The 72089-nt window shown below is 42.2% G+C and overlaps 2 protein-coding genes and 1 non-coding gene across 5 annotated transcripts; 1 reads left to right on the top strand and 2 right to left on the bottom strand.

The window, feature by feature from the left end:
* The first annotated feature begins 22195 nt into the window (after positions 1-22195).
* SOWAHD (sosondowah ankyrin repeat domain family member D) lies at positions 22196-33650 on the top strand. Of its 3 annotated transcripts, none has more exons than XM_077482192.1 (2): positions 22196-22369; positions 29101-33650. In XM_077482192.1, exon 2 carries the CDS (start codon positions 29246-29248, stop codon positions 30179-30181), a length of 936 nt encoding a protein of 311 aa, XP_077338318.1. In that variant the 5' UTR covers positions 22196-22369; positions 29101-29245; the 3' UTR covers positions 30182-33650. The 3 variants fall into 3 exon arrangements, with proteins under 3 accessions (XP_077338318.1, XP_077338231.1, XP_077338401.1); XM_077482105.1 differs by lacking the exon at positions 22196-22369 and adding an exon at positions 22393-22506; XM_077482275.1 differs by lacking the exon at positions 22196-22369 and adding an exon at positions 22393-22547.
* A 13459-nt stretch (positions 33651-47109) lies between these two features.
* On the bottom strand, positions 47110-53962 carry RPL39 (ribosomal protein L39; the record flags this gene model as incomplete). The annotated part of the gene is made up of 3 exons (XM_077485644.1): positions 47110-47285; positions 51552-51655; positions 53780-53962. Coding segments are annotated over 3 exons (336 nt in total), but the record flags the coding sequence as incomplete, so codon positions are not given.
* On the bottom strand, positions 47363-47492 carry LOC143989746 (small nucleolar RNA SNORA69). The gene has a single exon (XR_013277070.1). It is a non-coding gene; the product is annotated as a small nucleolar RNA SNORA69 (small nucleolar RNA).
* Positions 53963-72089: the final 18127 nt, after the last annotated feature.

Genomic DNA, 72089 nt, shown 5'->3' with positions numbered 1-72089 from the left:
GGGGTCCCCCGGTGGTTGTGGGGGTCTGTGGGCGGGAGGCTTATCAGTATCTGGAAGCCCCCTTTAACAAAGGGACCCCCAGATCCCAACCAACTCTTGCTATCCAGCGACGGATGATCATCTCTCTGGAGTCCAGCGATGGCTGATCTGATCCAGCAATGAGTGATCTCTCAGTCCAGCACAGCGAATCCATCCATCTTCTGTCTCCACGGAGGAAACACTGCGGGATCCCGGCGGCCTGACGTTTCTTATATGAGGAGGGCGGGGCCACCCGTCACCTGACCCTGCCCCCCTCTGACGCAAATGGGGAAGCCTGAAGGGTCTGGTATGGATATTTAGGGGGAACCCCACGTCAATTTTTTTTTTTTTTAATTGACGCGGGGCTCCCCTTAATATCCATACCAGACCTGAAGGGCTTGGCAATTGAATTTGGGGGAACCCCACACTTTTTTTTTTTTTATCAATGACTTTCAATGAGTGATCTTTGTATTATGGGAGCCAACAATTCATTATAGCCGCGAGTGATTTTAAAGGACTTTTTGTCCCGCAGAAATGACACTTTGTGCAGGGACAGTTCTAAGCACGGGAAACATGCGCCCCTTCACAGGCATACTATACACACCCCCCAGGCACGAAATTTAAAGGAATATTACACTTTTATTGTTTCACTTTAATCATTATTAAAATCACTGCTCCCGAAAAAACAGCCATTTTTAAAACTTTTTTTTGCATTGATCCATGTCCTCTGGGGCAGGACCCAGGTCCCCAAACACTTTTTAGGACAGTAACCTGCATATTACCCTTTAAAATGAGCACTTTATATTTCTCCCATAGACTTGTACAGGGTGTTCCGCGGCTTTTTGAATTTGCCGCGAACAACCCAAATTGTTCACTGTTCGCCTCATAGGGGGACAGGCAATGTTCGAGTCGAACATGAGTTCGACTCAAACTCGAAGCTCATCCCTACGCATCTGTATCTAGGCAGTTTTGGAAATTACTAGGTGGACAGGAGTGGCATGAATATGGATGCTATCCCAGCCAATTGCAGGCATAGGGCCCTATACATGCTGGGAAGGGGCATTTATATTCTGTGAGGAGGCAAAGGAAGGGGTCTTTGCCTGGGAGTCCAGTGAGGAGGGGCGGTTTTACCTCAAGCCTGCTGGCATGCGAAGCTGGAGAGCTGACCCATGTGTTCTGAGGAGCTGACTGAGGGGAGCCATGCTGGAGAGGATCCGTTTGTGACTTTGGTACAGACCAAGAATCTAGGGGCCTGTTCTCTGTGGGTTACCCCTGTGTGCTAGGAAAGTCAGCTACAGGGTGCAGCAGAAAGGGCTAGTGTCCCGAGGAGCAATAGTTTGTCTGTCTCAGAGGAATTGCTCAAGAATGCATGTTGCTGCAAATAGTCAAGTTTAATCAGTTGTCCTCCCTGTAATTAGTTTAATCTGGAGTATCCCACTATCCACCCTTCCCTATCCAAGTTCTCGAATAGAACATCAAAAACAACTAAAAGCCCTAGACTGATTATTCCAGAAATGAGCCTGGCTGTGGAAAATACTGTGTACCTGGCTGAAGAGATAAAGCAAGAGAGAGTGTATTGAAACAGCTCCTATGGGGTAGTGCTACAGAATAATCTGGGGCTGCAATGTGCAGGTGTAGCCTATAGAGGGAACCTTTTACCACTGGATCAACAATCAATGAAGGCCCTGGCTGTCTGATCTCACTAAGGCCCCTTTCACACAGGGGCGCTTTGCAGGCGCTACAGCGCTAAAAATAGCACCTGCAAAGCGCCCTGAAAGAGCCCTTGCTGTGTGTCCACTGGAGCTGTGCGCTGGCAGGACGGTAAAGAAAGTCCTGTTAGCAGCATCTTTGGAGCTCCTGCCCATTGAAATCAATGGGGCAGCGTGGCTATACCGCCGGCAAGCGCAAAGCGGCCGAATACCGCCGCTAAAGTCATGGTAAAGCGGTGTTAAAAATAGTGCCATTTTACCTGCCCCAGTGTGAGGGGCCTTAGTATATATCTGTGGAGGGTGAGGAGGGGGGTTAAGGTCAAGGAGAAGGGGCAAAATTAATAAGTTTACTTTTCCCGAACGTCCATTTATACATTTAAATGTGGTGGGAGGGTATGTTACATCACTACCTGTTATTGCAGTAGCCACATATGTGCATAAAAAAGCAAAACTCTGTATATGTTTACTAAAGGTCCAAGGTTCAAAGTCAATATTTGTGATGCCCACATCCCATCCCAGTTTAATAGAATACCCTGCTTCTTGGAATCTGGAATTTGCCTGTCTCTGTTCAGCTCAAATGCAACACTGATCAAAAGACAGGCATGCATTTCTACCCAGCTCTGCAGTACATCCTAGTGGTCAACATGAAAAGTGCAAGTAATTGCAAACAATTTTTGCAGAGAAATAAATCCCTCTAGCTATATTATAAGTATGTAGCAGTGACCCCCCGAAGGAGCTGCTGGTAATTGAATGGGCCTGTACTCTGCTCTTCCACCCCCAATAATTTGGCTCAACCCACTTGACAAAGCTGTACAGTGTGGGTGCGAAGCTTAACAACAAGGAACAATCTCACAATAACAATATGCATATAATATACCTTTGTCATTACCTGGGCGTTCGTTGCTCCACCTGTTAGGAGAATGAACAAGTCTCACACCAATTGTAACTTAACCAGAGAGCAAGTTTACTGAAACTGGTTTAAGCAGTGGTTAGAATAACTGTATTAACACACAAACTTAACACAATAATGCAATCAATAATTGTAAATTGTTAGCACTACAAAGATTCCTTAATTGACCCCTGCAGGCGCGTCTCCAAGTGGGACTAGAGCTCAGGGTGATAACGCCTTGACCCTGGTCACCTTCCCACTTCCAGTACGGCCGTACTAGACACACTATGCAAGGTTATTAAACACAACACAGTATAATTGCTCAAGAGCTCTCCCTGAGGTATAATGCAGTCCTTTGCATGTAACTGTGACACCAAGTCCCCCAGTGAAGATATAGTCTGTGGTATTCTTTCTTCTGCTAGTTATTATACTGCAGTGTTTGTAATCCAAAGGTTTGATAGGTAATAAAGTGACATAAAGTGAATGATGACAGCAATTCAAGTTATGGAACGCACGTGTAACTGTCTCCAGTGAATGCACACTCAGGCCGTCAGTCAGTACCTAGTGGAGTATAAGCTTTGAGGCCTGGTTGGACTCAGTCCACTTAAATAAGACCCTTGCTGTGGAACTGCAGGTCTCAGCAACACTGCGCGGTTAGTCTAAGTGTGCAAAGTGCTGTATATCACTTCTGGGCAACAGCACTCTCACCACACCAGGCCTGGATAACTGGATGCCTCTGATGGTCTCATTCCTGCTGCCAGCCAGCTCCGTCACGCTGCACCGCTCCGCAAGATGACCGGGACTCTCGATTGGCTCTGTCAGGCGTTCCGGATCTCAGACTCGATCACATGGCTTCTCCAGCACACTGTGGTAAGGCACTCTTAGTGGTTGCTGTTCCGCTCTACACAATGCAGGCCTCGCTCTCTGGAACACTCCCTCACAGATCCCTGCAGGCAGGCCACACATCCAGAAGAGAAAGAAAATGGCCACGCTGGGCCTTTTATTACCTACCCAACATGCAGTTCAGCTACTCAGTGTTCATGGGTAGGTGAGTGGGCATTGTGGGTAGGTGAGTCCTTTCACAAAGTAAAACAATTAAATCACTTCCTGCTTAGCTGTATTGTGAAAGTTAAACAAGTCTATTTCCATTACATACCAGTAGAGGGAGCCAAATACCAATCTATCAACATGGTCCTATTATTAGCCTTACATGGCAAAAATTCCAGCGCTACAAGTTTAAGGAGTTTATGACACTATTGTAGATTATCACCTTTCTAGTCTTAAAAAAATGTATATTGGCCTCACCAGGTTCCTTCTGAAGCTGTTTGCAGGAGATGCACAGTGTTCCTTTGTTGTTACTTCTAAAGTAATGTAAGTGTAAAAAAAAAAAATGTAAAAGCACCATCTGCATGCTTTAACCACTTCAGCTCCGGAAGGTTTACCCCCTTCATGATCAGTCAGTTTTTGTGATTTGGCGCTGTTCCTGACAATTGTGCAGGGATGCAACGCTATACCCAAACAAAATTGATGTCCTTTTTTTTCTACAAATAGAGCTTTCCTTTGGTGGTATGTGATCACCTTTGCAGTTTTTATTTGTTTGCCCTATAAACAAAAAAAGAGCGACAATTTTGAGAAAAAATAATATTTTTTTTATATTTCCAAGAAAAAAAAATTAAAATTGAATTATTTCATCAAATTAGGTCAAAATGTATTCTGCTACATATTATATATATATATGGGATATATTTATGGAGTTTTAATTTATTTTTTACTTGTAATGGTGGCGATCGGCGACTTATAGCAGGTCTGCGAAATTGTGCCAGACAAATCAGCCACCAAACTGACACTTTTGGGCACCAATTACACCAATGCAGTGATCAGTGTTAAAAATATGCACTGTCACTGTACTAATGTCACTGGCAGGGAAAGGATTAATATCTAGGGCAATCAAGGGGTTAAATGTGTGGCCAACATGTGTTACTGTGTACTTTTTGTACTGTTTTTAACTAAGCAATGTGCTGTTTTTTACTCCCTGCTTTGCAAGAAGAAAAAAACAACACATTGCTGCTGTCAGAAGAACCATGTGCTTGTTTTCCTACACAGGGCTCACTTCGGTAATGTCCAGAGACAATCGCCAGGTGCTGGCGACCAATCAGCGGCCGGAAGTCGCTGATTGGTCGGTGCTGCAGCCAATAAAAGTGCAGCCCTCTACCCCGGTGAGCAGATCAGGTACTGGGTACGTGATCCAGTGCAGAGCGGCCGCCCTGCAGCGGTATAACTACGCTGGGCAATCCGCAAGCATTTAAACTATGAAGAATCTTAGTATAGCACTAAAAATGAAAGTCTGAGTGCAGCGGATGAATATTGGTTGTGTTATTCCTTTGGTTTTCAGCTCTTACTAATGTTCTGATACCCAAACAAGTATTTACTTGCTGTGTGCACATTCTTTATCAGTGATTAATAAATTAACACCAGGGACAGCAAGGAAACTTGCATTTTCACAAGAAAGTCTGAGATTCCTGCCCATGCTCACTATAGGTTTCCTTTTAAAGTAACCTTTCAAGGCAGAAATATAGACCTTACGATTGATGACTGTTTTGTTGGGCATTCCCTGTGGTTGTCATGATGATCCTATAGCTTGAATACCTGATGAGTCATTGGTCCGTAAGAAACATACAGCCACTGAAATCAGATGTGCTAACCAGCATGATAATAAGAGAAGCCTCAGGATGAACATGACAGACTGAAAACTAGGACCTTTCAAAAAGTCATCAATAGCAGCTGCAATATTGATATCATGACACGTCTTCTTCTCAGTCATTTATTAGCACAAAAATGAAAATTTGTCATTGTATACTGTAAGTCACGGCTAATGAATGGTCGGTAAATCGCAAAACGAAAGATTCAGCAAGTTGATGCAGAAAAACGTGGAGAAAACCCAGTATAAAAGTGGTGTGATTAAAGTAAGGCGCTGCCATTGATACAAAGCTTGTAATAAAATGCTTGTGGCTTGGCTGTTATACTAATTCTTAGCCCTTGTACACACGGTCGGACATTCCGACAACAAAATCCGTCGTATTTTGTCAGATGGATTTTGTCCGAAACTGGTGTTGCATACACACGGTCGGACAAAGTTGTCGGAATATCCGATCGTTCGTAACGTGATTACGTTATTTAATTAAGATGGGACTACGTTCAGGCTGGTAGCCAATAGCTTTGGTCTCGTAATTTGATCTGAGCATGGGTGGCACTTTGTCCGATCAGAATTCTCTACAAACGATCAGACAAAGTCATATCGGATCATGCTGTCGAAAATTTTTATAGCCCAGCTCTAAAACGTTGTCGGTCGGATATTCCGACGGAAACAGTCCAATGGAGCCCACACACGGTCGGATTATCCGACAACACGGTCCGATCTGACATTTTCCGTCGGAATGTGTACAAGGGCTTAGGCTTCAGTACCTTCGGAGTGGGAAAACAAATCAAAGTTTGAAGCTAATTGGTTGTTATGAGCAACAACACCAGTTTGAGATTGGTCTCATACACTTTTTATTAATTCCCCTTATTGTGTGTCTGTACGTCTCCATGGTGACTGGAGACATGGAGACATACAGATGTCCAGAATGCCTCCAGTAATATAATTTCCTGCTCCTAAGATTAGATTATGGTGCCGTCATATTTCTGTTTATAAATGACTGGAAAGAGGACTTGATTCCAGTTTTCCTAAGCACCACTCTCGATGTACAAGATCCTGCCATTGCTATGACCTGGCTCCATACATCCACTGCTAACGCTTAAAAGGAGTGTGGCCCTTATATTCCCACACTAGACCCCTCGCTATATTCCCATCCCATACGAAGATAGTAAATATAACAGAAATGAAAGGTAATATGTGAGAGGGACCATTCACAAATAATTTATTCATATCAAAACATCTCTGTGACACTTGTACTCTTGTACACCTATGGCTCTACAAATACACTCGGGTGCAAGTGTCACATCTTGATATAAATAAAAACATAAAATTAATTATGAATGGATCCTCTCATGTAGGTTTATTAAAGAGGAAGTAAACCCTGATGAGTTTACTTCCTCTTTCATTTGCTGCAAAGGTAAAGCATAATGGAATACTATGCATCGCATAGTAGTCCATTATGTGTCACTTACCTGACACAGGAGCCAGCGATGTCACCGCTGTCCCCTGTAGTCCGGCGCATCCATCTTCTCGGTGGCTCTCGGTGCTCTGCCGCTGTCATTCGGTGAAGCCGCGGTGACGTCACTCCCGCGCATGCGCACGGGAGCCGCCACGCGCATATTCGCCATTGACGGTGCCGCGCTCAGTGCGCCTGCACGCCGCTGTCTAGGCGCATGCGCCGTAGACAGCGGTGCCTGTATTTTGGCAAATATCTCCTAAAGGAGATATTTCTTGGACCTACAGGTAAGCCTTAATCTAGGCTTACCTGTAGGTCAAAGTGTGTTGTAAGGGTTTACAACCACTTTAACTCCACTTTTATATTTGACTTTTTATTGAGCCCCTGATCTCACAAATCTCACTTTCAGGGGGATAAATGTTTTTTTCAAATATAACAATATAATCAATGAACATTTTACAAAGCTGCATGGTTTTGTAATACTTATAGGAGCCCCTTGCCTTCATAGGCTATAAACTAGAACTACTGTGAAAGAAAATGTCATGTTAGTCACAGTAACCAGCTGCATGGGATCATAGATAGAACTTTTTATTTCAAACCAAAAAATATTCAAGACTCAATTACCTGTGGGTTGAATAGGCTGTGCCCTTTATTATAGGTATAATAATAATTCATAAATGAATCATTAAAAATATTCAATTTGATAAATCAATACTTATATGATATAGTAAATTATTAATATAACATACTCATAGCTCAGCTATATAAGCTTGAGCTAATATTTTAAAACCAACCAAAAAAGCCCACACGCCAGGCTCAAATATAAAGAGACTGGCACACCCCAAGGGCCACAGCCAACTCCAAACAGGTTTGAAAATCCAGATTGAAAATATCAAGAGCTACAGTATATCTGATAAATGAACCATATCAGGTCTATACAAACCCGGTAATCCTCCTTCCAGTTCCATATGTCAGAAGGAAAATACATTTATGGCAGGCATAAATTTCTATGGACATCACTCGAGAAGCAAAAGCCAGCAATCCTAATAACGATTGCAGAATCTTCAATCTAACCTTATCTTTTGCCAACACGAAATCCCAAATTTTTTTTTTTTGCATGCGCACAATTTTATCCAACGGCAAATGGAACTCCATGGAATTAGTGTCAATTTGTATCCGTAAAAATTTCAGACACAACATTGGATAAATAGACTTCTCCTGAGCTAATGGAATACCGAATTCCCTACATACAATTTTGAATTCGGTGAAAAGATATAAACAATCAACGGATTCTGCTTTACCAATAAACAAAAAATCATCAAGATAATGAAGTAAACTAGTAGAATTCGCACAAAGACTAACAACCCATTCGCCAAAAGAAGAAAAAAGCTCAAAGTAATGGCATGAAAGGGAGCCTCCCATAGGAACACATCTATTGAAATAAAACTCATTTTGAAAATGAAAACCTAAAGAATTAAATGCAGCTGTAATTATAGGCAATAATCAAAATGTGGATTTTATGTCTACTTTCAAAAGTAAAACAGACCCACCTACCTTTCTAATCTTCAATAACGCATCATCAAAAGATGCATATTAAACAGAACAAAGGTCGGGATCAATGTCATCATTCAACGAGAAACCTTTTGGGTAGGATAGGTGGTGTATCAACCTAAACGTATTCGGTTCCTTCTTTGGAATAATTCCTAAAGGAGATATTCTAAAATTAGAGAATAGAGGAACAGCAAAAGGATCCGCAACTCTACCATCTACAACTTCTTTCTCATTTTTTTTTTTAACCTCAGCCATATGTAAAGATACAGAAGGAAGGTTATCAACAACAATACAACCAGAACCATGAAATGACGGCAGCACAAAACCATTTAAAAAACCATGTAAACGGTGCAATGCCTAATAAAGGTTTAAAAATGTAATCTGTAGATTGGTATCCTCATCCTAATTAGGTTAAAGCAAAAAGACGGGTTGGCATGGGCTACTCCATATAAGTTACCATGCAACACCTGTGGTGATTAAGGACTATCTTGATACCCAATATTTGAACATGACTAAGTAAAAGAATATAATAATACATACATTTTTATTTAGAAAAATAACAATTAAAAAGATATGGCGGACAACTAATCACAGGTTGTTATATCACCATTACATAGACAATTACATTTTTGAACAATTTTCTGCCCCCCATTGAATGGAGAATAGGGGGACTGGTGCCAAAGCTAACAAAGTCCTCTACTAGTTTCGCGACTAGGTCACTTCTTCAGGAGGTATCTTGACGCATCTAAAATTAAGTGAATACAATCTCATAGTTATATGCTTCATAGCTAACTTGCTACAACATATTCACAATATAGTCTTACAGAATTACATAAATGGAGTAAATTACATAGATAGCAGCGCAACTTACCACCAAAGTCCCCAAAGGACTTAAAATTTAAAATTAGAGGAAAATTTAGACATCAAATCACATATTGAAGAAAAAAATTTGTTAAAATCGTAACATGTCCTTGGACTCACCCTTGGCAGTCATAATAACAGGGATGGATGCATTATTAGCGTCAGCAGGCTGATGTTGCAATGCCATCTCATCCATTTCCCCTAAGCGATGATCGCCACCTGCAAACATACCAACCTCAGAGTGATTAAAATCATCAAGAAAATTGACCGATTGATTCTCAAATAAACAATCATTTACAACAGAAGAAACATGCACATCATCAATACTAGAAACCATTCGGTCATTAGGCATAGATAATCCAGACACATTATTCTTCTTTTTAAACGCTTTACCTCTTTTTTTCAGGCACTCGCTGTACAGGGAAGTCGAACCTGTGAGGCCTTTTGTGTGCTCTATGAGACAGACGTTCAGGATTCCTCATCGCATCAGCCAGAACGTCATTGGAATTGGAGGGCTGCCCGAGATCCGAAGCTGGAAGTGGGACCATCATAACGCTGGCTGAAGGCGGGACAGGAGAGGCAACACACACCATGTATGAGACCCGAAACATCTTGGGGCAGCCTGGGGGAAAGAATACACACCTTTACCAGCAGCTGAGGAACCAGCTCTGGAATCAATAACACCAAATCCTGAGCAAAATGAGGGGATGACCTTAGAAACCTGAGCCTCAGAAGGGGGAGAAAATGACAGGTATCGGCGCATCCACTCGTCCCCCACCCTCGGCAGCGGCCCGCTCCATCATCTTGCGCAGTAAGTCCTCCATTTTCAGCGACGTGCACAATCTTCTTTCCGTGTCTTCTTCCTTCTGCCTGTAAGATGACGCATCCTCTTTTCTTATATAGGTACTTAATCGTGCCTGAGGACCGTTTATTGGATAACTGTCACATTTCACACCAATCTCAGGTATTATATATATACTGTGTGTGTGTGTGTATATATATATATATATATATATATATATATATATATATATATATATATATCAAACCTAGGGCAGGTTACTTCCTTCTCTTATTAGATTGTAGTTATAGCAAGCACCGTCAACGTGGAACTTCCAATCCTCCACCAATCAATATTCTAGACAAAACAATAGGACTCGTGCTTACAATGCAATATCTTCTTTAATCCAATAGAGGAATCGTTACATAGTGATACATCGTCACAGCAGTAATAGCAGTAGCCACTGTACAGTTCCGAGCATGTAACTGCTCTTCGTCAGGCTATATCTGGCTTGTGTAACATCTTACTACACACATTGATCCAGGGACTTTTTGGTTGGTAATACACCGATCTACAATACCCGTGCATGGGAGAAACTACAAAGGAAGCATACCTCTTTGGAGCTGCATGGACTGACTTTATCTGAATACCACAGAGTACAAAGGATTCCGAGAGGTTTACGGGTGAGACTGGCTCCTACATTATTTAGTGACAATGGTGAGTTTAAAAACGCGTTCATGCAAATTTTGAACAAGTGTTCAATTGATAATATGACTCTTACCATCTCGTTTATTCAAAAAAAAAAAAATCAATCTTGTCAGAACAAATTGAACAGGATCTTAAAACCTCTCTGTTAGCTGATGAGTTCATTAAGTGCAAAGAATTGTTTTTTGAGAATGTGAGCAAGTACAGATATGATCTGGAAATGAAAAAAAATTAAATAAGTTTGATCGGGATATTGAGGACTATGAGAGGGATCAAGTGTATAAATGGCCGCGTCTTTACAACCGACGTGGTCGGGCAGATAATGGGAACATCAGACGAGATCTGTCAGATAACTCTTCAGTGAATACCGACACTGATTCCTCATCTAATTTTTTACAACAAGGACGAAGAGGTGCCCCTCCACGGATGCAAACCAGAGCACGCTTCAGAGAGGAAGCAGGAAGTCTGGACAGATACCGCAATACACACGGCAATCGGGGTCACACAAGGGAGATCTAGTGTGCAACATCTCTAGGCGTGTTCTCTCTCCAGAGGAGGTAGGACTTTTAAATCACGGCCTTTCTTTTTCTCCTAAGCCCTTGTACACACGGTCGGAGATTCCGACAACCAAATCCGTCGGATTTTGTCCGACGGAGTTTGTCCGAAACTGTTGTATACACACGGTCGGATGAAGTTGACGGAAAATCAGACGTGATGACGTTATTTCGTTACAACGGGACTATCTTCAGGCTAGTAGCCAATAGCTTTGATGTAGGAATTTGATATGAGCATGCGTGGCACTTTGTCCGATCGGAATTCTCTACACATGATTGGAGTATGTCCGATCGGAGCATTTTGTCGGAAAATATTTCCGGAAAGTTGGAAAAGTTGGCCCGACGGATATTCTGACGGAAACAGTCCGATGCAGACCACACACAGTCGGAAAATCCGACAAAACGCTCCGATCGGACACATTCCGTCGGATTCTCCAACCGTGTGTACAAGGGCTAAGAGCTATCTAGACTCATTTCAATTGGATCAGGATCTATATAGATTTTTTCGCAATATAAGGTGGAAGGTGCACTTTATTCACAAACCTTTCTCATATGATGATTCAGTAGGGGTTGCGCTTGACTGTAAAACCTTATGACTAAATATAAGTCGGTTCCCCCCACATCATATGCCCCTGTTGAAACATTTATTCATGAAGTCATCCATGAAGTTAAAGATCTTGTTTCAAGGGCTGACTATAGAGATCATGTGCCGAACAACCTGTCAACACAAAAGAGACTTGCCTTAAAGAGCCTTAGTAAACGGGATGACATCATTTGTAAACCTGCTGACAAAGGGGGTTATATGGTAATTATGGACTCTGAAATGTACGAATCGGAAGTGATTTGACAGCCGAGCGATCAGTCCGTGTATAAAAAAGTTACCACGGACCCCACTTGGGGAGTAAGGAAACAACTTGAAAATGTCCTCAAGCCAGCACTGAAAGACGGGCTGATCTCCCGCAATCTTTTTGATTTTTTACTTCAATCTCACACTCGGATCCCTGTACTCTATATGCTACCTAAAATCCATAAAGACTGCCAGTCCCCTCCGGGACGTCCTATCGTGTTGGAGCGGGACTCTATCTTCATCCTGGCTGCACAATTATTAGATAAGATTCTGTCCCTTTTGGTAAAAAATACTAAATCGTATATTAAGGACACACAGCACTTTTTGTCCAAGATTAAAGAAATGTCAGTATGCCAGGTGGGTGAAATTCTTGTGACATGGGATGTGACAAGTCTGTATACGTCTATACCACATCAGGCTGGGATCAATTCAGCAATTGGGCTTAATAGAAACAGCGGTTCAAATTCAGAAGCTCAGATTGCCCTATTTAAGAGCCTATTTCATGTCCTGCTATTTAACAACTACTTTTTGTTCAAAGATCAATTTTATGTCCAGCAAACCAGAGTCGTGATGGGCTCCAATGTTGCCACGCCATATGTTTGTTCTTTTATGAAAGAGCTTGAGTGTAAATACATTTTTGAAATTGAATTGTTTCTGCAACACTGTGCCACCTAGTGGCGGTATATAGATGACGTCTTTCTCATATGACGGGGCAGCATTGAATCTCTGATGCTCTTTGATGAGGAAATGAATGGTTGTTTTCCTGGTATTCAATTTAAGATTAATGTTGGTGGGGATTCTATCCCCTTTTTAGATACTTGGATATACATTGACCAAGGCCGGATTGAGTCTGATCTATATGTTAAACCAACAGATAGAAACCATTTTTTAATGTTTGATAGCTATCATCCACCTCATGTCTTTAAATAAATTGTGAGAAGCCAACTTTTCAGGGTTAAACATATTGTTAGTAATGAGCTGGTGAAGAGACAAAGATTGGACGAGTTGTGCCAGAAATTTAAGGAACGTGGTTATCCTGATGGTTTGATCAGACGAGAATTAAGCAGTGTAATGAATGGGGAAATCACCTCAGGTAAATATAATCGCAAGAGTGTAAAACCAAGATTACCATTCAGTTTTCAATTCAGTTTAAATGTTTTTTTTATTGATTTTAAAGTTAGTACATACAAGTGTAGGTAAGGAACGTTGTTTGTTAAGATGGTCACAATACATCCAGATGTAGTGATAGTTACAGCATAGCGTAATAGTAAAAAAAAAAAAAACATTAACCACAAATTAACTGTAAGCAACCATATTCAGATTCTGCGGTGGTATGTTCTCCTCTCCTGGACACCCCATTCGGGAGCTAACTGTGTTTCAGGATAGGAGGACCTGTCACAATAAGTTGTTGCTCGCTAAAAATTCAGGTGATAGTAAAGCTAAGTGGGAGATATAGGAAAGTACAATATCCTCAGTTTTCAATTTAACAGCTACAGTGAGAAGATCTTCAGGATCATTAAAAAACACTGGCCTTTGTTGAAGAGATCTTATCCCCAGATTGAAATATTCAACAAACCCCTATGAAGGCTTATCAACGCAATAAGATATTGCGGGATTGGCTTGTCAAATCCGAATTCAGGAGTATTAAGGAATCACCTAAAATGACATTTCTTGGTAGTAAAAGAAAGGGTTGTTACCCTTGTTTAAATTGTATACAATGTAGTTTACTTCTCAAAGGTGATTGCTTTATACATCCTGGACGTGGAGACAAAGTTACAATTAATGTTTTCTATACATGTCAATCTTCTTACGTTGTTTATATTCTTTTGTGCCCTTGTAGCTTGATATATGTTGGAGAAACAACCCAGAAGATTAAAGATAGGATAGAGCAGCACCGCAGTTCGATCCGGCATAAACAGTCGGGTCTACCTGTATCTAACCATTTTGCTGAGAAATGACACACTGACTCTAATCTACGGTTCATGGTCTTGGAAGAACTCACCCGGGATAGAAGAGGGGGTGACAGGATTGTGCGGCTCAAGAAGAGGGAGGTCTGGTTGATTAATTGATTACATTCATTAAACCCTAAGCCCTTGTACACACGGTCGGAGATTCCGACAACCAAATCCATCGGAGTTATTCCGACTGATTAATTCCGGAAGAGGTCCGGAAGTGATGTTGCATACACACGGTCGGACTAAGTTGTCGGAAAATCTGATTGTGCATAACGTGATGACGTTATTTCGTTAGGACGGGACTACGTTCAGGCTAGTAGCCAATAGCTTTGGTCTAGGAATTTGATCTGAGCATGCGTGGCACCTTGTCCGTCGGAGTAGGCTACACATGATCGGAGTATGTCCGATTGGAGCATTTTGTCGGAAAATATTTCTGGCAAGTTGGAAAAGTTGGTCCGACGGATATTCTGACTGAAACAGTCCGATGCAAACCACACACAGTCGGAATATCCGACAAAACGCTCCGATAGGAAACATTCCGACAGAATCTCCGACCGTGTGTACAAGGGCTAATGGTATGAATAAGGATTACGATTTATATTTGTTTCTCTGATGCACTGGTTATGATTAGTTAATTGTATGTTTGTAATATTATTTTTTCCCTTTTAGAATTTGGCCGGGATAAATAGATATCTAAGGACTAGATGATTATAGTATACACTGCATCTTTGAAGAAGGATACTAACGATCATCACTGAATGGGAATCAGTATAGAATTTCTATGTATATGATATTTGATGACCCTGATTAACGGATATAGGCTTACACAGAAGGGGTTAATTTTGAATTACTGTGATTAGACTGATTGGTGATTTGGGCCATACACCTGGGTGGGATACCCTTGATTGCTGTATTTATATGTCAATGTGTGTAGTAAGATGTTACACAAGCCAGATATAGCCTGACGAAGAGCAGTTACTTGCTCAGAACTGTACAGTGGCTACTGCTATTACTGCTGTGATGATGTATCACTATGTAAAGATTCCTCTATTGGATTAAAGAAGATATTGCATTGTAAGCATAAGTCCTATTGTTTTGTCTATATATATATATATATATATATATATATTATTATTATTAATGATTTCCTAAAAAACTTTATACAAATATTACTTTGTCTCTCAAGATACCATATGTGGTGGGGTTGGGGACATGTTATGCCCCACCCCTCACTTTTAGTCTTTAATTTTCAATCCTTAAAAAAAAATGACAGTTGGAAATCTGCTTGTTTACAAAGCTAGCTTAGGCATCACATTTTTAGCACAGCCACAGCAGATCTGTGTAGTTAGCTTGAGGCAATGCAAAGAGAGAGGTCGCAAGCACACAAGCTGAATATTGACTTTTTCATCTGAGTACCTTTGCGATTGAACTTTCTATCTGAGTAGTTTTGCAAATGTACAACTTGAATATACAGAGGTTTATCCTATATTTAGGAATATTTCTTCTTATTCTTCCCTTCTCGTCAGGTGTGTACTGTATATATGGTGATCATACATGCAATATAATGTGGGCAACTGGGCATTAGCAGCAGTTAATATAGACATAAAAGCCACAGGCAAACATATTTCATATTAGGAGATATTTTATAAGTCTGTAGCATAAATTGACAAGTTAAATTATAGCTATTAAGATTTTGTTTGTGTACACCATTTCTGCTAATTGTTTTGAAGCTGGCAGTGTATTGCTTTTTACTACTAATGGTATTTTTTACTAATTGTCAGTTTTAAAATTATTTCATTGTAATCTTCAGGTTTAACATTCTGTTTTTTTTTTCTCCAGTTTCGGAAGTTACTTCCATCACTAAAATCCCCAAGGAGATTCACATCCAAGTGGGTTCACGGCTGCTAATACCATGCAGCTTAACACTGATACAACAAACTATAATGGCAAAATAGAAATGGCATGGGTGAGGAAGGAGCCCCTTCACAGGAGGATCTGTCAAATCCCTTGTTTACAGTATAATCCAGTATTACTGGAGTACTTCAACAGCAGGGCCCATGTTTTCCTGAATAAACTTAAGCATGGAAACTGCTCTTTGGTCATTGACCCAGTCCACCAAGAAGATGACGGATATTTTGTGATACACCTCAAAGTAGATGGGAACAGCTATGAACCCTTTCCCTTCTTATCTGTCCAAGTATTAGAAGATAGTGGTAAATCATAGACATGTGCATTCGTTTTCGTCCGAATGCATTTTCATCTGAATTTCAGGTATTTTTGTTTTTGTTTTGACAAACGATAACGAAAGCGCAAAGTCTGATCGGATTATATGTGGGCTCTATCTGACTTTTTCTGTCGGATTTTCTAACACACAAAGTTTGAGAGCAGGATCTAAAATTTTCCGACAACAAAATCCGATCACATAAATTCTGACCGCGTGTAGACAATTCCGACGGACAAAGTGCCACGCATGCTCAGAATAAACTAAGAGACGAAAGCTATTGGCTACTGGCCCGTTTATAGTCCCGACGTACGTGTTTGACATCACCCCATTCAGAACGATCAGATTTTCTGACAACTTTGTGCGACTGTGTGTATGCACAGGCATGTACTGGCCATTGGGACTACAGGGAGTTTCCCAGTGGGCCGATGGCTCAGTGGGCCGGTCAGGTTCAGTCCTGGGGCCGCTCCTCTCTGACAGTAAATGATTGTGATTTCACTTCTGTTAGGTGGAGCAGCTGCCGTCACTTGCCGGGGAGAGCATTAGGCCTTCTGCTCCCTCCAGCCTGCAGAGGAAGATAGACAGCTGGCAAATGTTCCATTCTCTCTCCCCTTATCACTTTTCACTTATCACATGATTGGAGAGAGGAACGAGAAGCTGCCTTCAAAACTGAGTACACGTGGGAGGGGAAGGAGAGGGAGGACACTCTGATGTAAGGGGAAGTGCTGATGGAGACACTCAAAATGAAAGTGGGCCAGTCATGATGAAGTCCAGGGCCAAATTTGTGTCCCAGTCCAGCCCTGTGTATGCAACACAAGTTTCGGACAAAATCCGACAGATTTTGTGGTCGGAATGTCCGACAGTGTGTACAAAGCATTAGGGAAAAAGCTAAAAATGCGGCCACCACATCTATGGACTTGCCGTATATTACATTTTTGTTTTGGGATTGGATATGCTTTAGGAAAAACAACATACATTGAGGAATGATACCAGATATATTGAAAAATAGATTTAGGGTTTACATATACAATGGAGTCAGGTGGTCATTCAGGAAACTGAAATTGATTTGGGGGGCAATGCAGACCCTGCAGTTTGTGAACTGTATAGTTATCTTTTTAACAGTTCACTAATGTCACTGAGCAAAATGGGGTTGTGTGTTCTGTGGAATCACCAGCAGAGTACAATTTCTGTTCATCTCTTTTCACCAATGCTCTTGTTATTTAATTTTATTTCTTAGCAGACATTTTGTGATCGTGTTGTGTTTGTTGCAGGTCAGGAAAACAAGGCCAACACTGGAAATGAAGATAGAAGAATGTTTGAGATTAAGAAAAAGACTATTACGGTAAGAACTTCTTTGCACATCCAGACATGAAGAGCAGGCAGACATTTAAAGCGATGATGATTTCCACACTAGTCTTTCTAGCTCTATCCATAGTGGGATCTATGGGAACATCCATTTATCTGTAAGTAAGCCTAGATATTTGTAAGCAGACATTGCCATTCTTTTTTTTTTTTTGTTAGTTGCTTCCGGAAACAAGAACAAAAATATATGTTTTATGTTTTGGTATCTCTTTTTAATCAGATAAAATATTAAAACATGCATATTGATATGCCACATTTACATTTTCATATTAGAAATCCTTTAATGATAAAAAAAAAGGGTGTCATAGAGATGCCCTAGTAAAGTAAAATTTTAATTTAGAAAAATATGCCAATCAATTGATCAAAATAACAAAAATACAGAAAAGAGAGTAAATCATGTTTATACTGTCCTTGCAAAGAACTCTCTTTTAGTAAAGTGGAACTTTAGACAAAACTCAATTTTTTAAGAGAATGCAGAAGTGTTAAAATTCCCCACCTATGGCTCATTTATTAAAAAACTGCTAGTCATTTCTGTACAAATTGCTGCTGAATGAGCAGTCAACAGCCTTTAGATTTTGCTGCGAGTCACCGATTGTAAGAGAATGTATACTTCATCCATCCACTCATGATCATATATTTCACACCAGGCCAACAATCTCTGGCTAAGCCATTTCAATGGCAAAGCCAATCGGCTGGAAAGGCACCCAAGGCAGTTGTCACCTAAAGATCTCTATATTACGCCACCGTAGTTCAAAATGTGCAATTCTGCTTGGCTGACACCAAATGTCTGTAGGTAGTTTAAATCAAGAATACCCCAACAGGTAAGTGCTTCCCAATAATAGTTTGTATTGCTTCATCTACAATCAGGTACCATCAGATTACTTTCATGTCAGAAGGAGCTCCAAGTGTCCCATTGACCATGCCTGAATTTTCTAAAACACTTATATTATTGTATTTCTTATAAAAAAAATGTTCTCACTGGCTCCTACAAGTCAGTGCTGTCAGAAAAATAAGCTCTCTTACAACAACAATTTGGACAACCCTGGAATAGGACATCTGTCAGATCTTTACTGCTATCTGTATACTGTACTGTATGTGTTGGGAAGATTCCTCTGACTTTTGTCTCAGATACCACGCAGAAAGTGAGTGGAAATCTCTCCAAAGGGATCAAAGACACGTATAAGAAAAAATGCAGAATATTCAACCCTTCCCCTCATTATCTAAATCTAATAAGTAAAATAAAAATTGTCTGAATGCTAATAGAATGTATTTTTCTTTACAGAGTGCTGAAGCGTAAAAAGAAGAAAAGCCAGGATGAATTAAGACTGGCAGAGGAGGGATGTGCAAGCCTAGACTGCATCTCTGACTAGAAACCACCATCATTTGACAATGCCAGCTCTTTATCATTTAGATCCAAGGATAGATATGTGTATCTTGTCTGAACTGCATGACAACACATAAATGGCACCGGGGGTGCGTGGGCGCTGACCACCGGGGGGGGGGCGGGGGAAGCATGGACGCTAACCACCAAATGGGGCATGGAGCGTGGATGCTAACCACCAAATTGGACGTGGAGCGTGTACCCTGGCCACCAAGGTGGGCGGGGGGAGCGTTTATGCTAGCCACCAAAATGGGGGGTGGAGCGTGGACACTGACCACCAAGGTGGGATGGGGGAACGTGGGCACTAACCACCAAAGAAGGCATGGAGCATGGATGCTGACCACCAAGGGGGGTGGGTTAGCGTGAACGCTGACCACCAAGGAGGGGGGCCGGGGAGTGTGGACACTAACCACCAAATGGGGTGTGGAGCGTGGATACTAACCACCAAATGAGGCGTAAGGTATGGAAGCTGGCCACCAAGGTGGGGCAGGGGGAGCGTGGGCTTCCGTCTCAGAATTTATTCTGAGCATGCTTGGCACCTTGTCCGTCAGACTAGACTACACACGATCGAAACTGACGCGCATCTGATCATGTTGTCGGAAAATTTAATAGCCAGCTCTCAAACTTTGTCCGTCGGATATTCTGACGGAAACAGTCCGACGGAGCCTACACACTGTCGGATTATGCGACAACACGGTCCAAGGGCTTAGAGGTGTTTTTTATTATATTTTTTTATATGTCTCTGAACACAGATCATTTTAGCCATTGTGTTCATGCACATTGTGGCATTTAGCTTCATATTTTTACCCCAAACCTGTGTTCAGAGAGCAGACCCATTCGCATATAGTTAATTGGTTTATTTCCAGGAATTATAAGAAACTACTATCAAAATGAGCATATTTTACAATGGATTATATTCCAGCTCCTGGCATAAGGATCCAGCGTAGATGAGTATGTTATAGCGCTTTTGTAAATGCAAGCTTAGTTGTGTTCTCTAAGGGAATATCCAGAGCTACAGATTACTAAAGCTGGTAAATTTGATGAACCGACTAAAATTCATTCCATGGGTGGCATTACGGGCAGCACTCCACCCGACATCCTTCAAATGAAAATCAAAGGAGCTGGGTGGACATTTGTTGGCGAACAGTGACTGCAGCCAATCAGATGCATTCACTGTTTGGGCATTTTGAGAGCTGGCGGCACTGGCTGTCAAAATACAATAGACGGCAGGGAAGATTCGTCCGTTCATTGCTGTTTAGGCCTGGTTCACATCTATGCATTTTTTGGTGCATTTTCAGTTTTGCAGAAACACACTACAGTCCATTGGAAATGGTTTCCTATGGGTCACGCTCACATCTGTGCATTTTATGGAAAGGGCCACAGAATTTTTCTGGTTTTTGGTCCCACAGACTTCATTGGATCAAAAACGTTTATTGAAAAATGCAAAATGCACCTGCAATATGCAAACTGCAACCTGCATAGGTGTGAACCAGGCCTCAATGTGGCTAGAGGAATGTTGGATTTCTTTTGTTCTGCCCGTAGGTTGCATGAAAACAATCTATGTGTATTGTACCTTTATAGTAGGGTCACCCTCTGGCTATATGGTATGTCATTTTATGGATTATAAAAATGTTTAAAAAGAAGTAGAAATATTTTGACAGGTGAATTAGTTTGGTAACTTCCTGAGGACGGCCAATCTGATAGGCCGAAATGCATAGAGGTTGAGTCACTTTATCGTGACTCATTTCCGCTCACACATTCAATCCGGAAATCAAGCCTTCACTGAGCCAGCAGCTGCATGGACTAACCAGGCAGATTTCATGGATTTACTTATACCTGCTGTTCATTCCGGGTGCCAGGACATTAGGCACTCATACATGTGAGTTTAATACCTTTATATTTTTGGAATAAAAAGCTCTTTATCAACGGTACTGCGCAATGAGGCTTTTTCTATTACATCTATTTATATGAGGAACATTCACCGCTGCCAATCATCGGTGCAGAGGATATCCATAGGGTAAGGTGACCAGATTTTTAAAATTAAATCCGGGGACATATATTTTTTTTTTTACTAGTAATGGCGGCAATTAGCGACCCTCTGCCCGTCACCACCGCTGCCCGCCTCACAGCCTGTCAAGTCTTACTCTCCAGGCCCCGGCTACTACTGGGTGGGGAGTGGAGGAAGATCACTCAGCCAGGGAAGGCAAGGAGATGGGCAGGTGGCTGGCCGGAACTTAAGCCAAGGCAGAAGAATATGCGAGCAGGAGCGGAACGGGCATGCACCCGAAACTGAAGAAATATTCTCTCCCCTCTGATCTGACCAGCACATGATCATCAGAAAGGGGACAGATAATGAAAAAAATGGACCCCACCCCCTAAGCTAGTAGGAGTGGGGGAAGTGCAATTCAGATTTTTTTTATTTTTATTCTGCACTGCCTGTCTTTGAAATTGCCCCAGCCACTGTTCAAATGCAATCCGGGGACAAAATCAGGGTCAGACTTGGTTCGGGGACAGTGTCCTCAATCCGGGGACTGTCCCCAGAAACCAGGGATGTCTGGTCACCCTACCATAGGGGTCACCCCTCACATGCATTTGACCTAACTAGCGATAGTTGGTCCACTCCCAGGGGTGGGTGCACATCTATTAGGGGGGCACCCTATTTAAAGCACTTAAGAAACACGGAATGATCCATCTATTATTCGTCACAGCACTGGATATTGCTTCACTAGCACAAGCACCTCTTTTCACTGGGGACTGTTTGATTAATTTTATTAATTGTTATCAGTGTATCTTTTATTACCCGTATGTCATTTTTTTTTTTTAGCATTTAGCGCTTAGATGATTTCTCTATACTTTTTATCAGGTGAATTAGTTCACATTTATACAGTTGAACACAAATGCAATTCCATTCTATGCTGTTTGCAAACTTTGTACCTCTGTTGAGCAGCTAGGTACGCGTGTCTTTATAATGATAATTTGCTCTAATTAGATTTTATACTGCTTAAATGTAAGTGCTGCTTCTATTTGTATTACAAGTACCACTCCCTGGAGTCTCAGGGTGTACAGTAAGTATTATATGTGTACACACTGGCTATTACAAAGTGAAAGCTGTGTGACAAGCGGCAGTTTTGCAGCAGTCCATGTAGTTATTTACATGGGTGTCTCTTCCCTCTAAGGACTCATAAAGGAAGTAAGTCATTACACTAAGGTCCTTCACATGTGACCTCTCCGCCGTGGATACATGTTATTCTTTTCCCTTCCTCTATCTGTCCCTTTGTGGTCTCCTTTCTTCTGTATCATGGATCTAAGCCTGAGCATACAGCTGCTAACAAGTCAGACCTGTTTCAGGTGCAGAGGTCACAGCTGAAAAAACTACAAATATATGTAAGTAACTTTTGGCAAGCTTTCCAGGAAGGCGGAAGAAATTTGTTTAGAAGGGAGGGACTGGGGGACATTCTCCAGACCACAAGTTGGGATCACAGCTTTCCTGATCACTGTCACCATCCTCCTCTAACAGATCTGTATGTATATTGAATGTGTGTTGTGCCGATTGTTTTACATGGTGAGATCAGTAAAAATCGACGAATTAATGTGAGCTTTAGATCATTAGTAACTGTGCTGTATGTATTATGCATTTATACCTACTGTAAATTATTAGGGACTAGGCTCATTGCATATAGACTGGTCACTGATTGCTTTTGGTGAAAGATCAGAAATCTGCCTATAGATACCTGTAGCAATGTTGCCAGAGTCTTTTTTTCCCAATAAGTCCTCAATGAGGACAGCATTTCTCCTCACCTGCTGTAATTTTCTTTTCCTGTTGTTTCACTATGGTGGCATGGAAATAACTTCCTTCTAACCATATGTTGCATTAGAAGCATTAGGAAAAGGTTTTCTATTCTATGGGTAGGGGGTTCAGCTCTCTTCTGGGGAGCCCCGTCCTCTCATAGATGGGTCATCATGTTCCACAATCTTTGTCACTGTCAGTACAACAAAGGGACCGTCTAGCTTCCTGTTGTTTGCAGTGCTCGGTAGACTGGAGTCCACCTATAAACCTACAGTGAGTTCTAATGAGTGAAATGATATAAAAGGTTTCATCAACAGGTAACCAAGGAGGCTCAATGTAGGAAGTATAGCGTCAAGTTAAAGTGGAACTCCAGACAGATTTTTTTCTAGTTTTGGGTTAAAGTGACTGTGAGATTGCAAATAAAAACAGAAGAAAGTGGATACCTTATCTCTCCCAGTGCTAATGTAGCTGCATTGAAAATAAATCTCCCCTGAAGTCAGTACTTCTGGGAGTGTTCCCGTTCCCCTGTTGTGCTCTGTGGATCCTTATGCCGACCCATATGTCGTGTCAGGACACAGTAGTGATGTAGCCACTCACTGGGAAGAACAATTCAGTCCTTTTTCAAACTGGCAGTGACATGCATTGGTTTATAGGACATTCCAGAATGCATATAATGCAAGCAATGATATTTAACAGTACAATTCACACTTTGCATTTAGATGTATTTAGATGTATTTTATTGCAGTTTAAATGTAGTTTGTAGTTGGTTTCTGCATGTCTAGGGGCATGTTAGATGCTCGGCACATGTCTAAATGCATGTAAACACATGTACATTTAAGCTTTTTGCACATGGACGGTTATTAGCTCCAAAGTACTCAAGCATAAAATCCTTGGTGCTTTCCCACGCTCAGGTACCGCGTACAGCTGCCAATACAATTGAATGGCTGTATGTGTCCATATGCATCTAAATGCAGATCTCTTCTGCATCAGCATTTACCTGTGCATGTGCGTACAATGTATTTGCTCAAACACGCCACTTCCACCAAACGCAGGAGAACTCAATCTGGCTATAATAATAAAACAAATAAAGTTTGTTTATGCCGCCTAGTAGAGCTGCAGGATTAATCGTTAAAAAAACGCAATCTCGCTTTCAACCAGTGTAAATGCAGGAAGTTTAACCACTTAAAGTCTAAATCTTTTTCTGACACTTCTTTCTTAAGTTAAAATCAATATTTTTTATGCTATAAAATTACTTGGAACCCCAAACATTTTTTATATATATATATATATATATATATATATATATCAGAGACCCTAGGGAATAAAATGGCAATTGCTGCAATATTTTATGTCATACTGTATTTGCCCAGCAGTCTTTTAAATCCAATATTTTTGGAAAAAAATACACTTCAATAAAAATACACTTCAATAAATAAATAAAAGAAAAAAAAAAAAACAGTAAAGTTAGCACAATTTTTTTCGTTTTAATGCGAAAGATGTTACGCCGTGAGAATCGTGAGAAAATCGTGATGTATCTTCTAAGCAAAAAAATCGTGATTCTCATTTTAGCCAGAATCGTGCAGCTCTACCGCCTAGATGATTTCTTTCTATTTAAAAAAAAAAAAAAAAAAACATAGTAGGTTATTCTGAATGTAGCCTCGGGGTCCATTTACACTCATTTTGTGTGAACACATGCTAAAACGCACTCATTCACATGCGTTACCACATGGCATGAACTATGGGCACTATGTATTGTAGTGGCATTCATTGTGAATAGCACCCCAACACATTACACAGTAAACCCAGTAATAATGTATTTACTGTGCATTGCGGTGCACCACATTGGTAAAAATCAGTAATGCTATTTTTTTATACCTTGTGGTGCATTGGCAGCCTATGCATAATGCATGGATGGCCCTAATGCAATGCATGCTAATGCATATTAGTGTGCATGAATTAGTGCAATGCACTGGAATACTAAAAGCGGTAGTAAACCACAAGGAAAAGAAACTGGTCCCTCCCACTTGCTCGTGTCATAATGTGATAGTATGCACTGCATACAGACTTACCTAAAAATTGGATCCCTCCTGGCACCATTGACAGGGAATCCATCTTTACTCGGTTTTCCTTCCAGGTTCGTGGGCTTAGGCTTTTTCAATAGCCAGGCTGTGATGACATCATTCCCGGGGTAGTCACGGCTGCGGCACTGCTCTCTCAAGGGACGGCATGCCTTCCATTGAGAGCACAGTGTGCATGCACCACTTTTGTAACCGGCTGCTACTCATGTAAATATCTCCTGTGCACGTTTAGGAGATATTTGCTGTACTTACATGCAAGACTTATTATATACCTACCTGTAGGTACAAGATAAAAAGCACTGTTTACTACCGCTTTTAGGGTGAACAGATGGTCAGGGCAACAGTGGACCGGGAGATTGACACTCCTGAAGTGTTGACTGAGCATCGGGGGACAAGATCTCTTCAATGGAGCTGCATTTTTGGGGTGCAGGCCTTAGAAAAAGTTATTGATCGATTTCCTCACATAAAAGTTTTTTGGTTTAGCGGCTGAATTTCTTTAAAGTAGAACTATAGGCAAAACCTTTTTTTTCATTTTGAATAGAGTGAGGGAGAGTTATATAACCTATCAGACTTTTTTTTTTTTTTCCATATGTGTCCCATTGGGGAGATTTTCCTCCATGTCCTGTCCCATAACCAAAACAGGAAGTGAGAAAAAATCCCAGCAAATTAATTCTTTGGGACCCCAGGTCACCAGAACCAGTGTCCACATGGAAAGATTTCCCCTCTATTTTCTGGAGACAACCCAAAATTTGGGATTTCTTTTACTTTTACCAGGGGCGGCCCATCCATAGGGGGTGCACAGGCAACACCCAGCCCCCCCCCCCCCCCGTCCCGTCCATGCGTACAGCACCCTTATCTACATACAAGGACACCAGACAATGGATTCCAATGGGGGGGAGTGTTTTTTTGAAGCACATGATTAGATGTGGGCTTGGGGCACAGAGACCTGCGCTCTGAGCCCACTCAGTTGTGTGACGATAGTGAATGAATACTCGCTATTTTCACACTAAATATCCTCCCCACCAACCAGGAAGCATGTCAATTGGCCAAAACATCAGGTGATCTTATTGGACGCCTAGGAGAAGGAGGAGAGAGGACATGCATGGCGGAAGCCGTGGTGGAATGCAAAGGACACCGGAGCCACTGATCCTAGTGCACTGCCAGCCACCAGCCACACTGAGGGCACCGGAGCCACTGCTCCCAGCCCGCCGCCGCGCTGAAGACACCGGAGCCGTTGCTGACTTTTACTGTCAATGTTAACAGTGAAGAGGACAAGTAGAGAGGGTCAATTTTCACTAATGGGGCACAGACAGCAATAAAACCTGACAGGTGTTCTAATCAATCTCCTCTCTCTCTCCAAAACTAAAGTTTTGTCTTTAGTTATACTTTAAAATGAAAAGAACTGGAACATCAAACTGGTGCAGCTGTGCATAGTAACCAATCACCTTCTACGTTTTAGGCCAGGTTCACACTGGTGCGACAAACGAAACACTCCAACATTGGGAGCTCATGTCGCATGATGTGTGAAAATCAATGTTTCCCTATGGGAGCCGTCCTAACTGGTCCGACACAAGTCGGTCCGACTTTGAAAATGCTCCCTGCACTACTTTGGTCCGACTTTGATCCTACTTCAGCCCATTGAATATCATTGAAGTCGGATCAAAGTCGGATCGCCGTCTTGCCTGATCCGACTTTGAAATGTGGCTTGTGCTCTGATGATCTTGAGGGGGAACTCCATGCCAAATTTTGTGCTAAACCAAAAAATGCTAAGGGTTTCATACTACTTTAAAGACGACCTGTAGTCAGATATAAAATACACAACTTGAATCTGACCTTGCATCAACTTATTGCAGTTTCTGTGCAACAGAGCTAAAATGTGAGAGGAAGAAGCAGTGCAAGTTGCTTATTAGTGCATTGGCTGGTAAGAAGCATGCTGATAGGAGGAGAAAACAGAGTATCAGAGAGATGAGCCTGTCACTGTGCTGTTTTTCTTTTCACATTCCTGTCAAAGGGTGGGGTGAGTCTAGTATGCCTTGGGCTCAGAGGAAGTGGATTGAACGATGCTAACCATCAGACTGAAGACATCAGGGGGGGGGGGAGGACGATTTACTAAAACTGGTGCACTCAGAATCTGGTACAGCTGTGCATAGTAACAAATCTGCTTCTAGGTTCTATTGTCAAAACTTAATTGAACAAGCTGAAGTAAGAAGCTGATTGGATACTATGCACAACTGCACCAGATTCTGTGTACTCCAGTTTTAGTAAATCTCCCCCCAAATGAAAGAAAAGAACTGCAGGTAAAATCTCTAGCTAGCAGATAAATATTGCAGCAAAAGCTTTGTTATTTTAGCATTTAATTAGATATTTACTTGTATTGTGTGATTTTTTTTTTGCTGGAGTTCTGCTTTAACTTCTTTACACGTAAAAAAAAAATCAGCTATCAGTAAAATGTGAATTTTTCAGTGCCCGAAATTTTGTATACAGGTTTCATTTATTGAGTTTCAAACTTGTGTTGACTTTGACAAATGTTCAGATTGTAATACATTGTGGTGAAAAGTCATTCACTGTATTTTATTAGCACTCTGTAGATTTTGTTAAAGGAGATCTATAGTCACTATATTGACTTTCATTTAGAACATCAGCATTGTAATAACAATACAAACAATCGTTCATTTTGACAATCCAATATAAGCTTACTTGAAAAATCTAATTTTCTGTTGTCAGTGCTGCCTACCTACTGGTCATTTCGTTCCAAAACCTCCTGGATTCCCTGCATGCTTTTCAGCTTCTTCTCTACTGTTTACTTTTAAGGACTATATATCCCATGGTACCTTGCTGCTTGCAAGCACTGATTCCTGTACTGACTCTGCCTCCTGAACTCCACCTCTCAGCCCCCCCACCACTCAGAAGGCAGGCTCTGTGAAATGTGTGACACAGCAGTGCCTACCCACAGGGCTTAGTAAATACATGTCACAGAATTCAAGGAAGTAAGTGTGTGGTGACTGTCACAAAGTAAAAACTTTGAGATTGTTCAGATTAATAGGAGTAGACTCCTTCAGAAAGAACTGAAATTTAATGTGAAAATTAATATATAAAAGAGTTTACATTTTGACCTCAGATATGCTTTAAAATTGTTTAGTAAAGGGGGAGTGATCTGCAGTTTCTGCTATTCTAAGGTAAATACAAAGGGGTATGGGATTGGTGTAGAAAAAGTGATTGTAAATGATCACCTTCTAAAGCAAACCATTCAATAGAATTGAAAGGCAAAACATTTTTGTATAGATATAAAAAAAACATTATGAATACTCTTTTTATAAATTATCACATTCCCTCTGTTTTCAACGGCATTAGAGCTGGGGAAGGAGAAGCAGCAGTACACTGGGCGTCAAACAATGCTCCCCCCCAAAAAAATGACCACCAGCTGCCACTGGTTTTTAGCTCTGATTTTCTACTGTCAGAAGAAACAGCGTTTTCGATCAACCAGTGTGCATTAGGCCTTAAGCCGCGTACACACAGGCGGACTGTCTGGCCAACTTAGTCCGTCAGACAATCCGACGGACAGTCCGTCCTACTTTCGAATGAACGGACTTGACCACACATGGATAGCAAACAGTCCGCCGAAAGCTTGCGCGATGACGTGTACAGCACATACGACGGGACTAGAAATAGGACGTCCAATACTCAGCAATGCAACCTTCCGCCATGTAAATCCTTTCTGATCATGCGCCATACTTAGTCAGTCGAACTAGCCTACTCACGAGCGGACTGTCCGCTGAAACCAAAGTCTGACGGACAATATTACGGAAATTCCGAAATACTTAGTCCGCCAGACTGCACGCTGAAAAAGTCCGCTGAAGCCCACACACGAGCGGACTGTCCGCTGAAATGTGTTTCGGCGGACTAAGTTGGCCAGACAGTCCGTCCGTGTGTACGCGGCTTAAAACTTTGTTTTGGCTTTACATCCATTTTAAGTTGGAAGGTTTACTGCCTTTTCCTCTTCTACAATGAACAATGTTGTGCAAGAACCTAGAGGAGGCAAGTCATAACATAAATACAGACTAAAGTACTATTTAAAATAGTTTTAAGTGTATGTTTTAAATGAATACAAGGCTGGGCATCATGGTTTTTTTTTTTTATCTCCCGACACTTATGCTTTAACACAGCAACTTTGTGACTGCTGATTGACTGATCTTTGTCACTTAAAGAGTTAAATGAAGTGCCTTCTGCTTTTTTTTTTTATGTACCCACAGTTTGAGGAAGCAGCCTGTAACATGCTAAAGAAGAAGTAGCTGGCAGTCATGACTTTGCTTTGTGATTCAGAAGCTGGTGTCAGCTCAAGATCAAGTAGTGCATGAGCTTAAATGACGGCTACACAACCAAGTTTGGGTCGATTTGATGACCATGGACACAATGGAGACAAAGATTAAAACTTGTGAGGACGTTAGTAAACGAGCAGGACAGATTATTCAGCCGCAAAACAACAGCACTAAACAGTTAAATGAATGTGCACAGGAAGAGTCCGTGACTCCTAAAGTGCGGGATGCAAGAAGCATGAAGAGAGTGGAAAGCCTATGCAGGACTCCATCACCTGCTACAATAAGTAGGAGAAAAAGAGGCATCAGAGGGAGTCTGTGGAGCACAACTGGATCCCTGCCTTTTGGGGGAGCTTGGATCTCAGCAGCTAGTTTTGATGTTGTCGATGGCCAGGAGCAGCAGCAACTGGACTACGGGGAAAATGGCATAGTGCTTGACCCAGTTGAGCATGCCTGGATGCTCATGGTAGCAGAAGGCAACTTTGATGAGCTGCAGGAGTCTTTACAAGAGGATCCTAGCTTGCTTTATAAGAGAGATTTTGTGACTGGCTATTCTGTTATTCACTGGATAGCCAAACATGGCCACGATGAGGACCTAATACGACTTATGGATTTTGCCCGTGCCAGTGGCTACCTCGTAGATGTCAACGCCCGTGCTAGCGGGGGTTTAACTCCACTCCATATTGCAACTCTTCAGGGACATGCCATGATCATCAAAGTTCTGGTGGGTGCGTACAATGCAGATGTCCATATTCGGGATCATAATGGCCGGAAGGCTTGGCAGTATTTAAAGCCTAGTTCTGATACCAAACTTCTGACACTGTTAGGGGCTCCTGAAGAAGAGGAAAATGGGGCAGTGGCTGCAAGGAATAACAATAATAACAGTCATGTAACTGCACTCCGGCATATTGCACCACTAGATCGTGATGAAATTGATTCTACTGCTAAAATGACAATGGCTGTAGCACCTCTCAGGAACTTTTTAAAAAATGCCTATAGTTTTCTAAAGAAGTGGTAACTATTGGCACGTGACAGCAAAAAAAGCACGAGCGATCTAGAATGAAATATTTGCACTATATAATGTTGCAGCCCAACTTCGACCCAAATTTAAATTTTTTATTATTTTTTTTTAGCTTTTGATAGAGCAAACAAGGATTAAGGTACTAGCTGGGGGGATTTAGCTGCTCTGTGTTCACCAGGACAATATGTGAGCAGATAGGAAAAACACAGCGAGAAAAGCACTTTTTCATTGAAAAATAGGATAGAGTTAATCCCTGTGAAGTTTTTTTTTTTTATTGCAGGCTCTTACCCAGTTGATAAGGTTCTTCTTGCTTCCTAGTAAGATGACATGAGAAGTGTAGGGAAAACTTCTTGATAGGGACCAAAAAATTACACCAAAAAGGCCTATATTCAATGGCTCTACTCTACCCTATCCATCAGTACACCAATACCAATTATTAAAATGACCCATTACTTATAAACATAAAATCATTGCCTTAATTGTATAATTTAAAATCAATAAAACAATAAAAATAAATAATCAACATTGGCGTATTGATGAATATAGTGGGTAGGGCCACTGAATGTATTTTTTATTTATTTTTTGCTGTAGTTATTTTTGGTGCTAATGACCAAATGTGCTCTCCAGGTACTTGTATATTGAGCACCCAGTAATATATTTTGTGTTCTTAATAGTTAGACAAGTAAAACTTCCTAATGGTTCTAACCATTTTCCTTCTATTCATAGGAAGTAGACTTTAGAGAATACAAGAAAATTAGAAAGTAATGAGAATTATTTTAGCATTAGTATAGAATTTCAAGAGAAGAGGTTGACAAATGGAACCGTAGAGCCTGCTTAACGCAAGCTATAGACGAGTTGAAAATCAAACGATAATTCTTGTTGATTGTCAGGTCATTCGGTTTTTGCATTATGGCAGCAGTGACACGCAATTTTTGTACCACAACCAAAAGTGCCTGATCTAACATGCTCCAACATCCAACATGCTCAATTTTTGGGGAAATACTAAAAAAACGATGGTACAATTGTATGCACCATTTTAGTTTTTCAATCGACAGAATGTTCGGTTTTCGATTCGTCTATAGCCGACCTTATAAGATTTTGTTTACAAAGGTAGTAGTAGTATAAAATTATTGTTTTTTTTTTTGTTTTTTTTGTTTTTTTTTTAAGGAAAAGCACATTGCAGCATTAAAAATCGTATAGAAAAATCTGATACAGAAAATGAGATGAAAGGGCAACAACAACATTTCCAAAATGTTATTTCTTTCTTATTCCTCCATGTACATGTACCTACAGACATGAGGACAGTGAAGACACACTGATTTAGCAGCAATGAGGTTCCTAGAATAGGTTATATTTTATTTACTACCTGGAAAAAAAAGAGAATCTCCTCTAAGAATATTAGACCTCTGGGACCCTCCTATACCTTATCAAAGGCTCTTGGACAGAAACAAGAGTCTCTTATTATATCAAATGGAGAGGAACTACTAAGTTACAAAAGTTTGGAAGTTTCTCCACGTTATAGTTTATTGGAAACTTGTGATGGCAATCCAACTATGTGGCTTTCAGCAAAATATTTATTGGCATCTATTCGAATTTTAACCTTTGGTTCCACCTCGACTTCTGTCAACGATGGAAAACTTGTAGAGCAAGAAACATAAATCTGTCCTTTGTGTGCCAGAAAGCACGCAAATAATACACAATGTAAAACCACATTAATATGAATGTATATGCAAGGTACATAGATAATTTAATAGAATTCATGAAATATGTTAAAGCTGCTTAAATGTTAATATAGATAAAAAGATATTCAATGCCATATACTTTCAATTTCAGCAGAACCAGAACAATTTTTGGAGGATGATTTAGAGTATATTGGATATGGTTAGGCAACCACAGTTGAGAGTTTAAGATACATTATTGGCTTTAGTTAACAGTTTTGTAGTGCCCTAATGTCTACTGGCTTCTAAAAGCTAGCTAGATAAAAGGCAGCTTAAAAAAAAAGTCCAGTCTGTAAAGAAAATGACTTGCCTGTCCTGCTGCCCATTGCTCTTTTGCAGGGCTATGGTGGCTGAAAATGTTTTGTACACTTTCTGGTGTGTCAGATACCTGGTCCCCTGATGCACACTGTAGTTCCATCCACTTGCATCTACATCGCTACTTCTTCAAAAGGCCAAGCTCTACAACAGAGCCAAGATTGGTGGTGCTGGCAGTGGAACCGGTAGAATTTCTCCTTTACAGGGCTTTTTAAAATGTTATATCTAGTGAATGAGTTGCCCTAAAGCAAACCCATGCTTTTCCCATGTAGGTTTGCTTTAATGTCTTTGCCCCCAACAGCTCATACTCACATTTATTTTGCTCCCCCCAATGCTCTGTTCTGAAACTGCAGAAAATCACAGGTAAGGAGGAGAATGTCACTCATGTCCCTTCCTCTCCTGAGACACCCCTGGTACTTAGTATTTGGCCAAGCACTTGGAAATTAGGAGACTTGGAGCTTACACTGGCCTTATTTTACTCAATACTGCTGTCTGAATAGAGTGGTGGGGTTGAGAAGTACAGTATGTGCTACTGGGTACAGAGTGTTAAAGTAAATCTTAGATTTTGCCCTATTTGGGTATCACATGGTTGCATTTATCACATGTTTGTATTTAGGATATATGCACAGATATGTAGCATGTTACTTGTTCCTGCTGCCCAAATCAGTTGATAGGCATCTGTGCTGTATGGGTAGCTTGATTCTCACAGCTGGATTTGAATTTTTTTTATGTTAAAAAGTAAATAAAAGGCAACACAAACTCAGATGACACAGTCAACCTCAGACTAAGGTACTCACATGATTTCTGTGAACATAATAGACATTTAAGGTCCTAACCATAAAGTAAACCTGTCAGAACAAAATATTCCTTATCTACCCCCCACCATCACAATTAGCTAGACACTCTTTGGTGCCTATACTTACCCCCAACTTTCAGATCCTTGGCACCATCCTAAATCACTGACAATAACATTAAATGGGATAAAATGTTGCCCCCGTGTAATAGCGCTGAGGTCTGTCAACTGGCTGTTTCACTCCAAACTCTGCCTTTCAGCCAACGTAGGGGGGTGGGTAGTAAGCTTCAAAACCAGAATTTTAAGAAACCACATTGGAAGATCAATACAGTAAAATCTAATATCAGCGGGCGCCAAAGACAGGGTGGCAAGGTGGGTTGGAATCTTTCTGTGTTAAATGGTTTGCTTTAAATGACCATGGTCATGAAAAATAAAGTATTCCGAGAACCGTATTTAATATATATTATAGTACTCATTGTAAAATTCCCTTTTATTTTTTCTCTACATTTACATACAAAGCTCTAGAGCAAAAATGGCGAAGTCAAGTATTGGTACAAATCATTACACTCTCAGGGGTGCTTGAGCAGTTGAAGCAACAATTTATTTTTCAAACCAGGAAAATAAAAAGTGATTCTTTAAAGAGGGATGAATACTGCAGCATTATAAAAATGTTGTATTTACTGTATGTCTGCACTTTTAACATGGATTTTACTGTGCTTTAGCGTGGGATATTTTACCTTGCACCAAAAATCATGGTAAAACATCACAGAATATCCCATAAAACAGAAAATTTCCTATCAAATACTTAATATATACCATAATTTTCCTTTACTGATAAACCATAACCATAGTCCATGGCAGAAACGTGTTAGTTAGCCCTGCCTCCATAACTACCCTATAGGACACCTCTCGCATAAATCTTTGCTCTGGGCTACCAGCCGTGTTCCATAACTAGCCTACTCCAGACATTTGGGGGGGGGACTGCTGCTGCCATGGAGTCTATTAGGAAAGGAAAATTATGGTAAGTATTTGATAGGAAATTTTCAATTTTCCTGACAAACTCCATAGCAGCAACGTGTGGGAAATAACTTGCTATACACACCCGTATTTAACACTGTCAATAGACAGTACTTGCAAACCAAAAATGACAGCTGATAGGGCAGCTGGTTCAACACAGTAGTGAGACACAAAAGTGTTGATAGAAGACCAGGAAGCCACCCTAAAGAGTGATGTGGTGAGAAGCTACCCACGAAGTTGAGATACTCCGAGATGGGTGTGCTGTCACTGCCTCTGGAGGAGCCAAGCCCTTTGCTTTATAAGCCCATTGAATGGTCTGAACGATCCAAGCAGCAATGGATCTAATGCCGCGTACACACGATCAGACTATCCGGCGGACTTAGTCTGGCGGACAAACCGCCGGAAAGTCCGCCAGACTTTCCGAACGAGCAGACCTGCCCACACACAACCGAACTGTTCCGGCCAGACTATGGCAGGAGTCCGCCGGACTATGGCAGGAGTCCGCCGTACTTCTGAAATGAACGGACTTGCCCACACACGGAGGAAAGTCCGTTCATTTTGAACGTGGCTCCAGGTAGCTGGGATTAGTGAAGGAAATCAATCTTGCCGCTTTCGGCGGTGAGATTGATACGTCGCTGGCCCCGTCACCTGGTATGGACTTAAAGGGGAAGCCCTACGCCGAAAAAATGGTGTGGGGGTCCCCCCCCCCAAGGTTGATATAAGGCCCTTATCCGAGCACGCAACCAGGTCGGTCAGGAAAGGGGGTGTTGACGAGCGAGCGCCCCCCCCCTCCTGAGCCGTATCAGGCCGCATGCCCTCAACATGGGGGGGTGCTTTGGGGAAGGGGGTGCCCTGCGGCTCCCCACCTCAAAGCACCTTGTCCCCATGTTGATGAGGACAAGGGCCTCTTCTCGACAACCCTGGCCGTTGGTTGTCAGGGTCTGCGGGCGGGGAGCTTATCGGAATCCAGGAGCCCCCTTTAATAAGGGGGCCCCCAGATACCAGCCTCCCACCCTATGTGAATGAGTATGGGGTACAATGTACCCCTACCCATTCACCTGGTGAAAAAAATGTAAATAAAACACAACACAAGGTCTTAAAATAATTTATTGCACAGCTCCGGGGGTCTTCTTCCGTCTTGGGGGGGTCTTCTCGCCGGACTCCTCTGCTATCTTCTGCTCTTTTTCTAGCTCTTTTACTAGTGGAGGAGCCAGCTTTCGTCTTCGTCGCCGTCCGGGGGTCTTCTACTGACTTCGGGGTCTTGTCCCCCTCTTTGGGGGTCTTGTCCCCCTCTTCGGTTCTTCTTGCCGGGCTTCCACTTTCTTCCTATAGCTCTTTTACTAGCGGTGGCCCAGTCTTCTGTCGCCGCCACCTCTTCTTCCGACTTTGGGGGTCTTGTCCCCCTCTTAGGTTCTTCTCGCCCGGCCTCCGCTCCTTCTTCCAGCTCTTTTACTAGCGGTGGCCCGGTCTTCTGTCGTAGTTTCCGTAAGGAAGCCGTGACTTCCAGATATTGTATGCCCCACATCATGGGGATGGACAGCTTGATTTTAAGGACCCACTTCCCCTTCGGGAACTACAATGTGGATCAGACCTAGTAGGGCTGTGAAAAAAAGAACAGAAAGAACAGAAACAGACTTTAAACTGGTGCCCTAGTACCCCACTCCCCTCCCCCCCCCCCTGGCAGGCAGAGGGCTGGCCAGCAGGAAGCAGTGAAGAATCCATGATGGCAGAGCAGGACATTGCAGGGAAAGACATAGGTCAGCTGTCAGGCAGGAAACCTACCCATCCCCAACAGAGCCAGTGCTTACCTAGGGAAGCCAAACTAGAGGCCTGGGGAAGTCGCCGCAATGCCCACGATTATTCCCGAAGCTCTGCAGGCTTCCCCCAGGATTTAAAAGTGGCGCCGCGTAACATCACTGTCAGTGCCAAGTATGAGACACTCACGCGCATGCGCGATCCAGGCCTCATTTTCATTACGGGTCCGCGCATGCGCAGAGCGTACACCGGGACCCGGAAGAGAGAGAGAGAGAGAGCGGCGGCTGGAACGCAGGAAGAACCAGCCGCCATGCTCAGGGGCAGGATACACAGAAAAAGACAGAGGGAAAAGGGAGCCAGAAGCTACAAAAACAATATATAAATACAAACACTGCTGCCATGTATGATGACATCAATCTTACCACTCCAACTATGATCGCCTGGGATGAGGGAAATACACACACCAGACTTTATGGTAGATAATGGATGCCTAATAAAAGCTAGGCAATCAGGGCGTGCTCGCTAGCCTGCTGATAGTCAGGCTTCCAGCTCTTTAGCGCTACTCTGCATATACACTCCATACCCTGCTTAACAGTCAAGGCCTATTAGAGGGACATAATACCTGGACGCTTGGCCGATCCTGATCGCAGGGGAGTCATCTTCGGGTAGGAGAACTAATGACTTGGTCCCACGGAGGAAGACAAAAAAGGAACATGGCTGGTAGCCCAGATCAAAGATTTATGGAAGTGGTGTCCTATAATGTTATGTAATGTTAATGTAGTTATGGAGGCGGGGCTAACCCACACGTTGCTGCCATGGAGTCTGTCAGGAAAGTCTGCACTTTGAAGGTCTGCATTTTGTAGATTCAACCAACCTATTATGTAACTCCATGTTACTGTATAATACCTAAGACATGCTTTATGAAGCAGAATTTTTATTTTGTTTTAAATCAAAAGTTTACATGATATTTTATTTTTTTCATAAACGAAAAAAAAAAAAAATCAAACAAACCCAATACAGTGTTTTTTCTTTATTTTCAACTGTGTTTGCAGATGACAAATGGATGGTAGCTACCAAAAGTGATTTCCAAGGGCTCATTCAGTTTCTGTCTGGTGGACACAAGCGGACCCGTGATAGCAACTTGGGCAGTCGTATGTAAACCAATTTAAGTCTCCATTTGTTTACACCAGGCTACCGCTAACCTCCAGAAAAACAAAAAAGGACACAGTCTTTACTGTTTTTTTCCCCATAACCTGGACAGTCTCATAGGTAGATGGTGTAAACAGAAGTTAATTTACATCAGCCTGCCCATAGAGCTGCATGGAGCGTCATAATGTCTGACAGGTGCACCTGATTGGAAAGTTCATGTGAAGGTGCCCTAAAATCAGTCTCTGATCTGTAATCTGCATTGGCCTTGATCAGTGTTTCCCAAACCAATTCTCAATGATCTCTAAGCCCCCTTTCACACTGGGACGGGAGCGGCGCCGGTGGTAAAACTGCGCTATTTTTAGCTCCACTTTACCGTCGTTTTATCAGCGGTATTTGACCGCTAGCAGGGGTTTTTACCCCCTGCTAGCGGCTGAGAAAGGGTTAAAACCACTGCAAAGTCCTGCTGCAGCGGCGCTTTGCCGACGGTATAGCTGCGCTGCCCCATTGATTTCAATGGGCAGGAGCGTTGTATACACTGCACCTAAGATGCCGCTAGCAGGACTTTTTTTACCATCCTACTAGTGCACCGCTCCATTGTGAAAGCCCTCGGGGCTTTCACACTGGAGACACAGCAGTGGCTCTTTCAGGGCACTTTTCAGGCGCTATTTGTAGCGCTGTAGCGCCTGCAAAGCGCGCCAGTGTGAAAGGGGTCTAACTATACTTTTTAGACAAGAGTCCAATAGATTTATTCAATTTATTTTTTAAAACAAAAATAATATAGGCATAACAAACAAAGGACACTGTATAATGTCAACAGATGACCAAATTTCCAACTAAATAAAGATCTGGAAATGTTTACGTCTTGTATCCACAAGTTGGCAGCAAATAACAGTTGCAACATATGCCTCAAACCATATAAAGAAAAGCAATCTAGAATCTTGAGCAATATCCATCAAACCCAATCTCAAAGGGGTCGTCTGAAATAGAACAAGGCCCAGGGTTAAAAGTTCAGTACCCAGAATTATGCCTTTGTATAGAAACCAAAGAACAACATAAAAAGACAAGAGAAGGGAGAGAGAAAATGGGGGGGGGCAGAGAGCGCCTGAACAATTTATACATCTTAAGTGTCATTAAACCAAAATCATCGAAAACTGTCATTACATGCTATATTACATTGTGTTCATACTCACGGTTTACTGTAGCATTTGTTTACTGTAGACTGCAAAAATACTTGTTGATCCTGTTGTTCACTGTCCCTCCTTCCTTATCTGTGTCCCCACTGCAGCCTGAGATTGTGTAGACCAGTTGTTGACATCTGCAGCCTGAGATTGTGTAGACCAGTTGTTGACATCTGCAGCCCGAGATTGTGTAGACCAGCTGTTGACATCTACTGAGCATGCTCCAATTTCAGTTTCCTTCTAAATTTCCTCCTTCTTCTTATCTGAGCAGCCCATGTGCATATAGTCACACATGTGGATGTATACACAGTGGTAAGTGACACTCCTCTTTCTCCCTCCTCTTACATGTTCTTCCTTTGCTAAACACTATAGGGGTGGGATATAAGATGTTGATTGATGGACTCTTCACCTCCCTGTTAGTCCCAGCACATACACATCATAGACATGCTGGAGGGGCATGATGAAGAGTGTTATTGGCAGAACCTCTTCCAGATAGCTTTCAATTTGAACAAAGTGAAAACTATTGTCAGTCTACTTAAAATCTATCTACACTATGTTATTTCACAAAAAATAATAAACATTTGCTTTGAAATATAGATTTGTATGAAGCTTTAAAACACTTTGTTGCTATTAACTACCGTATTTATCGGCGTATAACACGCACTTTTTTCCCCTTAAAAGCAGGGGAAAATCGCGGGTGCGTGTTATACGCCGATCCCCCGCAATTCTGAGCCTCTGGGCGGCTTTCGGCCGCCTTCGGCTCTTCTTAACGGCTTTCGGACGCCTTCGGGTCTTCTCGGCAGCTTTCGACCACCTTCGGCTGTTCTCGGCAGCTTCTGGCCCTTCTTGGCGGCCGAAAAGCTGCCGAGAACAGCCGAAGGTGGGCAAAAGATGCAGAGAACTACCACGCCCTGCCGAAATACACAGGACATCCGGCTCTGTATCTCGGCGGCAGTATTTAAAAAAAACTAAAAACTGACAAGGCTGCAATGGTGGAGAAGGCTGACTGATAAGGCTGCAATGGTGGACAAGGCTGCATATGACACTGACAAGGCTGCAATGGTGGACAAGGCTGCAGATGGACAATGATAAGGCTGCATTGATGGGCATTTAAATGTAAGTTTTTTTTTTTTCCCTTAAACTTCCCTCCTAAAAGTTTTTTACCTTAAAATTCCCTCCTAAACTTGTGGTGCGTGTTATACGCCGATAAATATGGTATTTATTTTAGTTCTCCATTCTGAAAGCTTTTTTATGTCATGTGACTGGCACAGCAGCAATCAGCACTGTGCAGACACAGATTCATACATCGACATAGTAACAGGAACCCACCCTCAGACCCCTTTCACACCAGGGCGTTTTGCAGGCGCTATAGCGTTAGAAATAGCGCCTGCAATCTGCCCTAAAAAAGCTGCACCATTGTATGTAGTGTGAAAGCCCCGAGGGCTTTCACACTACAGCGGTGCGCTGGCAGGACGTCAGAAAAAAGTCTTGCCAGCAGCTTCTTTGGAGCGGTGAAGGAGCGGTGTGTTTACCGCTCCTCCACCACTGCTCCCCATTGAAATCAATGGGGCAGCGCTGTAATACCGCCGGCAAAACGCCGCTATTGCGGCGTATTGCCAGCGTTTTTAACCCTTTCGCGGCCGCTAGCGGGGGGTAAATGCGCCCCGCTAGCGCCCCAAATGCGTTGCAAATCCGGCGGTAAAACGCCGCTAAAAATAGCGCCGTTTTACCGCCGACGCAATGGGCGGTGTGGTGTGAAAGGGGTCTCAGAACTTTCCCTTAGGACAGAAAAGACCTGGGAAACATCATGTGATTGCTGAACTGATTAAATAATGCTCTCAGATGATTTTTTATTTTTTTTTATTAATTTAAATACAGTGGCATGATCTTTATACATAAATAAGAAGGGATGATAGCAATTAAACATGGTATTTTTAGTATAACTATATGATGATCAAATGATTGTACCAGAGTGTCATTTCCTGCAGCTGGAAGATTATATCTTTATCTTCAAGGACCATCTCATGGGCATTGTATATACAATTGGTATTGGAAGATAAGATTGTCCCTGTTTACAGAAAGAGGCTTCACAAGTCTGACAAGCACTGCCCTGGCAGGTCATGTTTTCAAGATCTCTACAAACAGAATCACAGACAGGACCAGACTGACTGTCTTCCATCCCCAGCAAGGGAGGGAGTAGTTATGAGCAGCCGGGTGGCTGTATACATAGTCATGGGTGCACCGATAAGAGGTGACAACAATGTGACTCTCATTAGAATGTTAATAATGAACATAGCAAGGTTCCCAGCAGACATGAGCTTTTAGTTGTTTGTAAGGAGAGGACAAATACTGGCCTGCCTCTTCCAAGACTCAGGGATCAATGACATTTTCCATGATGTAACTAACTTTTGGCAAATGTCTGATTTAACAGGAAAGTCCCAGTAAACTGATAAGCTATTTTAAATACATGTTGAATTTACAATGCATCTGTTACCCTGGAAAGATGACAGGTACACTCAGGCATCTACTGGCCATTGGTACTACAGGGAGTTTCCCGGTGGGCCGATGGCTCAGTGGGCCGGTTTCAGTGACAAAGTTATGGCTGCACGGCTCGCCCTCAACTTCACGCAGTGATGTGATAAAGATGAGAAAAATACAGAGGAGAATAAGTGAAATAATAAAAGAGGTTAGTGAAGACTCCTTATGTTATGCTACTTATGTTTTTATTTTTTTGCCTAATTGCATATAGTTTTATATACTGTTTTTGTGCTTGTTTGCAAAATTAAAGTGGGCTGGTCTGGATGAAGTCCAGGGCGAACTTTTTGTCCCAGTTCAGCAGGGACGGGACAAGGGGTGGGCAGGAGGGACGGCTGCCCCTGGTGCAATGGTTTATTGCAGGGGTAGGGAGGCACCCTGACCCTAACCCTAAGGGAAAGGGAGGTGCAATTTGGTGTCTTTGCCCTGGGCGCTGGATGACCTTCTCCCAGCACTGCAGTCCAGCCCTGAGTACACTGTACCAAACATAAGCAAACAGTAAAAGCACATCATTGTGTCTGTGTTGGGTCTAACATGCATCCTCTTTCTGGCACAGCTGTGATGTGCGTTTGCAAAGCAGTCCTAAATTAAACTTATGGAAAGGGTGTAGTAGTCTGCAGAAGAGCCTGTTTATCATGTAAAGCAGTACTTCCTCTGTGATACTGGGGTGTTGGCACATCCTGACCAGGAAATGTTGAAGACTTCCTTGTTTATTTAAATTTCACTAAATGTGCTACTGCAAATATTCTGCTTTGAGGTTTAGAGAAGACATGCACCAGCAAAGTATGTAATGGAAGGGATAGGATCTGTAATACAAAGCATGATAATGTGGAGTCAGCATTAGAACCTGACCATACAGCTTGTTAGGGGAAGTGTCTAAATTGTAACACCAAAGAAAGTCTCTCTTCCCTATTCACTATAAACATTTTAATGTTGAATTTTGCAAATCCGATAATGACGTATCTACACTGACCCAAGACTGGAATTGCTGCCAAGGGTGCTTCTACCAAATACTGACTTAAAGGATAAGTTCACTTTTTGTAACATGTTATGTTACACTTATATTCAGGGTGTAACAGGTAACATGTTACGAAAGTACTGGCTTCTGCTCTGACAGCTAGTGGGGATCTTCCCCCCCCCACCAGCTGTCACAATTTGAAAAAACTTGGCCGAGCGGGGCTCCGCCCACCCAGCTGCATCACTCATTTACAGTCCTCTGTAAATGGAAAACTACAAGTCCCGACACCCTTTGCGGCTGTTGGTTTGCAGTTTTCAATTAATTACAACGGCGCTGTGGTAGTTCAGTGAGTCTTCCTGATAGAGTGTATCTGCTTGCCTGTACGGGATGTACCAGACTTGATTAAAGTGGTTGTATGCTCAATTTTTTAACTTTTACCTACAGGAAAGCCTATAATAAGGCTTACCTGTAGGTAAAAAAAAATATCTCCTAAACCTGTACGGTTTAGGAGATATTCCCCTCGATATGCGCCGCTGACTGCAGCGGCACATGCGCACAAGGGGGTTCTCGCCGTGAAAATCCGGCAGCGGCCGACCGGCCGGACTGAAATCTCCTGCGCGCATGCGCGGGAGTGACGATATCGCGGCTCCGGCCACTCACAGCGCCGGAGCCACGATACCCGGAAGAAACGCCGAGGAAGCATGTCAGCACCCTCGGCGTGTATCGGGGCCTCGTTCTAAGGTAAGTATTTCATAATGAGCTAGTATGCGGTGCATACTAGCTCATTATGCCTTTTGCTTTGCAGGTTTAAAAAAAATATATATAATAATTTGCGGGTTTACTACCGCTTTAAGTATTTCTCCATCGCTAAACAATAAACAAACTTTATTTATTCCCCCTGATCCCTCCTGTATTGATTCGTAATATAAGTGTACTGTCTGCCCTCATGTTGTAAAGCGCTGCACAAACTGTTGGCGCTATATAAATCCTGTAAAATAATAATAATAAGCATCAAAGTTGGAATGGACTGGTCTCTATTATTATAATATAATTAGAGCGATCGAGTTCTCCTGAGATCTTGAACAAGTCTCATATTACGAAAGGAACCCATGAATGACAAACTGAGATTGCGTTTTTATAAGTTATATGTTTAACTTTTGCGACATTGATTAACCATTTAATTGTACGATGTGTTAAAGGTTTCAAAACAATAGCAATTCTAAACTCCCATGGCACACAATTTGAGAATCACTGCTCTAACTACTCTTATAACTGTCCCCTCCTAACACCTATGCTTACTAACCTATATGCTTAATTACCTATTTTCAACCCGCTCAAGTTACGTGGCCTCCCCTGGACACAGCCAATCACAGATCGCATATGTAAACATATGAGATCATCTCTCAGCGCTGCACACAGAGACAGCATGTGAGGAGGGAGAGATGAACGGCTGCAACAGCCGTAAGTTCCAAAAAAAAAAAAAAAACTTAAAATAAACTGCCATCTGTCCCCAGTGCCACGTATAAGTGCCATCTGTCATCAGTGCCATATCAGTGTCACCAGTGCCACATATTAGTGCCACCTGTCAGTGTCACGTGTCATCAATGCCACGTATCAGTGTCATCAGTGCCACGTGTCATTGTCCTGGTGCTCCAGGGCCTTCAAAGGTGTAATAGGTAGTCAACAATTTAGATGTGTAAATTATGCTCCTAGAACACATGATGGCGCTCCCTGCATGTTGGGCCTCTCTAAGTGGCCGGGCTGTGGAAAAGTCCCACACATGTGGTATCGTAATACTCAGGAGTAGCAGAATTTATTTTGGGGTGTCATTTGTGATATACACATGCCATGTGAGAGAAATAACCTATTACAATGACAATTTTGTGGAAAAAAATAAAAAAATCTGTATTTTGCAAAGAGTTGTGGGAAAAAATTACACCATCAAAAAGCTCACCATGCCTCTTACTAAATACCTTGGAATGTCTACTTTCAAAAAAAGGGGTAATTTAGGAGGTATTTCTACTTACCTGGCTTGTTTAGGTCATAAGAAATGAGACCAGTTTTGATAAAAAAAAAGCGTGGTATATCTGGCCAACAGGCTATGTACCTAGTCTGTCAGCCAGATATACCATGCTTTTTATCAATTATTCTGCCTATGCATAATTTCTCTTGATGGCTTGTACCTTCATGAATTATGTTTTTTTTTATAATTTAACATTTTTAAATACATTTTTTGTACTGGAGTGATCTACTCTATGTGGAGGCATTTTTTCTCATGATACCTACCTTCATGATTGCACTTTCGGGGAGTTTGAGACACAGACAACTTGCATTGGATATCTCGATCGGGAGTTCGATTGTTCCTTTTGGAGGACCATTTGCAGTGGATTCACTTTGATGCACAATTGACCCACCATCACGATGTGTGGGTCCAAACCTTAGGGTAAGAGTACCCATTATTGTTCTATGATAAGTACACCTGCCACCTTCTTAGAAGTTTGCTATTGGTGGAATTTGGACATCAAGTATCACATTTCCATACAACCGCATATATTTGAAGTAACCGGTATAAGAATTGGATGGGGTTACACGAAAGACTGATTCATTAATGTTGTAGTGTCTTGACCTCTCCTGAGGATTTTTTTTTTATGTGCATAGCATTTTCCCCAGTCTCTGCGATTTTCTATGAACTGCACCGATTATTATTTCACTACTATTGCTGTGGCTCACTGTTTTCAGTGAGTTTACTCACAGATTTTTTTTTTTTAATCATAAATAAAAGGTTTAGCCTTGGACTACTGAGTTTTATGCTTCAAGTTATTGGACAATGGAAAAGGACCCCTGTATAACCTCTCCCACTGAGTTAGTGGATCAGGAACCCCCAAAATGTCTGCAGTGGAACCAACTCACCATCTGAAATACTTGGAATTATGGACATAAATCAGGCCTAGGGCTCTCTTCTCAGAAAAAAGATCAGGTTCCTCTATTTTCAAGTGCAGATACTGTTAGCCAAACATTGCCCGTTGATATGCTTTTGCAGGGACTGGTGGTGGTCGCATTTGAGACAGTCGGGCCCACATCCATGCTGCTGATACTCAGCATCCTACTGCATTGAACAAGCAGACTCCGTCTCAAGACCATCACATGTGTCAGTCTGCCTCTCCCAAACATGGAGCGTTAAGAGTCCATGAGGAAGTGGTTTCTTTCAATAACTTGAGAGATCCTCATACATACCAGTCTGTTGAGGTTGATCGGTGGGAGTCCTCAAGATGTTTACTGTTCAGAGAACCTGGTTGGCAGAAAAATCCAAACTTCCAACCAACATTCTGGAGCTCAGTCATTCAACTGTCCCTTTGACATCATGATCAGGAATTGTTTTAAGGTTGATATAATTGGGAAGTTACTACCCCGGTCATGTTTTTATTGCAGCTATGCCCCCATTTGGAAAACTCACCCCATTTGTCCTGCTTATCATGGTCACTTAGACATAAGCAACAAAAATCTAAAATATTAGTCAGTGCACAAGGAAGTAAATGTAAATCTTCCCAAGGAGATACTTGTTCCAGTGACAAAACAAATGTCTCCTCATTTTTTTGCAGGGTCCCACCAAATGTCAGATACTCACTGCAACAGAAGTTTCCATTTTTAAATATTTATGCGACACAAGTTTATAAAAGTACAACCAATCCTATTTTAGTTTATGGCATGGGAAAGCGTTAAAACCTGTCTTAGTTGGAGAAATGTCCCCTCATTTACTGTTCTATCACATGCAGCATTTGCCTGAATAAATTCACCAGCAAATGCCATATGCAGGGGTGTCCAAACTTTTTTCAAAGAGGGCCAGATTTGATGAAGTGAACATGCGCAAGGGACGACCATTTTGCCTGACATTCTTTGAACCATTAAAATTCAGTCTAAGTGCGTTCGTTTGAGCACTAAGGCTGCTTTCACACTGGGGCGGTATTCAGGCGTTACAGCGCTAAAAATAGCGCCTGTGTAACGCCTGAAAAAAAACCGGCCCCTTTAACTCCAGTGTGAAAGTCGGAGGGCTTTCACACTGGAGCGATGCGCTGGCAGGACGGTGAAAAAAGTCCTGCTAGCCGCATCTTTGCAGCGGTGTATTGACCGCTCCTACCCATTGAAATCAATGGGACACCGCGGCAATACCGCCGGCAAAGCGCCGCTGCAGCTGCGCTTTGCGGGCGGGTTTAACCCCTTTTCGGCCGCTAGCGGGGGTTAAAACCACCCCGCTAGCGCCCGCACACCGCCGCTAAAAATAGCGGCGCTTTACCGCCAACGCTGCTCCCGCCCCAGTGTGAAAGCAGCCTAATACACAGCCCAACAAGAATTCTCTTGCCTTTGTGGCTGTGTGCAGTGAAAAGATTAACTCAGGTGTATTTGGATATACCGTATTTATTGGCATAGAACACCTTTGCTTTAAGAGGGAAGTTTCAGGAAAAAAATTAATTAATTTTTTTTACATTTTAAAGAACTGAAGTAAAATAAGGGTCAGTGCCCACCTGCAGAACCACCACTGCCAGGAATGCACTCACCATTACCATCAGTGCAGCCTTGGAGGGGACAGGAAGAGCGCCAAAGATATCCTACAGGAGAATCTCCCGTTTACACAGCAGCCTCTTTAAGAGAAAGTCTCACCTCTTGATGGACAAAACAGTCGTTCAATGGCAGCGCCGGAGACTGCACTTCCTATTACAGAGGCTGCCGTGTAAACAAGAAATACTCCTGTGTGCACGGCACTCGTCCCGCCTCCTCCATCCGAGGCAGCCAGCCTATATATCTTTTGTGGCCCCGGCGCTAGGAGATCGTCAGGGGCCACAAAAGATATACATGTTTAAATAACCAGGCGGGCCATTCAAAACAGGACCGCGATTGGCCTGTGGGCCGGACATGCCTGTTCTATAGGCTTAATTGTAATGTGACTGTCTGGTTAATGGGTAAACTTACTAAAATATTTAACTAGATGACACCAAACCATCCATGGGATACAAATATTAGAACTTTTGTAATGAATGTACCCACATTAGTAAAATGAAAAATGTGCATTTAAACCCCTCAGAGCTTTGCAATGTATAGGCCCCTTGCAAAGTTTTTATCCCATCCCTAGTATTTGTTAGGAGGATGGAGGTGGTAAGAAGGCAGTGACATCACCTCACTTGCGCTGTTGAGGCAAATGGGACATCCTCCCATTCACAGATCCCTGTGACTTGATGATGCGGCTGTCTGGACAGAGCCACACTAAAGTCAAAACACTGATTACCAGTTATGTGGTCATTGCATTAATTTTCAGGAAAGGAATGTTTTCAGCAAGTACTGTCAGATCTTGCCAGAAGTTCAGTGTCCTTGTCGCTTCCTGCAAGCTGTGCATATTCCTAATATGCAGTATCTACCCGCTACTAATTATATAATGCATAAACTAACCAGTTCGATCATCTGAAGACCTTTACAATTTTGACTATTTGGGACAGGGAAAGAAGAAAAAACAAAAATAAAGTGTAGATGTTCGGTTTATTTGCAGTGGAAAAAGCAGATACTGCTACAATATAACTGTATAAGATGTTTATCAGGTCTTGGCAAGTAACCCGCAGGATGCCCAGCTTCCATGGACGCCACTTCTTACAGGCCAAGCTTGGTCCTTCTCCAGTGTCTTCTCTTGGAGTTATACCTATAAAAAGATGAAGTAGGTGTAATTAAATATTTCATGCAGCAGATTTATACTGGAGGAAAAAATAAAGATGAAAAAACTGTAGTTGTCAATGCCGAATGTTTCCACAAATGTGAAGCTGAAAACAGACAAGCTGACATCTTTACTATCAGCAGGATAATGACAGCACTTCCATTAAGAGAAAGCACTGTAATTGCAACCTGCTTTTGCGCATGAAGTCTAGTAATACAAACTGTACGATTTGTCTAAAAGCCAAGGTATACGCTAAATCCATACAAAATGGTAAAAAAACTACAACACACTGGAAGAAGTCAATACCCAGATCCCAATAGAAAAAAAAGTGCTGGTCTAACGGAAAATTGAGGCAGATCGCAGAGTCCAGCAAGAACAGGCAAACATCCATAACCCATTGTTCTGCCTAAAATATTCAACATACTGACAACAACTTCAACAAGTATTTCAGACATTATAATTAAATGAAAGCTTTTCACTGAAATAACAGGAGATGCTGAAATCAGGGATTTTTGGGGGTGGCCTAGTAGACCTGCTCCAATTATAACATTTGTCTGTTTAGTAATCATTCTCCCCCTTACTAACAGCAATAAACATGAATGTTTGGCTGACCTGGCAGAGTAATGCCTGGTACACACAGATTATCGGGCAAATGATAGTCTCATATTGAAAAAGCAGTTTACTAAAAAGTTAAAAAAAAATTTGGAAGTACTGTACTGATTAAATGGAATTTGTACAAGAAAATATTTTGTGCTGGTCCCACTGGATGTTACATGAATTGTGATCAGCTCTTGAAAGATGCACTAATGATCAGATTATCACAATTGCTTTGAATGTGGCATTTTTTGCACAACTTTCTTATTGTGTGTATGGGCCATAAGGTCCATGTCTGCATATCTGACCATTCTTTGAAATCTGAGCACTGCTAGCTTAAAGTGACCCATCTCAAAATAGCCAAAAATAATCCCCTGCAAAAAGATTACAAAATTTCCCATACTAAATCACAAAACATCGCTCACTGAGAAACCTGCACTTTCAGGATTGTCCCACCGCCTGCTGGCTTCAGCATTTCCTCCCACCAAGCTTCTTGTCATTAACCTGACCTATGATGACATAGAACAGTGATGGCAAACCTTGGCACCCCAGATGTTTTGGAACTACATTTCCCATGATGCCCATGCACTCTGCAGTGTAGTTGAGAATCATGGAAAATGTAGTTCAAAAATATCTGGGGTGCCAAGGTTCACCATCACAGACATAGGGGATCAGCCAGAGCAACCACATTGGCCAGCAGAGGATGTGCAATCTACACATGAATAGCGTGTTGGATGAGCGACCAAACCCTGAGCTCTCCCACTACCAGCCAGAAAAGTGAGGATATATGTCTTTTACATAAAGATTTGGGAGTTATTTTACATGCTGACAGGGTCCCTAAAAAATTTTCTTGATGGTATGACTAACATTTGACAAACCACCTTCTGGATTGTACTACAGAGCAACCGAGCTGCACCAAATTGGAGCAAAATACATGAAACCGTGAAATATGAAGTTTTCGTGCAACACATGGATGCCGACTCAAATTTTACAGTAATCTGACTGCTCTAATACAGCGTTTCTCAACTCCAGTCCTCAAGACGCACCAACAGGTCATGTTTTCAGGATTTCCCTTCAGATGAAAAGGACATGGTAATTACTAAGGCAGTGAAAACTGATCAAATCACCTGTGCAAAATAGTGGAAATCCTGAAAACATGACCTGTTGGTGTTGAGGACTGGAGTTGAGAAACACTGCTCTGAGTGCACTACATACATGGGGGTATTTCCCAGTCAGTCACAAGACACCAGCACAAAGCTCTACTACAAAAACCATTCCAATGTAATACATGCAAGATAATGTGCCTTGGCAATGACATTCATAAAACTTCAGAATAAAGATATTACATGCAACTTTATTTTTCTCACCGCAGGGTCAAAATCTAAAAGATTCCATATACAGGGATATCTTGGTAACACTTCATTCCTGTACAACTCTTGGTAACAAATCCCTTGCTAGTATTTGCAGTATAATGCGCTTTTTTGGACACCATTTGTGTACACTGTTGGTTTGAAACATCTATGCACAGTCCAACACTGCACACAGGTGTCAGATCAGTAGGGGCTTCAGTAACCAAAACTGCAGTGTTTATCCTCATGACACATCACAGGAAGCACCTCCATGGTTTAGACTTGGGAAACTTAACATTAATAAATCACTGGGACCAGGTGGCTTGCACCCGAGGGTACTCAGTCAATTGCCAGACCATTGTTCCTAATTTTTACTGACAGTCTACTGACTGGAATAGTACCAGCTGATTGGAGAAAAGCCAAAGTAGCACTAATATTTAAAAAGGGGCCCAAAATGCATCCCTGGGAATTACAGGCCAGTTAGCCTAACATGAATAGTTTGTAAACTCTTGGTGGGGATAAGGACTTCAGTAATGAGAACGGTATCATTAGCAGTAATTGGCATGGATTCATGAATTATCGTTCTTGCCTCTGTGGGAATCTAGGATAGAAAATGACCTGGGGCGCTAGTAGATGATAGCTTGGTATTGCATGCCATTGCTGAGCCCAACAAAGCAAACAGAATATTGGTATGCATTAAAAAGCAGATTAATGCCAGAGATAAAATAATAATTCTCCCACCCTACAAGACTCTGGTCCAGCCGCACCTAGAGCATGCTGTCCAGTTCTGGGCACCAGTCCTCAGGAAGGATGTACTGGAAATGGAGCGAGTACAAAAAAGGGCAACAAAGCTAATAAAGGATCTGGAGGATATTAGTTATGAGGGAAGGTTGCGAGCACTGAACTTATTCTCTCTGGAGAAGAGACGCTTGAGAGGGGATATGATTTCAATATACAAATACTGGTAAACCCAAAATAGGGATAAAAATTTTGCGTAAGGGAGTTTAACAAGACTAATTAAAATAAGAGGTTTAACCTTACACTATGTCAAAGGTTCTTGAAAGAGTGGAAAGGATATGGAATTCCCTTCCAAGAGCGATGGTCTCAGTGGGGGGGGGCATTGATAAGTTTCAAGAAACTATTAAATAAGCACCCGAATGACCGCAACATACAAGGACATACAATGTAATACTGACATACTCACACACATAGGTTGGACTTGACCTCACCTAGTATGCAACATCTCACACTGCTGTGACCTCACACCTCTATAAAAAGGTGGTGGTTACAGTCTGCGGACTTACGGTAAGCCCTGGTTCACATATGCACATTGGATGTATTCTGAACCGAATTGCATGACGTGATCCAAACCGGCTTTTTATGGAGATGGCTCACATATGTGCGGGCCGGCAGCAGTGCAATTTTAAAGTCCGCTACGTTTTTTTGGTCCGGTTCAGGTGTCATACACCTGAATAATTTGCACCTGAACTGCTGAATGAAACCACACGGGACTCCTTACAATTAGCACTGAAACAGGCCCCACACATGTGAAAATGGTCTAAAGGTAACCGTTTTCGTATCGGAACATTCGCACAAGTATAAGTACTCATGTAAATGATCGGTATTGGCACTGATACCAGTAGTTAGTTAGAACGTCTGTCAAAAGAATCTTGACATGTTAATTTTGGAGAATAGGAAACTCACTTCCTGCACCCTAACAGGTCCTTCCCTACCATGCGAAATCTGCAGGGATAAGTTTTTTTTTTTTTTTTTTTTTTTTATTAGAGTGGAGACAGGTTGGAACCTCCATATATTTGGATGGAGCTATGCTTTGAAGGCCAAGTTCACCTTTTAGGAAAAGATAACAAAATGTACATTTTGCAGAAAAAAGGTGCATGTGTTTTTCCCCATACAGGAGCCTGCAAAGCATTGCAGCTGTGATCAGTGTATCACGAGTGCAATGTCAGGCTCTTGTGCACTCTACCTCCAGCTTTCTGCCTGTACCTCAATATAGGCTTTCAGTTAGAAAGCTGGAGAATAAGTGACTGAACTACGACCATGCTGATCAGCATACTCAGTGCATTGAGAACTAAAAGTCCGTCTGCCAACATGCGAGATGGGACTTGTAGTTTACTCATTCAGATATACCTGTGAATGAATGATGCGGTTGTGGGAGGAGCCCATTTTAAAACAGCTGCAGGGAAGAAGGTGATGGGGGGGGGGAGCAGGAGCATGTTACACCCTAAATACTTAACCTTTAAGTAGCACAAGATTTGTGAGTTCAAATATATCTGGACGTGTTCACACATACCTGATCTTATTGCCAGTTTTCATTCTGATCCACTGTGGGATTGGTCTATTCTGTTTCTGCTTCTTAGCAAGAAACCTCTTAATTCTGAAGGTCTTGTGGGACGACTGGGGACAGAGGCAAAACAAAAATGTTAGTGCTATGACAACATGATGAAGCTAAACAGAATACGCACATTACAATCTGACTGAACAATCTTTAGAATTCTTAAGAAAATAATCAAAATCAACGTATATCCAGAATTATCCACTTCAGAGTTTATGGAAGAAAAGTAGAATAGTACTATCTGACTGCAAGTTAGTCAGCTTTGGACAAATTTCTCTATAGAGTTTTACAGACATTGTTCCATGTATCAGAGTACAGGGGGCCTTTCATGTAACATTTTAAGTTCACACAAGATTATTATCTGATACCGCAATAGTCCCTACTGTTCCCACTAAATCTTTAGGAAATTTTCCCCCAGAGTCTTTCCTATTCTATGAGCTTTATGCTCCTTTGTTTTATATATAACATTTTAAGTTCACAAAGATTAGACATTCTGTTTTTGACTGTAGAAAGGTTAGAATCCTTCAGGTTCTTACAGCTGTGTCCTCACTAGGAAGATTCACACTCTTGTCATGGTGACCGTCAAGGGACAGAAATAATAAATATCCATCTTTTACAGGCCAGGAAATCTCCCAATGCAATTCCCTCAATACCCCGCTGGTTTCACACTGTTATGAAGCGTTTTGGCATGTGCACAATAAAGTTAGAGAAGGGCACCTTTGGGGAAAAATAAAAACTTTTTTTGCACTTATTGACCATCTTCCACCCCCCCCCCCCCCGAGAAAGCAAAATATTGCACCCACAATATTCAGTGGGTCAGGGGTGCAACATCAGGCTCCTGCAGCTTACACCCTGTACAGGCTGCCAGCTTGAAAGCTGCAGGGCTTGTGAATGAACTATGTAGTCTGCTGTAATGAAAGACAAGACTGAGCTCATTCACAGATCACTGAATGAATGATGCAGCTGTGTGGGTGGAGCCCCACTGTTTTTGAAAAGTGGCAGCAGTTCCACAGAGAAGAACCCCTACTAAGTGTCACAGTGTGTGCATGTGGTGGGCGGTGCATAATGAGGGGTGTGGCCCCCCTCCCCTTATACTTACCTGAGCTCCCTCTCAATCCAGTGATGTGCATGAGAGCCAAGTTTCTCCTTGATCTCGCACTGGCTGAGACTGCAGCGGGAGCCATTTGCTCCCGATACTGTCAATCACAGCCAATTAGAGAGCAGGGGTGGGGGCTCAGGAGCGAGCACACACACCAGTGCCCCAAGCTTGCTATCGGGGGCACTGGCTGAAGAGGAGGAGCCAGGAGTGCCAGCAGGGGACCTGAAAAACAGGGGAGAGGGGAGGGGGGGGAGGGATCAGGGCTGCTCTGTGCAAAACCACTGCATAGAGCAGACAACAAGTATAACTTTTTTTTTTTAAACACAAGAGCCTTTAATGTTGCCTTAAAACAAAAAGGGCATCCCGTGCAATGCATTGAATTTCAGAACTACAAAAGCACAAAACATTATACAGAGGCACTAAAAAGGAAACTGTCTACAGACTTCAGAACACACAGCTGTAGAAGCCCCCATCCTTACACCTCTAGGGGCATGACTGGGGTCCCCTCCATATACTATGCAGTCACCAAGCACACTACAGGTAGAGGAGGAGCCCGAGATTTCTTAAGAAGCATCTAGAATAGGGATATGCAATTAGTATACCTCCAGCTGTTGCAGAACTACAAATCCCATGATGCATAGCAAGACTCTGACAGCCACAAGCATGACACCCAGAGGCAGAGGCATGATGGGACTTGTAGTTTTGCAACAGCTGGAGGTCCACTAATTACATATCCCTGTTCTAGACCATCATGTTATAGATGGAGCTCCGTGCTGTACACGGACACCCCCTAATAGGCCTGCTATGGGCCCAACAAAGGCTTCATAGCGAGAGAAATGGCGAGGAGGGGGGGAGGGGTGTATTCCTGACTGTGAAGATGTACATTATCTGTACCACACACAGGGCGCAGCCATGATATAAACCAGCGTTCAGCATCCACCGAGAACAGCGGCCTCTGCCGGGACATCACTGCGGTATGCACTCCATATTCACATCACTCGGCCGCTCACTGTCTCTTCATTCCTAAACCACACCATCCATAACAACATTCCGCACCACTACCGAGGATTACACCAGATTCACTCACCATCTTGAGCCGAACAGACCCTGTCACCACAATGGCGGCTAAGAAAGAGGAAACCGGAAGGCGCAGAGCACAGGTTAGTGATGCGGTACCATAGAGAACAGAGGAGGCGCTCTGTAGAGAGTCTGAGAGAAATACTTGCTCCACCCAATGGCTACGGAAGGAATTGCTCCTGATACCGTGGATCACATACAGTGTGTTATCCAATCACTAAAACCATAGCTCCCAACTGTCCCTGATTTCGAGGAACTGTCCACGATTTGTAAAAATGCCCCTCTGTCCCTCTTTCCTCCTCCTTTGTCCCTCATTTTGGTCTGATCTATATAGTTGTATGTAAAATGCACTTTTTATCTTTCAAAAAGAGTTTCTCCGCGCTAAACCTTTCATCCAATTTCCAAATCGCTGCATTTGTAATTGTCAAAAGCCAATATAAAGGAATAGTAGTGGGAAAAATGCACTTGTGGGTTTAAAGCGGGAGTAAACCCGCAGATGTGTTTTTTTTTTCTACCTGCAAAGGAAAAGGCATAATGAGCTAGTATGCACCGCATACTAGCTCATTATGAAATACTTACCTTAGAACGAGGCCCCGACATCTGGTCCGATCCACGCCAAGGGAGCTGACATGCTCCCTCTGCGTTTCTTCCGGGTATCGCGGCTCCGGCGCTGTGAGTGGCCGGAGCCGCGATATCGTCAATCCCACGCATGCGCGCTGGTGATTTCATCCCGGCCGGGTCCGGCCACTGCCGGGCTTTCAGCCGAGAATCCCCTTGTGCGCATGCGCCGCTGCAGTCAGTGGCGCATACCGAGGGGAATATCTCCTAAACCGTACAGGTTTAGGAGATATTTTTTTTACCTACAGGTAAGCCTTATTATAGGCTTTCCTGTAGGTAAAAGTAAAAAAAATGAGTATACAACCACTTTAACTAATCATTTTTTTGGTAGAATTCTCCTATAAGGGGGCGTGGCAGGAGGTGTCCTATACCTACATAACTGACATTATAATCCTAGATACCAGAACACAGCTAGCCCTACCTACAGCCTGCATTTCATTGGCCCACTTTCAGGGTGGGCGTGTCCAAACTATTTTCATTTTTTTTTTTTGTGATAGTCCTGCGCTGATCCTGTCTCTAAATATGAGGGAACTGCCCATCATGCCCACTTTACAGGTTGGTCCCACCCAGAGCCTACCGCCAATAATGTTGGAATTGCCCACTTATAGATCTGATGCTTCAATTGATGCACATGTGCAGTAACTCAGGTTAGGTTGATGCTGTGATCTCAGGACATGGCCAGGACACAGCCTTAGTAGGACAGGGGGGCCAAGATATGGGATCGTCCTGGCAAATCTGGGACAGTTGGCATGTACGGGGTGACAACTGTCTCCTGGTTGTGTTCTTTCAATACCATCTTATCATATGCACCTCTGGGAGAGACTACAAGCTTCTGCGCTAACACACGTTACTAGAGAATGAGTCCATCAACAGTCAGGGAGCCAGTCCAGAGCAAAGGTGTACAGCCAATGCAAGAAGAGGCTGAAAGAGACTGAGGCACAGCAGGACAGGGATGCAATACTGGAAACAGTATTTTATGGGAAGAAACATTATACACCATGGTTTAGACCACTGTTCTCCAAACTATGGCACGTTGCTTGTCTTTATCTGGCCCTTGGGGCACTATTTCACCAACTGACACCAACACTGGGGCACCATTCCTGCTACTGACACCAACAATGGGGCACTAGTCTTCTAATTGATCTCAACAATGGGGCACTAGTCTTCTAATTGATCTCAACAATGGGACACTATTTCTTCCATTGAGACCAAAGATGCGGCACTGATCCCGGGGCTTTTTATTTATTTTTTTACACCCACTAGGCACAGTCCGGCCTCCCTAAAGCTGGAAGGACAGTAAATTGGCAGTTTGCTTAGAAAGTTTGGAGACCCCAGGTTTAGACACATCGGGAGGTGGAGTCATATCAGACATGCTTGGAAATTCCCCTCAGCGAGCTGCTCCTTGTTTGTTCCGATGAGAAATGGAACCCGGTGGGGTTACATTTATAATTAAACATTATACAATCAATGTGATTGGAAGCGCTTATACATGTGACTGGAGAGTGATTCTTTACTTGGAGAAATAAAATATTTTACTGTTTTACACTGTGTTCATTTTGTTACTCATTCAGCATGGCTTTGAATGAGGAGGAGGAGGAGGTGGAGGAGGAGAAAGCCGAAGTGAGGATTGGTTTACAAATAAGCACTGATAGACTTTTTCCATTCAAAGAGATCAAGCTGCTCTGTTTAGTTTCCCTTTACACACAGGTGGTAGTGGCAGCGAATTTGTTGTCCACGTACACAGTGGTGTTTCATAGATAAATAGAAGTCTGACACACAAAAAAGTTATTTGTTGGAATGTGAAGACAAAAGAGACTAAGTAGTCATATTTTTTTTTTGCAACACTTGTTTGGATACTTTAGAACACATATGTCACTTGCCCCACCAGGCCATTTCATGTGGCCCTCGCACTTCTCCTGCACTTGCGGCTCCGCCCCCGCTTTGTCTCAGTGGTTGGCAGCAGAGAGGAGGACAGAACTCCTCCTACAGACCCTGTAGCCATAGCACCCCCTCCGGTAATCCTTCAGACCTTGCAATTTCTGCTTCCCCGCTTGTTCCCAGCAGCAGCACAAGGTAAAGGGGGGGGGGGGGGGGTGGTGCACTGAGATGTAAGGGAAGGTGGGGGACTCTTGACTTCTGATGGTTAGGGGGCTCTTGACATCTAGTCTTACAGATAAAACCACCCATTTAAGGGCAATCATCATGCTGATGCAGCCCACTATGAAATTGAGTTTATCACCCCTGCTTTAGAATATATTTTCACCACAATACCTTGAGGGGAATTTACTAAATCTGGCGCAGCTGTGCCTGGCAAACAATCAGATTTTAGCTTTCATGTTCAAAGTTTTAAACAGAACAAAACCCATTGATTTCAAGTGACACTAAACAATATCCGTATTCTCCAAAATAATCCATATGCATCCTTAATGGCCCTGTAATCTGTTTTTCTTGATAACATTTCTAGGGCCTCCTTTACACGGGCAGCGATTATTGATTGGTTTGCGCAAAAGTTATAGCGTTTACAAAATAGGGGATAGTTTTATGGCATTTTTATTAATCATTTATTTTTTTACTAGTAATGGTGGCGATCAGCGATTTTTATTGTGGCTGCGACATTATGGCGGACACATTGGACATTTTTGACACATTTTTGGGACCATTGTCATTTATACTGCAATCACTGCTATATAAATGCACTGATTCCTGTGTAAATGACACTGGCAGTGAAGGAGTTAACCAGTGGGTGGCAGTGTAGGGGTTAAGTGTTCCTAGGGGCGTGTTACTAACTGTTGGGGGCTGGGCTTTCTTTTAGTGAACACTGATCTCTGCTCCAATCACATGGAGCAGAGATCAGCGTCACTTGTTGCTAGGCAGAACGGGGAGATGCTGTTTACAACGGCATCTCCCAGCCGCCCCGTGAGACGATCGCGGGTATGCCCACGGCGATCAAGTCCGCGGGACCCACGACCGGACTCACGGGGGGTCCCAACCGACACGCGGGCGCGCCGCCACCGGCGTGTCCACAATGGCAGGGCGGCATTTAAGATTGGACGTACCTGTACGCCATTCTGCCGACGTACATCGGCGTGCGCCGTCGGGAAGTGGTTAAAAATGAGCGAGAGAGTGGTTACATTCTTCTACAGCAGGACCATGGAGAACGAACCTAGCCACCATCTAACAGGAAGTCGGGTCACAGCAGCAGAAACATTTATTTGGAGATTTGGAGGTGGCAGATGTTGATAGAAGGGACATTTCCTGAGGAATACATACAGTACTTAAAGAAAAAACTTTTTTCCACGTCCTTGTTGCTGATCTACCTTCACCGACTTTGCCATCCATGTTCTTCTGAGTTCTGTAGTTCTTCTGTAGTAGCCTGCTGATCTTGAAGAAAAACCATTACTGCCCAGTAATTTCCTGTTTGTAAGACCGCTGGCTGCCCTTCCTCCTGTATCATCAGCCAGCGGTTTTGTCACTGCCCACCAGTAATTCCCTAAAAGCAAACAGGTACTTGTACTTCCATCCCTGCTTACTATAGTGGGCGGAGGGGTCTCACAATCCCCGTTCTGTACCGCCCATGGAGGTGGTTTCCTCTCCTCCTCCTCTACTAGCATCACCCCTGCACTGCCCCACCATCTCTCACTACAGAGCAGGGATCATTAGGAGACACCGGCCGGGTGACAGAGTGGGGATCTCTGGCTTTAACAGATCTTGTATATGAAATACCAATCGCCGTAACGTCCCGCCTCTTAGACTGGCTTTGTGATTGACAGAACATAGCCAGTCTAAGAGGCGGGACGTTACAGTGATCGGTATTTTAAAGCGGTTCTTCACCCTAAAGGGGAAGTTCCGCTAATCTGATCCCTCCCCCCCTCCGGTGCCACAATTGGCACCTTTCAGGGGGGAGGGGGGTGCAGTTACCTGGATAATCCAGGTAACTGCACCCACTTCCGGCCAGACCGCCGCAGATCCCCGCAGACGCTCCATCCCCCCCCGTTGTGTTCTGGGAAACACACAGTTCCCAGAGACACAGCGGGGGACTATAAGCGAGGCACATGCGCAGTAGGGAACCGGGCAGTGAAGCCGTCATGCTTCACTTCCCGATTCCCTGACAGAGGATGGCGGCGGTGGCTCGTCATCTGCCGCCGACATCGCTGGAACCTGGGACAGGTAAGTGTGATTTTATTAAAAGTCAGCAGCTGCAATATTAGTAGCTGCTGGCTTTTAATATTTTTTTTTTTAGGTGCAGCTCCTCTTTAAATACACCTAGATACAAGATCTGTCACAGCCCGAGATTCCCCCGCTCTGTCACACAGCTGGTGTCTCGTAATGATCCCTGCTCTGCACATATGGGCACTGATGATGAGACCGCACTTATGGGTACTGAGAAGATTGCACTGATATTGAAGTTTATTGAGATTTCCATACATTAGAGGGTTCCACCATTAATGATTAGTAAGTTAGTGCTGCACTTTTTTTGTTTGTTTTTCATGTCGACATTTACGGTACTTGTGCCACATGCTGATGTAAAGCAGCATGTCCTGGCTCTTTCTGTGGTGTGGCTGAGGATGTTCTTATACACCAAACAAGCACCGATTGCTGTTAGAAAGATCTCAAAGCACAGGAAGAGGAATATTTCTAATACTGTATTACAGCAGAGTACAGGGTGTATAATATATAATTATAGGCATGAGTCTACAGTTCAGTATTGAAAACATTAAGGGGACAAGGGGGGAAGGGGGGAAAAATATGGGAAACATTGGGACTTTATATGAAACACACCACTCGGGTCGGATGAGACATACGATAAATATAGTATATATTATTAAATAAGTGGCCATAATGGGCATATTATAATAGTTGATAAAATAATATTTTTTTAATAATTGGATCAATAATTGGATACAGTACACATAAAACATAATTATACCATCATAGCAATGCACAATTCATAACAAAATAAACAATGTAAACATATGGTACAATATGTATCAACAGTATACCCAGAATAGGCACAGATATAAAAATTAAGTTATTCAAAAAATTGAATGACTCAGCCGAATAAAACCCATAATGTACACATGGATACCAGCATGTATTACAGCATACTTTTTGGGGTTCTATATTTACCTCTACAACTTTGGAATGGGGGAGTCCACTCTTGCATCTTTTGTCACTCCTAAGCCCTGTATGGTCCTGTCCTGCTGCCGCAGTGTTTGCCACCTCAGCTCCAGGTGGTGGATGTGTCCTTATCCCCCGATGTCCTCCACTATATGTATATTATATACGTTATCTCCTATCTCTATCAGACACCCATAGGTAAGAGTGCTAGGACCATCTGTTTGGTGTTCCCTCTCTTCCTATGTCAATATATGACTATCAATTAATTATATATTTACAATCTATTCCCAGACTGGTTGCTCCTGATGAGTGGATACTACTCCACGAAACGCGTCGCGCTTATATATTTGGTGCTTTATCATGGTATCCATGTGTACATTATGGGTTTTATTCGGCTGAGTCATTAAATTTTTTGAATAACTTCATTTTTATATCTGTGCCTATTCTGGGTACATATTGTACCATATGTTTACATTGTTTATTTTGTTATGAATTGTACATTGCTATGATGGTATAATTATGTTTTATGTGTACTGTATCCAATTATTGATCCAATTATTAAAAAAAGATTCTTTTATCAACTATTATAATATGCCCATTATGGCCACTTATTTAATAATATATACTATATTTATCGTATGTCTCATCCGACCCGAGTGGTGTGTTTCATATAAAGTCCCAATGTTTCCCATATTTTTCCCCCCTTGTCCCCTTAATGTTTTCATATAAATAGGGATGGAGACCTGTGTACCGGATGGTCATGGCTTCATATAAAGTCTCAACTTTTTCTCCTTTTATGTATTACAGTTCAGTATTGATTACATAAAGCAAGTAAGGGCAATATGTTTATCTGCTGTTGTGGCTGGAGGGGGGAGAGCACAAATATGCTTTGCATTTATAAGGCTGTAACCTACCTATCCTGCTGTGTTTTATTGAGAGGTATGGCTGGCTGCAGAATGAGGGGGTGTGATTTATGTTGAAGTGGGCTTGTTCACATTTAACATGTACAGGCCTAGTGTGCATTCCCATATTCACTGCAATTCCCGAAGGTTCATGAGAAATGTAGTTAAAGAGAGAAGAGGATGTGATGTAACCACTGTTCTAACAGATCCTCCTTGGCAGAATACATGATGCATTTTTTTAATTATAGAGCTGACTTCCTGAAAATTCAATTAGACTTATCCCTTCAATGATAAGGAATTTCACAAATGTAATAACTGTTTAGTGGGGTGAGTGTGTGTGTGTGTGGTGGTGGTGTGTGTGTGTGTGTGTGTGTGTGTGTGTGTGTGTGTGTGTGTGTGTGTGTGTGTGTGTGTGTGTGTGTGTACTACTAGGGGATTTTTTTTTTTTTGCCGATCCTGGAGTTCTGCTTTAAATAGGTTTTTTTTTTTTTTTTTTAATCAGTGTTTAGTGTCCACTTAAAGTGGTTGTAAACCCTTACAAACCACTTTGACCTACAGGCAAGCCTAGATTAAGGCTTACCTGTAGGTCCAAAAAATATCTCCTAAACCTACACGGTTTAGGAGATATTTACTAAGAGACAGTCACAGCTGTCTACGGCGCATGCGTAGGCGCACTATCGCCGTTAGCAGCATGCAGCTGCTAATGGCGATATGCCGTTAGTGGCGGCTCTCGTGCGCATGCGCGGGAGTGACATCATCGCTGCTTCGGCGCTGTGAGTGGCCGGAGCAGAGATACCCGGAAGATGGACGCTCTGGACTACAGGGGACAGCGGTGACATCGCTGGCTCTTGTGTCAGGTAAGTGACACATAATGGGCTACTATGTGATGCATAATAGCCCATTATGCTTTACCTTTGCAGGGAGACAAAGAGGAAGTAAACCCATCAGGGTTTACTTCCTCTTTAACAAAACAGAACTTGTTCATTAATTAAAAAAGAGTCCTGCGCAAATAATGCCACAAAAAATAAATAATGTATAAAAATGTGAAGAAAAACAAGAGTCAATGTAAATATTTCAAAAATAAACACACCAATAGTGTAAGTGTGTAGTGAAAAAGCACTGGAGAAAGAACAGGACCAAATGTTCCAAAAGATCAGGCTCCCAGAACTCTCACCTCAGAGATGGAATAATAAGGCAAAAGAAAGCAATTCCAATGGACTTCTCCTTCACTTCTCTGTGCACAATCATCAAATGGTATACACTTCTACCACTAGAGGGCCGATTCAATCTCTTATGAGTAATGCTGCAGCATATGTATCCTCGTGGTATGAAACTTAAAGAAAACACAGAGGGGAAGGGGGAAGGGAGAGAGAAAGGGGACTCCAATAGTGTAGTGGTTTCCAAAACTGAATAAATTTATTTAAGAGAAAGCAAATGGACTCTCACATTTAAAAAGAAAATATCAAACAGAAAGAGATCTGGCGTGTACAGCCAGTCTTACGCTCGTTCCGGTATTCCTACGGCCACTCCCTACGCGTTACGTCACCACGTGACTTCTTCATGGGGATGACGCTAGACCGTTCGTAACGTACTTATATACGAGAAAAACCAGAAACGATCGGACCGGAAACGTCCGAACGACCATTTTGAAAGAGGTAAAAAGCGTCCGAACGACCATTTTGGAAGAGGTAAAAACAAACATGTTGGCCGGATGTAGAAACTCCGCCATCTTGCTCCTCCAAAATGATGAAAGGGAAGTGTATGTACACCACCATTTTAGACCGGAAATGATTCTTCGGCCATTTTAATACAATATGGTGTACAGAAAAATATGCATTCTCCCTTTAAAGAGCAAAAAGGATCCGAACAAAATATAAAATCCGAACGAAATATAAATACTACAAAATATAAAGCCTAAAAATCGAAAAGTAATAAAATTGAAAAATAATTGAAAAATAATAATATATATCCAGTAATTTATATTAAGATCATCAAAAAATTATATATAAAAACCGCAATAGACATGAATGTATAAATAACATAATATACAAAATAGGAATATATAAACCATGTGGATAAGGAATAAAATATCCTAGGGATTTAAAATATTCCGTCACTGTATAGAAAATGCATATATATAATATAAATAGCGGCAATAGATAAAATATTTAAAAATATTTAAGAAATATAAAAAATATATGTAAAAATAGTAGATATAGTCAAATATAACTCAGACTGTTCACCAATTAAAGTGCCAAAAAATAATGGCATACCGGAAATAGAGCAAGACTTTACATGAAATATCCTATCATAATAAAAATGTATACAGTATAATGCATAAAAAAATATTTAAAAATTGTTTAAAAAACAGTTAAGATCAAAATCAACATTTAAACCATCAGGATAAAAAGATCTCATAGTAAAAATCCACCTAGATTCCTTCTGACTGATGGTTCTAATTTTATGGCTACCCCTCCATGAAGGATTAAATCTTTCAATACCCCAGAATTCTAAATGGGAAGGGTCCCTATTGTGAACTTGATCGAAATGTCTGGAGACACTGTGTTGTGGAAAGCCCTTTATGATATTCTGTATATGTTCTTTTAGTCTTACTTTAAGTGCTCTTTTTGTTCTTCCAATGTATTGTAATTTACAACTACATTGTAAACAATATACCACGCCTTCTGTATGGCATCCAATAAAATCACGTATCTTATGTGTTTCTCCGGTAATAGTACTAGTAAAATCAGATCTTTTATTCTGAAATTTCTTGGCATGTCGACATGTGAAGCAATTCTTGCAAGGATAAAAGCCTTTTCCAGTAAAAAAAGTAAAATCTCTTTTAGGGGGTGGATCAACCACGGATTTGGCTATAATATCTCTCAACGTGGGAGCCCTTTTAAAAATAATATTAGGTTTTTGCGGCAAGAGTTTGCCCAGATCTTTATCTTTCTTCAATATGTGCCAATGTCGACTTAACAAACGGGAGATTTCTTTGTGTTGTACATTATAATCCAATATAATCGAAGGTACTTCTGGATTACTTTTACTTTTGTTCTTACTGTTGTTTTTAAGCATCTTGAACCTATCCATACTTTTAACATGTTCAATTTCTTTTCTTATAAAGGCGTCATCATATCCTTTTTCTTTGAATCTGGTAGCAATTAAATCAGCTTGTTCTAGATAATCATCAATTTTGCTACAGTTTCTTCTAATTCGAACCAATTGTCCTTTGGGTATATTAAACAACCATGGCTTAAAGTGGCAGCTGTTGATGGAAATATAGCTATTAGCATCAACGTTTTTAAAATGCGTTTTCGTGATAATCTTATTTTTATCCAGGGAAATATCTAAGTCTAGAAAATTAATTCTATTATTGTGTATTTTCCATTCTAAATGGATGTTTTTGTCATTCACATTTAGTTTTGTTAAATATTTCTCTAGAGCATCTTGGTTACCATTCCATACTATGATGATGTCATCAATATACCTTTGATAAAAAGTTAGCTCTGCTGGTGTGTTTTTGTATATGGCATCTTCTTCCCAATAGAACTTGTTCATACTATGTGCAGTGAGCTCCATTTTTCCATGTTAGATAAACGCCAGTCACCGCTAGGGCACATAAAAGACAATTGTTTTCTATGTGCCACATTCAGCACACTGGCTAGCACCTCAAGTCAATACACAACAGCACAACACGCTGCTGCGCAGAGACATGAATGACATGTCACTGTGACACTTTAAATAAAGTAAAAGAAAAAACAAATAAGAACTCCGATTATCCAAAACATACATTGCACTGCTTCCTGCCAATGGCTGAGAGTGCTGATTGGCAGACCTTCTTCAGTCATGCTCCATCTACAGAAGCAGGGTTCTGTTAGACTGGCTGCAGTACACATGGGCCGAATGTTTCTATTGAACCGGCCGATGTCGCCCAACATTCAGCCCGTGTGTTCTAGGCTTTACAATCAAGGCATGCAGTGAATGACGACTGTTACATTTGCTTGTGCTCTCAACCAAACTGTCAAGTCATCAAATGTCTGGTGCCATAAATTATCACATGTGCAAGATGACAACTTCCTTGACTGTAAAAAATAGGAGGCTTTAACTGAACAAGCTGAAAATAGAAGCGGATTGGTTACTACATGCAGCTGTTCCCGATTCTGTCTGCTCCAGCAGTTTTAGTAGATTCCCCTCTGTCATTAGTTTCATAAATCACTGTAAGCCCCCATTCACACCAGTGCGATGTGCCATGCGATTTGACAGGTCCAAATCGCATGACAAGTTGCACCCTATTGTCGGCACGGGAACGAAAGGAACTGTTCAAATCAGCGCAGTGGTGACTTTGTGGAGCCGTACTGATTTGAGAAAGAAGTTCCTGCACTTTTTAGCGATATCAGGTGCGACTTGCATAGAGTCCCACAGATGTCAGCCAAGTCACACAGACATGCGGCTTTGAAATTGTGAGATTTCAAGTGAAGTCACACTATTTTAGCGTCGGATTTAGCGTGAACGGGGGGCTAAAAGTGGTGTGCTGCATTATGGTATACAGATATTAGGTGTTTTTTTTTTGGGGACACACCGTCCTAGTTGCACTCTAACAGATTTTATTCCTGATAGATACATTTATAGTTCTATTGAATCAGAAAAGTTGAGTAGTGCAAATTATTAATCATTGACTAAAAACCCAACAATCACTGGAAACTGGTATCTTTATACCCAATTGGTTTTTCTTCCATGACACTTTGTCAGCACAATCTTTATTTTCTATTTTTTCATCCGTATAGCTGAATTCTAAGCATACATTTGCAGTGCACAAAGATTGTGTAGGGAATTTAACTGCTGCTAGGCAGCTGAACATTAGGAGCAATGAGAACTTAGGTGCCAACCTCTGCATTCAGCCATGGAGCTGATTTTAGTAATATACTGTATAATGCCATGAACAGTGCCAGTCAGCAACAGCCAACTATGTATCCTTTAGTAACTCAGTCACAAAGAATGCACTCACAAGGCATTTCAGGCTTAAAAAAAAAAAAAAAAAAAGTGCTTAATTAATTATATCATCTATGATTAAATGCTTTTTAGCAGTAAACACTTTCAATGGGGGTTATTTACTAAAGGAAAATCCACTTTGCACTGGAAGTAAAGTCACTGTAGATCCACGGGGAACATGCAAGGAAAATAAAAAACAGCATTTTTGCTTGCACTAATTTAATGATAAAATCAGCAGAGCTTCCCCTCATTTCAGATCTGCCCCTTATATTTAGAGTGACTGCACTTCCAAGTGTACTTTCAGTGAAAAGTGGATTTGCCTTTAGTAAATAACCCCCAAAGTCTCACTCCTCTTGCTGTACCCCTGTTGTGTGGATTTATGAAGTTGTATCAATAAGGAAGTTGATTTCTCTTAAGTGCAATAATCCATTGTTTTTTGAGCATTATACATTCAGAACTGGACATGCACCCATTTCTGATTACCACTGATACTGGAAGGAGGTATCTGGTATTTGTTGCTAGGTAGGGCCGATAAAACAATTTTGTATTTAACTGCAGCACAGGCAGCAATGCACAGGAACCACAAGTTTGGTGTATTTCTGGCAGGATCAACACATTTTTCTGTAGTTGCAGATTTAAAAAGAGATAAAAACAATTCTTGCAATTTTTGATGAGCCCTCATCGCTTCCCGAAAGCCAAAAAAAAAAAAGGACGTAATAATATTTTCCAATGCACTGCAAGGAAAATAAGATTTTTATAACAGCTTACCTATAAAATCCTTTTCTTTGAAGTACATCACAGGACACAGAGCTATAGTAGTTACTATGTGGGTTATAGGCCACCTTTAGGTGATGGACACTGGTACACCCCAAGACAAAAAGTGCACTCCCTATATAACCCCTCCCACTGCTGGGAGTTCCTCAGTTTTGTAGCAAAGCAATACACGTTTATAAAAAAAAGAAGGGAGGGACCTTTGTGTCCCGTGATGTACGTCAAAGAAAAGGATTTTGCAGGTAATAAAAATCCTATTTTCTTATCGTACATCACGGGACACAGAGTCATAGTAGTTACTATGTGGGATGTCCCAAAGCAATGGCAACTGAAGGGAGGGAGACACAACAAAAGTAGGGCACTAAGAGACTAGAGGACTTATACTGCAGCTTGCAGTACACTGCGCCCAAAAGCGCTATTCTCATGACCTTTTACATCTACTCGATAGAATCTGGTAAATGTATGGACTGAAGACCAAGTTGCGGCCTTGCAGATTTGAGCCATGGAGGCTTGGTGATGCACTGCCCAAGAAGCACTAACAGCCCCGGTGGAGTGCTCTTTAATATGAAAAGAAGGAATTTTCCTCTTTAAACCATAAGCTTAAACAATCACTTGACAAATCCATTTAGAAATAGTAGGTTTCAATGCTGCCTGTCCTCTTTTAGGACCGTCTGGCAACAAAAACAAAACATCTGGTTTACGAATTTGAGCGGTCACTTTCAAATAGATCTTGACCGCTCTTCACCACATCAAGAGAATGTAGTGACTTTACTGACTTTTTTTCAGAATGAGGTTCTGGAAAAAAATGAAAGCAGAACAATATTCTGGTTTAACTGAAAACCTGACACTACCTTCGGTAGGAAATTAGGATGAGGTCGTAATACAACCTTATCCTTATGAATAATCAAATATGGCTCTTTACAAGAAAGAGCAGCTAACTCCAATACTCTTCTTGCAGAAGATATGGTAACCAAGAAAATTATTTTCCTCGTCAAGAGGACCAAGGGAATATCTCAAATTGGCCCAAAAGGCTGTTTTTGTAAAGCCGACAGGACTAAATTTGAATTCCCAAGGGTCCAGGGGTGACCTAACTGGGGGATTAATCTGCCTTACCCCCTGAAAAAAAGATACCCCCCAGAGAGTGTAAAGCAAGTGGATGTTGAAAAAATACCTATAAGGCCAACACCTGGCCCTTGATAGTACTCAAGGTCAGCTTTATTTCTAATCCCATCTGTAGGAATTCAAGGATCCTACCTATGACATTTTCTGGGGTGCCAACCCCTGGATTAACACCAGGAGACATATGCCTTTCAGATGCTATAGTATATGACTCTGGAGGCCGGTTTCCTAGCATTAGAAACTACTGAAGCTGACAGCCCACAGTCCTTTAGAATGTGGGTCTCAATAGCCAAACCCTTAAATTTAGCGTTTGCAAGATAGGATGAAATAACGGACCTTGCCAGAGAAGGTCTGGCCACAGTGGTAGGTTCCAAGGGTCCCCTACCGTCATTTTTATGATCTTGGCAAACCAAGATCTCTTGGGCCACAAGAATCACCTCTTTCCCTTCTTGCTTGATCCTGCGAAGAAGACACGGAAGCCGCAGAACAGGAAGGAATGCATAGATCAGTGAAAACTGATCCCACGGAAAGACCAAGGCATCTGTTCCGCATGCCATTGGATCCCTTGTCCTTAACACAAAGTTGTCAATCTTGTTTTTGAATCTGGGCGCAAACAAATCCATGTCCGGACCGCCCCCATTTTTGAGATATTGACAGAAAGAACAATTGTTGGCGACTCAAGTAGTCCACCTGCCAATTCTCTATCCCTGAAATGAAAATTGCTGATAGGCAAGGAATGTGTTGCTTTCTGTCCAAGAATGAATATGATTCACCTCTCTCTGGGCCCCATGACTTCTCGTGCCCCCTTGGTGATTGATACAGGCCACCACTGTGGCATTGTCGGATTGGATTCTGACAGGACAATTCCGTAGTCTGAGCGTCCAGGCTTCTAGGGCCAGGCGTACTGCCCGAATCTCTAGAATATTGATGGGCAAGATCCTCTCTGATTTGGACCATTTCCCTTGGACAGACACTTCTTCCAGGACTGCTCCCCAGCCCAGAAGGCTGGCATCTGTTACCACCTTCCATGTAACTGGTAGAAGGGATTTCTCTTTTTGAAGATTCTTTGATATCAACCACCAGTTGAGGCTCTGATGCACATTGGGGAATAAACACATTGGGAAGTCCAGAGCTTGGAGATTCTTGTTCCAAGTTGACAGGATACTGTTTTGCAGCAGTCTTGAATGAAACTGCGCATAAGGAACGACCTTGAAAGAAGCCACCATCTTTCCCAACAATCTCATGCAAAGTCAAATAGAAGGATTCTTCTTTGTTTTGACCAACTGAATCAGTTCCCTTTATGGAACTGATCCATTCCTGGAGCAGAAACACCCTCTAAGTTGTATCTATGATCAGCCCCAAGTACTGCAATCTCCTTGATGGTTTTAATGAGGATTTCTCTAGGTTGAGACACCAACCTAGGTTTTCCAGGTAGCTGACTGCGGTGATCAAAGTTTGGTTTAAGCGGGCTACTGATTGATCTATCAAGAGTAGATCGTCTAAGTAGGCTAGTATTGTTCTACCTTGAGCCCTTAACCTGGCAAAAGGAGGAGCCAGGACCTTTGTAAACACTCGAGGTGCAGTAGCTAGACCGAAAGGCAGAGCTACAAACTGGAAATTAAGATTTTATACCTCGAAGCGTAGACATTTCTGGTGAGTGGGGAAAAATCGGCACATGGAGATAAGCATCCTCGATGTCGATTGATGCCAGAAGTTCTCCCCCTTGTAGGATGGAGACTACTGATCGGATTGACTCCATGCGAAAAGAGCGGATATTCAAAAACTGGTTTAGATCTTTGAGATCTAAAATGGGTCTGACATCCCCGTTTGGTTTTGGAACTGTGAACAGGTTTGAATAAAACCCCAAACCTTGCTCTTCCAAGGGGACCACCGATATCGCTCTTTGAGACAAGAGATGATCCAAAGCTAGAAAGAGAGACTTCTTTTTCACTGGATGTCTGGGAATGTTTGAGCTGAGAAAAACGAGGAGACGGGAACTCTCGGAACTCTAGTTTGTAACCTAGAGAAATTGAGGAAGCCACCCATCTGTCTTGACATTGTTCTTGCCAGACCCTTGAAAACTGTAGAGCCCCCCCCCCCCCCCCACTTGAGCGAGTGAAGCACCCCTTCATAAGGAGGCTTTAGTACTGTTTTGTGGGTTTCTTCCCCCAGGTCCTCTTTTGACCCTGGGACTGACCCTGAGGTTTACCTCTTGAACCGGACAGTGGAGGCCGTCGTGACTCCCTAGAGGCTGATGCCCCGGCACTGGAGAAGAAGCACGTTTAAAAGAAAAATGCTTAAACTTCTTAACTGATAAAAGGGAACTTATCCCATTAGAAATTCTTTGGATATACTTATCCAAATAGTTTCCAAACAACCGTTCACCATGAAAAGGGAAACTGGCCAAGAGCTTTTTGCATGGGGCTTCAGCTGACCAATTTTTTCAACCATAGGATTCTACGCAAATGTACCAGCCCTAGCATGAGCCGTGAGGCCTGGAGAATAGAATCTTTCATAGCGTCTACCGTAAAACACAATGCTTCTGATATTCCAGCCAAATCCTGGGCCTGCTGATCAGGAATAACTGAGTACATATATAGGACTGAGATACTCCGATTGCTGCCAGCACAGGTTGAACGACTGAATTTGCAAGCAAAATAGTTTTGAAAAATGAACTCCAACTTATCTTTTGGATGCTTTAGCATATGAGCACTGTCTATTGGACACGTCAGGTTTTTAACAGAGGATATAGCAGCATTAATTGCTGGAATTCCCCATTTCTTGTAAAACTCTTCCTCCATAGGATAAAGTATTGAAAACTTTTTCGGAGAAAAAAACGGTTTATCTGGGTGCACCCATTCAGAATACATTAGCTTCCTTAGCCTTTGATGGATAGGAAAAGAATGAACAGATTGGGGAGGCTTTAGTGAACCCAAACCAGAAGTGGGCTCATCGACTGACTGCGTTATTGGCAGTAAAAGTGTGGAGTGGACCAATTCAGTGAGAGATTGTACCAACAACCTTTCCTGTGAACCTGATACTTCCGTATCATATTCTTCGGAAGAGGAGATACAGTGGTGTGAAAAAGTGTTTGCCCCTTCCTCATTTCCTGTTCCTTTGCATGTTTGTCACACTTAAGTGTTTCGGAACATCAAACCAATTTAAACAATAGTCAAGGACAACACAAGTAAACACAAAATGCAATTTGTAAATGAAGGTGTTTATTATTAAAGGTGAAAAAAAATCCAAACCATCATGGCCCTGTGTGAAAAAGTGATTGCCCCCCTTGTTAAAACATACTATAACTGTGGTTGTCCACACCTGAGTTCAATTTCTATAGCCACACCCAGGCCTGATTATTGCCACACCTGTTCACAATCAAGGCATCACTTAAATAGAAGCTGCTTGACACAGTAAGGTCCACCAGAAGATCCTTAAAAGCTACACATCATGCCGAGACCCAAAGAAATTCAGGAACAATTGAGAAAGAAAGTAATTGAGATCTATCAGTCTGGAAAGGGTTATAAAGCCATTTCCAAAGCTTTGGGAATCCAGCGAACCACAGTGAGAGCCATTATCCACAAATGGCGAAGACATGGAACAGTGGTGAACCTTCCCAGGAGTGGCCGGCCGCCCAAAATTACCCCAAGAGCGCAGCGACGACTCATCCAAGAGGTCACAAAAGACCCCACAACAACGTCCAAGGAACTGCAGGCCTCACTTGCCTCAGTTAAGGTCAGCGTTCATGCCTCCACCATCAGGAAAAGACTGGACAAAAATGGCCTGCATGGCAGAGTTCCAAGGAGAAAACCACTGCTGAGCAAAAAGAACATCAAAGCTCGTCTCAATTTCTCCACAACACATTTTGATGATCCCCAAGACTTTTGGGACAACATTCTGTGGACCGATGAGACAAAAGTGGAACTCTTTGGAAGGTGTGTGTCCAAGTATATCTGGCGTAGAAGGAACACTGCATTTCATAAAAAGAACATTATACCAACAGTAAAATATGGTGGTGGTAGTGTGATGGTCTGGGGCTGTTTTGCTGCTTCAGGACCTGGAAGACTTGCCGTGATAAAAGGAACTATGAATTCTGCTGTCTACCAAGAGATCCTGAAGGAGAATGTCCGACCATCTGTTCGTGTTCTCAAGCTGAAACGAACTTGGGTTCTGCAGCAGGACAATGATCCTAAACACACCAGCAAGTCCACCACCGAATGGCTGAAGAAAAACAAATTGAAGACTTTGGAGTGGCCTAGCCAAAGTCCTGACCTGAATCCTATTGAGATGTTGTGGTATGACCTTAAAAAGGCCGTTCATGCTCGAATACCCTCTAATGTAACTGAATTAGGACAATTCTGCAAAGATGAGTGGGCCAAAATTCCTCCAGGACGCTGTAAAAGCCTCATTGCACGTTATCGCAAACGCTTGGTTGCAGTTGTTGCTGCTAAGGGTGGCCCAACCAGTTATTAGGTTTAGGGGGCAATCACTTTTTCACACAGGGCCATGATGGTTTGGATTTTTTTTCACCTTTAATAATAAACACCTTCATTTACAAATTGCATTTTGTGTTTACTTGTGTTGTCCTTGACTATTGTTTAAATTGGTTTGATGTTCCGAAACACTTAAGTGTGACAAACATGCAAAGGAACAGGAAATGAGGAAGGGGGCAAACACTTTTTCACACCACTGTATCAGCCTCTTCCTGGTCCTTTGAAAGAAAATTGTCATCTCGCTCTCCTTGTTCCTCAGCATGAGGGTCCTGCTGCAGCAATGGATGGGGACCTGCTGCACTTAGTC

The sequence above is a fragment of the Lithobates pipiens genome, unplaced genomic scaffold (assembly GCF_037356315.1).
Source record: "Lithobates pipiens isolate NorthernLeopardFrog02 unplaced genomic scaffold, aLitPip1_a1.2 Scaffold_1, whole genome shotgun sequence".
Taxonomy (NCBI): domain Eukaryota; kingdom Metazoa; phylum Chordata; class Amphibia; order Anura; family Ranidae; genus Lithobates; species Lithobates pipiens.
This window is presented reverse-complemented; position numbering and strand designations above follow the sequence as displayed.

Bases quoted from the DNA above. Each gene is read 5' to 3' on its own strand.
- SOWAHD (XM_077482192.1), top strand. From the start codon at position 29,246: ATGACCATGGACACAATGGAGACAAAGATTAAAACTTGTGAGGACGTT.